This window comes from Cynara cardunculus (assembly GCF_001531365.2).
Source record: "Cynara cardunculus var. scolymus isolate 2C chromosome LG 12, CcrdV1, whole genome shotgun sequence".
In the NCBI taxonomy this organism is placed as follows: Eukaryota; Viridiplantae; Streptophyta; class Magnoliopsida; order Asterales; family Asteraceae; genus Cynara; species Cynara cardunculus.
Window position 1 is genome coordinate 3,961,471 of NC_037539.1, and position 71,515 is coordinate 4,032,985.

The 71,515-nt window shown below is 35.3% G+C and overlaps 6 protein-coding genes across 21 annotated transcripts in view; 2 read left to right on the forward strand and 4 right to left on the reverse strand.

The window, feature by feature from the left end:
- Positions 1-8,323: 8,323 nt before the first annotated feature.
- LOC112522417 lies at positions 8,324-8,956 on the reverse strand. Its single transcript, XM_025131517.1, has one exon. It carries the CDS (start codon positions 8,954-8,956, stop codon positions 8,324-8,326), a length of 633 nt encoding a protein of 210 aa, XP_024987285.1.
- Positions 8,957-10,704: 1,748 nt separating this feature from the next.
- On the reverse strand, positions 10,705-12,256 carry LOC112522776 (probable 2-oxoglutarate-dependent dioxygenase AOP1). Its single transcript, XM_025132083.1, has 3 exons — positions 11,880-12,256; positions 11,389-11,710; positions 10,705-10,997 (listed from the first exon to the last, which is right to left on the reverse strand). Exons 1-3 carry the CDS (start codon positions 12,254-12,256, stop codon positions 10,716-10,718), a joined length of 981 nt encoding a protein of 326 aa, XP_024987851.1. The 3' UTR covers positions 10,705-10,715.
- A 1,802-nt stretch (positions 12,257-14,058) lies between these two features.
- Positions 14,059-19,318, forward strand: LOC112522487 (prohibitin-1, mitochondrial-like). 5 transcript variants are annotated; one of them, XM_025131636.1, is made up of 6 exons: positions 14,059-14,147; positions 14,903-15,084; positions 15,849-15,965; positions 16,804-16,974; positions 17,382-17,594; positions 18,410-18,781. In XM_025131636.1, the coding sequence occupies exons 2-6, from the start codon at positions 14,908-14,910 to the stop codon at positions 18,593-18,595; spliced, it is 864 nt and encodes a 287-aa protein (XP_024987404.1). In that variant the 5' UTR covers positions 14,059-14,147; positions 14,903-14,907; the 3' UTR covers positions 18,596-18,781. The 5 variants fall into 5 exon arrangements, with proteins under 5 accessions (XP_024987404.1, XP_024987407.1, XP_024987405.1 ...); XM_025131639.1 differs by lacking the exon at positions 14,059-14,147 and adding an exon at positions 14,191-14,333; XM_025131637.1 differs by lacking the exon at positions 14,059-14,147 and adding an exon at positions 14,361-14,805.
- Positions 19,319-19,720: 402 nt separating this feature from the next.
- Positions 19,721-38,454, reverse strand: LOC112522486 (helicase-like transcription factor CHR28). Of its 8 annotated transcripts, XM_025131631.1 has the most exons (13): positions 38,348-38,454; positions 37,790-38,027; positions 37,557-37,700; positions 37,095-37,474; positions 34,676-34,747; positions 34,515-34,589; positions 33,502-34,402; positions 32,621-32,751; positions 29,678-29,896; positions 26,340-26,652; positions 26,101-26,273; positions 24,049-24,258; positions 19,721-20,048 (listed from the first exon to the last, which is right to left on the reverse strand). In XM_025131631.1, the coding sequence occupies exons 2-13, from the start codon at positions 37,950-37,952 to the stop codon at positions 19,938-19,940; spliced, it is 2,892 nt and encodes a 963-aa protein (XP_024987399.1). In that variant the 5' UTR covers positions 37,953-38,027; positions 38,348-38,454; the 3' UTR covers positions 19,721-19,937. The 8 variants fall into 8 exon arrangements, 7 of the variants coding, with proteins under 7 accessions (XP_024987399.1, XP_024987400.1, XP_024987397.1 ...); XM_025131632.1 differs by having other exon boundaries at positions 26,101-26,652; positions 32,621-32,676; XM_025131629.1 differs by having other exon boundaries at positions 26,101-26,652.
- Positions 38,455-46,081: 7,627 nt separating this feature from the next.
- Positions 46,082-56,940, reverse strand: LOC112522567 (WD repeat-containing protein 26 homolog). Of its 5 annotated transcripts, none has more exons than XM_025131771.1 (6): positions 56,765-56,940; positions 54,942-55,079; positions 51,884-52,776; positions 49,032-49,133; positions 47,667-48,293; positions 46,082-46,462 (listed from the first exon to the last, which is right to left on the reverse strand). In XM_025131771.1, the coding sequence occupies exons 3-6, from the start codon at positions 52,676-52,678 to the stop codon at positions 46,259-46,261; spliced, it is 1,728 nt and encodes a 575-aa protein (XP_024987539.1). In that variant the 5' UTR covers positions 52,679-52,776; positions 54,942-55,079; positions 56,765-56,940; the 3' UTR covers positions 46,082-46,258. The 5 variants fall into 5 exon arrangements, with proteins under 5 accessions (XP_024987539.1, XP_024987541.1, XP_024987540.1 ...); XM_025131773.1 differs by having other exon boundaries at positions 54,942-55,059; positions 56,765-56,934; XM_025131772.1 differs by having other exon boundaries at positions 55,952-56,934.
- A 4,765-nt stretch (positions 56,941-61,705) lies between these two features.
- The window catches only part of LOC112523188 (callose synthase 7), an 18,614-nt gene continuing 8,804 nt past the window's right edge, over positions 61,706-71,515 (forward strand). The window contains exons 1-20 of the mRNA XM_025132683.1: positions 61,706-62,211; positions 63,406-63,506; positions 63,820-63,932; positions 64,036-64,123; positions 64,217-64,327; positions 64,465-64,584; positions 65,205-65,294; positions 65,443-65,534; positions 65,636-65,759; positions 66,601-66,735; positions 66,827-66,903; positions 66,987-67,074; positions 67,900-68,022; positions 68,102-68,219; positions 69,111-69,442; positions 70,027-70,079; positions 70,161-70,221; positions 70,987-71,068; positions 71,147-71,196; positions 71,268-71,354. Coding sequence (XP_024988451.1) covers positions 62,004-62,211; positions 63,406-63,506; positions 63,820-63,932; positions 64,036-64,123; positions 64,217-64,327; positions 64,465-64,584; positions 65,205-65,294; positions 65,443-65,534; positions 65,636-65,759; positions 66,601-66,735; positions 66,827-66,903; positions 66,987-67,074; positions 67,900-68,022; positions 68,102-68,219; positions 69,111-69,442; positions 70,027-70,079; positions 70,161-70,221; positions 70,987-71,068; positions 71,147-71,196; positions 71,268-71,354 — 2,253 coding nt within the window. The 5' untranslated portion in view covers positions 61,706-62,003. The remainder of the gene's footprint in view (positions 62,212-63,405; positions 63,507-63,819; positions 63,933-64,035; positions 64,124-64,216; positions 64,328-64,464; positions 64,585-65,204; positions 65,295-65,442; positions 65,535-65,635; positions 65,760-66,600; positions 66,736-66,826; positions 66,904-66,986; positions 67,075-67,899; positions 68,023-68,101; positions 68,220-69,110; positions 69,443-70,026; positions 70,080-70,160; positions 70,222-70,986; positions 71,069-71,146; positions 71,197-71,267; positions 71,355-71,515) is intronic.

Consider the following 71,515-nt stretch of genomic DNA (forward strand, 5'->3'; position numbering starts at 1 on the left):
CCAATTTATGGACATGGATACATTTAGAGCGTGAACATGGTTGGCTATGTGTCTCCATTAGGAAACTGATGTTTTCAATTTCACTCACGAAAGATCTGAAAGAGATGTGCGGACCAGATGTAGAGGGGTATTATATTCTCATTTCATAAACTATCCCTTATACACGACTAGGTTCAATTTCCAACTTGACAAATATTGGAATACGATTCCATTTGAGGATAGAAACGTGTGTGTGTGTGTATATATGATTCCAAAACATGAATGGAATCAAATATACCTCCACGACTTGAGCTCTACAACGCTACAACACGATTAATGATCCTTAGAGAAAGAAAATTTTACATCCCTAAACTAAGGTCTGGAAAGCTTCTCGCTGGTTTTCGTAATGCTTTTCTTGACCTTTAGTAACGCTTCAAAAACGTTACTATATGTAATCGTACCCAAAGGCGTTAGTAATGCCTTTCAAAAGGGTTAATTCATGTAAAATTATAGTTACCAAGATATGTTTTTCTTGACATTTAGTGGCGCTTTTAAATATTCCCTAAGTGTTGTTTAGTTTTTAAGAGAAGTGGTACAAAATATGCACAATATGATGCTTTTTTGTTCAATGTTACCTTCCCTTCTTCCATTCGGTTATATCTCCATTTAATTTCATTATGCTTTATGAAAACAAAGAGATTATCAACATCGTCCTTTTCCCGGTTTCCCACTTGGAATCATAGAAATATAATGGAATTTGATAATGACGTCAGATTAACATAAATGAAAAGAATTAACGGTAAATCATAAGTAAAGTTTTTCTTATATACGAAACTTGTACTAATCTGTAGAGTAAATTGGGGGGTCTAATTGTAATTATCTTATATCTTATACTAGCTTATTGAACATATGTTACACAAATTATAACTTATACAACTTAATAAACACACAACAAGGTTTAAATTTATAAACCTAACTCAAATCAGTAAAGGGTAAGTTGGGTATCGTTCTCCTCAGGGAGTCAGTGGTCAAACTAATTATTTGTGTTAATTGGATGCATGTATGTCACTTAGATAGACTACTCAATTAAATCAATAAAAGCTCAAGACTCGAAATTGAAATCTAAATAATACAATTAACGCTAACAAAATCAAGTTTTGTAAGGAATTGCGTTAAAATTAAGAAACAAATAAATAGAAGATCTTTTTGGCTTTTTTTTTATAAAGAACGAAATTGAGAGAGAAAAAAAAACGAGTTCTAACGATGAGAAAAAGTCAAGGTCAACTGTCTTTTACTAACAAAGTGTTTCACCAATTCAATTTGTTTTCATGCAATATCCAAATCAACATGTTAAGGGACCGATCCAGACCTTGGCATAATCTATGCCTATCCAAACCAACTGTCTTCCCACCTATACCACTGTGTTCAGTATGGTCGGGGGATACCAATGGACTATATAAGTTTTGTCAACCAATTACTAAAACACGTTTAACTTAAACACATATAGATATACCATAGATTAACCATCAAGTCTCGACAAAACCTGGACAAYCCCATCCTAAACGACATATCCATATATTTTGTGCAAAATATAACTAATAGAAACAAATCAGAAAACCGTCCTAAACAAATCCTCGTGATGATTCCGTACGTGTTTTGATGCTCCCGTCGATCGATGTTTTGTCCCCTCCTCTTTTTTTTTTCTTTTCTTAATATTCCAGCTGCATTGACTTGTACTGTAGACAGATGATGTCGTGACTTGTACTTTGGTTTTTCATTTACTTTCTAGCAACACGTTTTTGCCTTCGACGTCAATTTCGGCTTAGATGTAGCCCAAATCTGCAGAAACTCGAAACTTTGAAGCTGTAGGGCTGTTTGTTCGCTTTTCAGATCATCTTGAATCAATTAAATCCAAGCTCGAACCAGTGAGATATGCTCGAAATATCATAGTCTTGCAAAGCTGTCAAAAATCCTCTTTTTATCCATCTTTCGTCCAAACCTATCAAAATACAAAAACACATTAATGTAGTTCGTTTTTACCATTTTAACGCATTAATGAGGTATAAATGACGACAAAATAGAGTCGAACTACTTAGCGACCGATCATTACGTAAATAATAACTTATACAACTTAATAAATTTTTATTAATGCACACAACATCAACTCTGTTAGAACTGTGTATAGGACTGGATAKAACTCAAAAATCATGTCGGAAAACACTTTCCAAATACAATAATTCGTACCTATTAGCTTTGAGTTCACGAATCTCGTATTGGGATAATTCTTGAGGTTATTCTTTCGTTTTCAAAGGATGTGAAAAACRAGATATATACAYAAATTCTCGTTTTACATATTTAAATGAGAGATCACGGTTATTGGTGGTTGAAGGCCTTTCAGCGGCMGTTGAAGGATCTTCAATGACAGTTGAGGGCTCTTCAGCGATAGTTGAGGACTCTTTAGCGACAGCTAAAGCCAATCAATGATAGGATATGATCTGATTTCTGCTTTAGTAAAATTCCAGCAATACCACCGCCAAGGGGCTCAGCCTCTTGGAACCCCACCAGATGCGCTGCGCCTAGAACCCCCCAAGGGGGTGCGGCCCCTTGTCCCCACCTTTATGCCGATCTAAGGTGATACGGGCAACATTTGTAAGTGTGCACTCCGCACATCCTAACTTATGTATGTTTGCGTTATCACTTTAATCGATCTCAAAGTAAATCACAATTACACCAAAATACTTGATGACAATAAAATCACCAACAACCTCTAAATAATTATTGCTTTTAGAATTCGAGCATTGCTTTTTTGTGCCTTGATACACTTCAGATTAATCTTGGRTCRGAAACTCAATTTTTACCATCTCTCTAATTGCCATTGTTCTTTTYTGTTAGCACATATGAACATCTCGATGGTGGTAGAATCAAGTAGCACGRAATTGATCTGTTATAGAAAYGCCATAAATCCCCTWTCGGGATTAAAGTTCGCTAATATATATTACATATCAAGTCCATCTTATCTTGCTGGATCCTAAATTGGAGTTCAAAGCCTAAAAGGAAAATACTCCAGAGCTTCTTGAGAGCCATTTTCTGGTGTCTTTAAGCTTAGGAGAAGATCCAGCAACATCCAGAAGGTTGGAACATCCAACTCAACACACTTCACTAGTACAAACGGGTTGATCAGATCACATTGTGGCCCTTTCATCGCTAAATTAGGACTTTTTCGTCACTAATTTGCATTGTGGCCCTTTCATCGCTTATTAGAAGCCTTGGCATATAGACATGAGTTGATAAAACTATCTCCTTGTCACTACAAGATCGCAATTGTTAATTAGTACATAAACTAAAAAAAATATAAATAGAAGATGGTGGATTAGTATTACGATGACATACAAGACTTCTAGTTTGCTAGTGTCAAGTGGCACTTAGAGTTCCTCCAAACACTTCAGTAGGAAATCCTAAATAAAGCTTCCCAATGAAGTGCTCGAAGGAACTCATAGGGACACTTGACGTTTCCCTTCATATTACAATTAATTCCTTTGTCGTAGTTACTAGGTGTATATATATATATAGGAAACAGTTGAGAGAATTATAAAGCGTTTGATCATAGAATATATGCATGCATTCGATTCGAAGCTTGAACATGGTCGGCATTGTGTCTTCCTTAAGAGATTGATGTTTTCATCGAAGTGGGGATACTTTCTGAAAATGACAAGCGAGTGAGGATCGAACCAGAAGAAGAAAGGTATTATATTCTCATTTCATCATCTATCCATACATACGACTAGGTTCAGTTTCCGACTGCCCGCATTTCTTTGGAACTCTATTCTAGATTTACGTATTAACAATCATTCCAAACTTGTAGTTCTCTCATTGTCAATATTTTGATCTACTTTATGATGTTGGAATCGTGTATTTTGTATTCAAAACCTTGTCGATTACATAGAGAATGCCAACTTCGATATGCTTTGTTCTAGAATGAAATATTGGGGTTAAAGCCCGTTGTGTGCTCTTAGGTTGTCACACGATATGATGGATGGTTGATTGCATTTAGTTCCCTATTTCTTTACAAAGGAATTGAAGTAAAATGATTTCAGTATAGCATTATGGCATGGATCTGTATCGAGCATTTGTATCAGATCTTGATACTGCTCTTTGTTTCTTAAGAGACCAACCGCTAAGATCACCTTCAAGATACTGGATTAGCTGACGTAGACTAGCTTATGTTTTGCGTTTGGTTCAGATGGTCCGAAAATTAAGCTACAAACTTCAATTCAAAACAATGATAAATACGTGACTTTTGCCAACAATTGGATGTAGGAACAAACTTGGATCGGGGCAGAAACAAGATGAATAACTCAATGAGAGAAAGGGATCACCCAACGAACGGACAAGCTCAAAAGGGGGGGTGGGGTATGTCCACACGAACGAAGGAAGTTTATAATGTTTATTAGCCAAAAAGTAACTGAAACTAAAAGAAGGATTACAAACCCAAATCACTTTATGATTTAAACTCTTTAATTCTATCAAAGTTGATCCTCTCACAATGTTTCTCTTTAATTTTCATGATTATCAAATGGTAACACAAGGGTTGTATTTATATCAATGTTTTAAAAAAGTTCGTATCTGACGCCATGTTATGCTCGTGGTACGACATGGCTCAATGCATGGTACACTGTGTCTCAAGGCTCGTCTGTGACGTTATGTTATGCCCATGGAACGCTATGGCTTAATGCATGGTTTTTATAATAGGATATTTAATTTTCCTTTTACCTTTTTAGTTTTAAGCATATAACCTAATTTAAATTGTTTAATATCAATTACTCGTTGAGTAATAGTATAAAACATATGTGCAATTATATAACTATATATAAGATATACAGATCTGCCGACATAAGTCACGTCTTGAAAAACGTTGTGGCCTCACCATGGTTCCTAAGGCTTGAAACTTGACATTGCTGCCACGTCAGACCTTACGTTTTTTTGAACCTTGATTTGTATAGCTAACTCTAATATTCCCAACTCCCAACATAATCCGAAAGCTAAAAACTAGGATTTTCGCATTATCCCTTGGCATGGTCGTCCCCTTGTAACACGGTCGTGTCAACTTTCAAAATCGTTCCTGTTACCTATGTAGAACCGAAACGGATACGATGACACTTTTAAAAAAACCATATCCAAAATGGAAACGTTATATTCGATTTAGATAGTTTAAAGAGTAAATTGCACCAAAATGTAAGATATACTATACACACACACACATGTTTTGAATCACTTGCATCATCATGCTGCATAACTGAATTACAAGATAGCAAAAGATATCAACATAGACCCATTTCATATATAGCTCCAGAAGACGAACGTTAAAAAAGCACATGATTCTTACATGTAAATTCTGCAAACTCTTTACTATCTTCTACTTGATCTATTGTAACAAAGACCAATTAACCCACGAAGGCTGAGGTTATCAGAAAGGCACCAATTAATCAAAATCCAAGATTCGAGCGGAGTACACAAATTTCTTGAATTGCAACTGTGAAATGAATCCTTCATCGTTCTTGAGAAGAGGCAACCTTTCGAAAGACAAAAGACATCTGGACAAAACATTAATTTCACAATCAGAGGTGACCAACAAAATCTTATTAGGGTAAAATGAAAATTAACATAAAGGAATTTGGTGTATGTTTGTCGACATCTTATAACTGTTCATAATCTAAAGATGAAACAAATCTCAGGTTCATTTGGGAATATAACAAATGAAAGATGCCAAAAAATTGGCTCAATCATAATAAAATAAGGTAATCTTGTTCCAAAATCAATACCATCAATAATTTAGCCCCCAAGGGGTTGTTTCCACAAGAACTAGGTGTCTCATGAAGCATCAGAGTTTAACTTCAAATGCCACTAGATGCTATCGACTCCTTAAGGACCATGTCTGCCTAGGGTTTGTTCAGACCACGTGAAAAAGGCTCTTTGCATGAACCCCATGATTAGTTGGGTCAAAGGCACCACATATCAGAGTCTCAAAAAAAACATACAAACAATATTTGCAACTTTTTATCGATCCCTGATAGTATAACTCCAATTTCAAGCAAAAGGCGTTCAAGATGCCCATGTTTTGACCTAAACAAACCAAACGAGCCAAGTATATCCTACCCAAAGGCAAGATTCCCATTTATTTAGTTACCATTGTTGATCCCTACCCACCAATGTACAACATAGTTTGACTTAGGTACAATCTCTTCTTGGACAGTAATTATCAATTTATTGGTCTTCGTATCCACCCCAATCTCAAATATAAGATGAATAACTAAAGTTAGGGAAGATAAAACATGAAAGCATGTATGTTGAAGCCAAATTAATTTAAAGCACAACTAAATATTTCAAATATCCTAACATTATTTATTAGTTGCCACAAGGCACCCCTACAACTAATGGTTCTTGATCATTGAAACAGTAGCCAACCATTTTCTGTCCTTGTGGAATGCATAAACGACAGGACTTGATAACCCCTGAAAAAGTGTTATACGCTATAGCCTCGTGCATAATTAAAATGGGTAAGTTTCGTGCAACGTCAAGTCCTTCATGTTTCAAGGACAGCATACATTGTATCTCATTTTCATAACGATATCTATTCAAGTTATTAATCCTTTCATAATCTACTTGCAAAACTAACATATTGATGGAGCTATTACAACCCACTGTGTAATCAGTGGATCTATTTGCTTCCATAAATCATCCAAGAAACAATCATCCATTCTTATCAACAACTAGATACACATGACATTTATTGTTAGAGATTAAAACCCTAGATGGTAGGGAATCACTGCACAAATTCTTACCCAATGTGCATCTTGCTTCTCTTACATGATAAAGCTATTTCATCAATGGCTACTAAAGCCAATAAATTTTCTCCAAACCACAACAGTACAATTTCCATGCCAGAAACCATGGCAATTTACATAAACAGCCAAAGCTGATTGGCTGTTTCACTCTTTTAGCCATATTCAAACCCAAATCCACTTTTTAATCTCTAGTCATATTCTGCGTAAGGATTGACTAAAAAGTGAAATTGGGTCAGAATATGGCTAAAAAGTGAAACCTTATTTGCTAATCAGCTATTTCGTCAAGTTCCCCATAACCCCCCCCCCCCCCCCCCCCAATTCATACCATTTTGGTGAAAGATGGAAGAGAATCACTTAGAGCCACTTATGATAACACAAATCTTTCCCTAGATCTCCAGCCTGCAGATGTTCTAACCATAATATCTAAATTTTGTACAAGATATCAATTAAGATAATATATTGCAGTATCCCTCCAACCCATATTAAAGATTGTTGGGTTTTAGCCTAGCAACTAGTCCCACATAGGAACAACTATAGAACTATGGTGGGTTTATAAGACTTAATCTAGTCTAGTTATCAAAATGCAAAGGAGCCCAAGTATATGAATTATGTTGGACTTTAGTGTGGGCTTAGCTAATTATTTTATGGTCAAAAGATTGGGCCTCGGTCCTCGGGGGCTCTATTGACCTTAAAACCGATTTCTTACTTATATTGAAACAGAGAAGAAAGCGACTTCAATGCGACCAAAGTCGCACCAAACCCGCATTTGTCTCTGTTTGGTTCCACAAAACCGAGTCTAATGCGACTCCCATGCAGGTAAACCCGCATTCCTCTCTGTTGGTTCGATGAAACTGTGACTAAAGCGAGTCTCATGCGGGTAAACCCACTTCAAACCCGCATTAGTCCCTGAGAAGTTAAAAACAGTTAATTTCGGTTGTCAAATGCAAAGGTATATATACCTTGCCTTCCCTCCATTTTGATACACGTTAATTCCCTCCAATTCTCTCCTTTTTCCTCTCCATTTTGTCCTTTGCTTTCAAGACCACATTATCGATTAGATGGGATTGAATTGACGTTCATCAATTCGGCCAGATACTTGTATCCTCAAGGCGACGTCCGGAACCAAGCACGATTGGGGACGAAATTTCGTCTTAGGACACTGCACCTGCAGGCCTCTATCCTCGTATCTTCATTCATTCTAGTTTATCATCGAAAAGGTACATGAATTCTTGTTTTAATCAATTTTGTTACCTTTGTTTTATAGATTTCTTGTTTAATTTGTGTTACCGAAAGATTACTTCAAAACAATCCCCAAATGTTATTGCAAACTTATAAACATCTATTTGCGATAAAGATTCTAGAAAAACATGCACACATTGCAATTTCGGTAGGACAGAGTTACTATTGATGTCTAATGAAATCATATTGCCACGACTATGCACAAAACAACAAGATGAATAGGCAAATATTAGAAGAGATAACAGAGAAGGCTGCTTATCAAATCATCCACTTGAATAGGGACGAGTCGACCCACTAGATCTAGGGCGGTTCATCGCCTTTGGATTCCCCTCAAATCCTGTCGTTACCCTTTCATACCCACCACCAGATTTCGGCCTCCCTTCTTCCCGTTTGTAAATCGGAGACCGTAAAAGGCCTTGCCGGATATTCGACCGCATACCACATCCGGTTTGCTTCTGAATCTCCGGTTCAAGTTTCACCTCCCTCCCGTGGAAACCCGGTCTAAGATGCGGGGGCACAAACCTATTCGTCTTTGGCAACACTGACGAATCCTTACTCTGTATCAGAGGAAACGTCAGATGAGACAACGGTGGGGCCAACCCAGTTCGACCAAGTGGGCGGAGGGAAATAGAGTCCGATTCCACCGGAGGCTGATCTGGTGGTTGTGTAGCAGGAGGAGGAGATGGTTGCCGAGGAGAAACGATGGGTTTGGGAGATGGGCGACTCAAGACAAGCATGTTTCCATGGATGCGTGAATTTGAGAGAACGGTTTTGTTAGTAGAGGGAGTAGTTGAAGAAATCGATGATGATGATGAACGGCTAGACTTGGTGGCGCCGATCTTCTTTTCATATATGTCGTTGAAGTTGAGAGAGTTGTACTTATTGGTTCTTGCCATCCACTACCACCGTCCACCGCCACTCGACCACCGCTGGCACACAGAGAAAGGAGAGAGTCTCGTTTAATGCAATTGCAAGAAAGCGACGGAGTTATTTGAAAGAGAATAGGCGTAAATTACATTCTTGGTGCCTCTACTTTACTGTTTTAACGCCTTAAGTCCTTAAAATGAAGTAATTAGTAAATTACAAATTTAGTCCCTGTGGTTACTAAAAATTATGAATCAAATCATTCAAATGTACTAATTATGTCGGTTTCACTTTTGTAACAGATTGAGTCCTCTGCCCTAACATCGTTAACCCTAACTTCTATTATATTAGGGGTATTTTGGTCATTTTATTATTTTTCTTATATCTCATTTTAAGAAAATAGATATTGTATATTATTATTAACGATATCATAAACTCCCGCCTTTTCCATAATCTTCCTTGCACAACGACACTGTTGCCCACCCCTCCTCCCTGTCGAGAAACTCTACGTTCAGTTATCTTCTCTGGTTTCATATTACCAATAACATAAACTGCCCTTTTTTCATATTACCACACAAACATAACCTGCAACTCAACCAAACGCTCCCCGTTCCTCACACCTGCAAGGCTACAACCCATCAATCTCCGATGCACCCGTTCCTCAAACCTGTAACCTAACGATCGTGTACGACCACCTTTTGTCTTGATCGTTAATCTTCCATCCTCCAAAATCTTCTACTTTTGCCACCTAACGTAATCAACAAGAAAAACGAAAAAAATAATAGAATATGTCGAACTTCGATCTAATACTTGATAATAACGTTTCCAAATGCATCAATCATTTATGTGATTCAAAACAGAGGAAACTGCAACGATTGATCTCAAATATATCATCGATAAAAATCATCTATCTTTAAAAAATATGCTTTCTTTATGTTCTATTAATTAAATTAAAATATATATTTTAATTGATGGATAAGAAAGGGACATGAAATTTGGAGACAGGTAAATTGTAATGTTGACTTCTATTGGTAAGCGATTACTGGGTAAGCATTTAGGTAAATGGCTCCTTAGTTCCCCGCTTTTTTCATCCTTATGATTTATGGAAAATTGTCATTTTTGTCCATGTTGTTTTGAAATTGTAGTTTTCGTCCTTACTCTTGACAATTTATTCGTGTTCTCGTTTATGATATAAACTGTATTGTAGTTTTTGTCTTGTGGTTTACAATTCATTGCTCTTTTAGTCCCTCATATTTACAGGTAGGAGTTTAGACTTAGGAACGAAAAAAACAATAAATAGTGAACCGAAGAAACAAAAAACTTATGAAGTCTCATTTCCGTAGCGGACCAATTTGTGTAATTCGAAACCACAAGAACAAAATCCGTAGTCTTTAACAAACCACAGGGATGAAAAGTGTATTTTAATTTCAATATTTATATAAAAAACAAATTTTCTTTGTTTGTGTAAATTAAAGTAATCAACAAGAAAAGCGGAAAAAATAGAATATATCGAACTTCGATCTAATACTTGATAATAACGTTTTCAAATGCATCGATCATTTATATGATTCAAAACAGACGAAACTGCGATGATTGATTTCAAATACATCATATCGATAAAAAGCATCCGTCTTTAAAAAATACGCCTTCTTTCTGTTCTATTAATTAAAATAAAATATATTTATTTTAATTACTTTTTGTATTTTCACCTTTATGATCGTTTTATTTTAATTGATGGACAAGAAAGAGACGTGAAATTTGGAGACAGGTGATTTTTATTCATATCTTACGTCAAGATTTAGAATATGTTGTTAGCTCGGATTCCTTCGCACCACAATAAGTATCGAGAGCATCTGCATTTGCGCCAATCTTTCCCGTGAACATGTGCTTCAGGAACTCATCGTAGTCAAAAGGATTGAACAACAAAGGGTGTTCTTCGGTCACCAATTCATGTGGGACCCTCGTTATGTAGCTCGGCTTCGGGACGGAAAACAATCCAAGCGAATACCGAGTTTCCTTTCCCGTCATCATCACACGATGATACGGGGCATGTAACCGACCATTCGACCATGCCTGAAATAGAAAAATTAAAATTAGGACAGTAGTTTGTTTGAGAGGTTGTTGGGGCTGTTTACCAAACACTTACCAAGGTAAGCGTTTGCTAAATCACATTATCTTATCGGATTAATATCGTAAGCACTAAAAATCTTACCTGGTAAGAGTGAGGCAAGGACCGAGAGTCTTACCCGGTAAGTGAGGGCAACGACTCTTACCATGGTTGGCGCTTACCAGGTAAAGTGTTGTATATAAAACCATTTTTGTTGACTAAAATCTTACCCGTTAAGCAAGTGATAATGTTGAATTTTATTGATAAGCGCTTATTCGATTAGTGTTTGGTAAACGGTTTCTTAATAAATGAACTCCGACTTTAAAAAGTAATAATAACTCTTATTAAAAGACGTACATGAAAAACCTCTCCTACGAAAACCGTGAATGAATCCGGTGACTGCTTGACTCTGATCCACTCTCCGCTTTTCGTCTCGAGCTCTAATCCCGCAACTTCATTTTGGTACAAAATGGATAGTGTCGTCTTGTCGATATGCGAAGTAAGTCCCGTGATGGATTCGTCAGTGTCCGGCCCTCTGTACTTCGCTACACGAAGAAGGTGCTTCGTGCTATCCATATGATCATCGGAGTATTTCTCGAGCCCCATACTTTCTATAACCATTTTCCTAACCGTCCGATCCAACCAATACAACTTATCGGAGATATTGCGAATGCTTTCACTGCCAAATAAAGAATCAAACGATCATCATATCATGTTGGCAATTTTTTACCAAACCAAATAAGCCAACATATGTGTCAACCAAACTGGCACCAACTTAATTGGTAGCATCGTACCAATTACACGAAAATGCAACAGAAATAAAGATTATAAAAAGGGTTTTTTGGTACCTGAATACGGGATTGCCATGGGGCCAAAAGAAGTTGGTGAAAGCTTCAACTTCTCCGGCGACCGGAGCATCAGGAACGGCCATGCTTTCATAGAGTGGCATGGTCGGAGAGTGACCGATGTAGCCATGGAAAGGTTTATCGGAGATGCTTTTGAGTTTGGTTTCCATAGGAAGATCGAAAAGCTGGTCCAATGAACCAAACAAAGAACTCCGGAACTCCGGCGACATTCCGGCCATTGATGCTCGGAAGAAACCGTATTCAGTAAGTGCTTCATGGACTTGGATTTTGACTGAATTCCAATCATCTGGGGTTGATTGGTGAAGATAAATCTTTGAGAAATCAATGAGTGGAAGCTGAGTTGCTGTTTCTGATCCCATTTCTTGATCTGTGTTCTTGTTTTCAAGAACCGGACCCTTTTATATCAGATTAATGGTGGCCGGTTTTCTTTAAAATAATATTTGGTTAATTGTTTATTAAATATCCCCTATACTTTATTATTATTTTTCTAAAATAAATTTAAAATGTTTATAAAAATTTTGATTCAATCCTAATAAAGATTATAATATTTTTTTAAATTTTATATAAAATCATTTTTTTAGAAATCATTTAGAGTTAAATTTTAAAGGTCTTATTATATGTGTATTATAATTATACTAAAATAAAACCAAATGGTCTTTGGTCTAAGAGTTCAAATCTCATCAAAGATAAGAATAATTTATGAGTTTATTTGTTGCATTTGTCGTATATAAATATTATATACTTAAAAGAAATAATAAATAAAATAAAATATAAAAAATTATATCATATATAATATTAAAATTCTTTTAAATTAAAATAACAAAACATAGAAGTATAATTAGATCTCAAAATTTTAGCCGTCTTATTTTATATCTCATATCGAAACATGTTAGATCAGATTTAAAAAGAACAGATTAAAATAACAAATCTAAGGTCAAATACATATATAAAATATAGCCTTCAATGTCATACATATCATATTTCTTGTATTTTAGTTGGGGGAAAGAAGGAAGAATCTGATACCTTAATTTAACTGGGTCTGTAAGTACTAAAAAACACTGTTTGTCTTGAAGCAAATTGTATATCCCATATACCCTTTTCCCAAAATTCCATATCGGTTTTGGGATATTAGTATTATTTGGACAAAAAATTGATTAACGGTAATTATATGAAACTTGTTTCTAAAGATAGCAAAATAAGGGGTATTTTTTGTTTCACTCAACTGTTGAGGCTAACCAAAACCTAAGATCAAACCAAGATCTATCTTGTATTTGGACAAAATTATCTCACTTTTTTACCAACTGAGCTATATGTCATGGGCGGGTTTTGGCATCATTAAATTTGGAGATTTTGTTGACTTTTTGTATGAAACAACGTTTTCGCGATATATATGATAAGGTATCTATTTTATATTTTAATTTAATTTTAAATTTATAAATAATTATTGTATATATATAATTTATTAAACCCCGAACTTTACAAAAGTAATAGATGAACATGTTCAAATACAAATAAATATTTTTCATACTCATATAATTAAATATTAACAATTCAAAACCAGATATAACCGTCACATTAACATTAAGAAGGACAAATAATAAACCAAATTAGGAAGCACAATTAAGTGTTCAAGTTTTCAACTTCAAACCCGAAATGCATCATACGAATATATAATCAATACTATATAAATCTTAATTATTTTAAAAACCATATATTCGGTATCATGTATGGCCTTTTATATTAGAAATTAAAGAGCTTACCAACAATGAGAATGTTAGATTATCATATAAGGATAATTTTTCTTACCAGTAAACTTCTAGTAAAAAACTCTTTAAGTTATGATTCATATTGTTTCACATGTGTTGTTTTATATATGAAACAAAATATAAAAATCTGGTATAAATTTGTCGATCTAATATTTTAACATTTTTATCATGTTCATCTGACATTTCTCCAACCCTATTTTATTTGTGTCACATACTAAAAAAAAAAAAAAAAACAACTTTACCGTTTTAGGGCAATACACAAACCATATACATCCCAAAAAAGATGATAGAAAATGGAATATGACTTAAGAATCTTGAATATTTTTTGGTTAATCAACACCAAAAGGTTCGTGAAAGCAACCAAGTTGGAACCTTTAGGGGTTAACCCATAAACCCTTTTCACCTTCCCTAATTTGAACCCCACCGTCTTCACCCCTCCGCCTATTCGCCTCTACGCCGCCGCGACCCTCCTCGTTTCACAAAGGTACAAAATTGCCGTCGATACTTTTGGTTTAGTTCAGCCGTTTTTCTGAATCATCTTGCGTGCAAGTCTGTGTGAATCGCACTTTGTTGCGAGATCGATTGCCCTATTTCATCAGTTCGTTAAGTTTTTTGATCCATGATTTTGGCATATATGTTGGTAATATTAGACATCTTTGTGTGTAATGATGTAAGTTCGTTCTTAATTTGCCTTGGAAATTAAAATATCCTTTTTGAATGTAGAAATGTCTGTCGTATTTGATTGTATTACTTTGTCATTATGTTTTGGAAACCATTTCATATATTTATTGGGCACAGCTATCCCATTATATTTTTCAATTTTGCAATGAAATTTGTTACAAGTACACCAACTTTTTTCAATCAACAAAGTTTTTGATTTGTGTTTCTTCAATAGTTGAACCATATCTCTTTTATGGAAAAGAGGGTGTAAACTGTGTGTGGCATATAAGACCATCTTAAATCCTAGCACCAAAAACACACTAAGTTGGTGGGTATATGCCGTTTCTTTCCCATCTTCGGCATATTGTTGTTCTTTTTGCCTGTCGGTTGGAGCTTCATCTCTGGCAAAATGTGGAAAATTTGCAGTACGATTGGAGATGCCCAAAGGGGTGACAAAGATGGCATCAGTCAGCCGTTGGTCTGTCTGTAAACGTTTCAGGAGACCCTGGAGTTACTGATGATTGTAATATTTGTTTTTCCAAATGAGGGCTTATTGTTTATATGGGATTTGAATTCTAGGAAAGATGAATTTCAACAAAGCTAAGATGCCTAGGATGCCTGATGCTGGTGCAGCTTCCACATTGATAAAGTTAGGAGCTGTTGTTGGTCTTGGATTGTATGCAGCTGGTAACAGTCTTTACAACGTTGAGGGAGGGCACCGTGCTATTGTTTTCAATCGTGTAGTTGGTGTCAAAGACAAGGTTTTGTTCATTTATTTAAGTATTATGTTTTCTTTTTTAGCATATATGATCTATCTTATCAAAATGATACTGCTGCTGCTGCTGCTGTGATTATTTAGGATCTTGTATTTGTGTTCTTGTAGCAACTTTCTGTTCATGTTCGATTGTGTGCCTATAATGGTTGTTATTGCTATGATGTTCCTACCGCCAAGACCCTATCATGGCCTAAAACAGCGCATATCTTTGCTAATTTCACTATGATACAAAATGTTGCAGATAACAGTTTCTTATTATAATATGATTATTGGAACAGTATTATTGCTTTTGGAATTTAGATGTTTGCATTAAAGACTGCCCCCAAACTCTGAAGATTTTGCTAGCTAAAGATAGTGAAGCCTTTTTATATAGTTGCTTATATTGTTCGAATTCAGTCAACCCACTCCTTAGCTTGGTATTAAAATTATTAGGGTTTGAGTGTACCAACATATAGAATTCTATAACTAGAGAGATGTATGATTCATTACCCATTTGTTCATGGATGCTCATCTAAGTTACACTGAATAATTATAAATTATTAGCCTTAGAATGATAATAAAGACGGTTAAAAAGTATGTTATTTTGTTTGCTTCACATTTGTTTAAATGTATTTCTGTATCTACTACATGCATTTCTATACTTCATCTGTTAATTGCACATCAAGTTGCAGTTATGCACTATGGATGCAGGTACTTATATTTTAAATGCTATAAGTGTCATGCCAAATGCTTACATGTTTGATTTAATAGGTTTATCCTGAAGGGACACACATAATGATCCCTTGGTTTGAAAGGCCAATCATCTATGATGTCCGTGCACGACCCCATCTAGTAGAGAGCACCTCTGGTAGCCGTGATCTACAGATGGTATATATCTCTCTTCTCTTTGAATATCTATTTCCTAACTCTATTATATATAGGGTGAGGGTCAGGGAAAACTGAAAAAAACTGAGGAACATCTTGGTAACTGTTCATATGTATGGTATGTACATGTGCATAACATGCATACGTGCTTAGAAACCAAAAACCATCTTCAATTACTTGTAAGCATATGTGCATATACCATATAGATGAGGGGTTATCAAGGTGTTCCTCAGTTTTTTCTTTTTTGGGGAGTTTTCCCCTGAACCTCATTCTCTCTATATATATACATATTACATATATATAGGATTAGTCATTTGAGAACTTCATAATTTGTGAGATCCATGAGAACTTCTATCTTAAGGCTTTGTTTAACATGATTTTTCTCCATCTAAGTATAGTATCTAATATATTGATTAACATATACTAGTTTCACAATATGTTTGGTTCACGTGTATTGGGTTCACAGTGTGGAAACTTTTTCTGTGTACTTTTTGTTTCATAAACATGTCAAAAAGGTTCATATAGTGAACTGCGTACATGTGAAACAATCACGTCGAAACAAATATATGTTGATTGATATTCTAAATCCTAGACTTAGATGAAAAAAACACATTATGCACTAGTTCTCAAGGCTATCACAATTTCATGAGTTCTCAAAAGAAGCCCCCCTATATATACATATAAATGTATATGTGTGTGTGCGTGCGTAATAGTGATCATATCTGTTATCAGAAGACTTCTGCATATGCACATATGTCGGATTCTAGCAATATTTGTGGGATTCTAGTAATCTTACTTTAGAGTCCATTGCTCTTATTGTGGCTTTAAAATTGTGGTTCAGGTGAAAATAGGTCTTAGAGTCCTGACTCGTCCCGTTGCTGATGAACTACCCACCGTTTATCGGACTCTTGGTGAAAACTACAATGAGAGAGTCCTGCCTTCAATTATTCATGAAACATTGAAAGCTGTGGTTGCACAATATAATGCTAGCCAACTTATTACCCAAAGAGAGGTATTTACCAAGTTCTTCTTCAATATATCATATATGGTACTCCTATCCCAAAATAAATGTCCACAATGAAGAAGGCACACTGTTGTAGGAATGTGTAATTGTTACACTTTTTAATCAGCTAAATGACAAATTTACCCTTAATAATAGAGGGCGCCTCATAATTAAGAGTAGAATTGGAAAGTAAACACTTTTGAAAGCGTCTGCTTTCATTACTTCTATTATTAAGGGTAAATTGTCACCTAGTTGATTAAAAAGTGTAATAATTACACATTTCTAAAACCGTGTCTTTTTCATTGTGTACATTTATTTTGGGACGGAGGGAGTACTATGTTTATTATCACAAAGACAATTAATATGATAATTGAGTTCTGATTTTTTGGTTCTTTTAATCAACCATCATTCAATAGGCTGTTAGCAGAGAAATACGGAAAGTACTGACGGAGAGGGCGTCCCATTTCAACATGGCATTAGATGATGTCTCCATTACAAGTCTGACTTTCGGGCGGGAGTTTACTGCGGCAATCGAAGCAAAGCAAGTGGCTGCACAAGAAGCCGAGAGGGCCAAGTTTGTTGTTGAGAAGGCTGAACAAGACAAACGAAGTGCTGTTATCAGAGCACAGGTGAGACTATATATATGTATATATATTTCATGGTTCATAGCACATAAATCTTGGTTTATTCAGCATATATAAGGGATTGGGGCAGCTTAACAGTAAAAATCTACCAAATTCCATGAAAATTGGCAACATATGACTTTACATGTATTCTAAGATGTTTAAAACACTTGAAATCTTGTTGATCAAAAACAATAGCACCGATAATTATTTATATATACAACGATTTTGCTTGGCTATTGTTCAAATGGCCGTTAATGAAGACAATAAAAAAACTTGTAGATGCTAAATCAAAGTCACTAAAATCAAGCACTAGTTACTAAGGGTGCGTTTGGTTCGCGGGACAGGAGAATACAAAATATTGTCCCATGCTTGGCACAATATTAGACCGGGACAGAACATGACTAAGTGGGACAAAAAACATTTTTTCTATCATGCCAAAATAGGTGGAAAAAGACAAGGGAGATGGACAAGATTGGTAAATTACTTGACTACCCATGTGAAATTAGACGCTTAAAAACCTTCTAGAATTCTTTCAACCGCCTAATCTCGTACGTCTTTTGTCCTGTCCTGTCCTGCCACTCCCATCCGCGTATCAAACGCACCCTAATAGTCAAAATGTATCTTTAGATTGAGAACTTCCCAAAAAAAAAGACATCTTGCATTTTTTGACAACCAATGACCTTTTTTTACAAAAGAGTAATTTTACCTTCAAAATTTACCATTTCTTTTTCATGGTACAACACGAATTTGAAATTGTCGGAACCTTTATGGAAAGGAGGGATTATAACACGAGCTACTTGTATAACTATACATAATAGGGTGAAGCAAAAAGTGCCCAGCTGATAGGTCAAGCAATCGCCAACAATCCAGCATTTATCACTCTCAGAAAGATCGAAGCAGCTAGAGAAATTGCACAAACGATGGCTGCTTCATCCAACAAAGTCATGTTGAATGCCGATAACCTGTTGCTGAACCTTCAGGAAATGAGTCTGGAAAAGAAATAGAAGCGCAACGTTATCTGGACTTGCACACATTACGCTTTCTTTATTGTTTTTTGAACAACTCCATTGCCATTTCTGTAAACCTGCAAAAATAATTTCATGGAGGTTGATACACATGAAAAACTTGTGAGTTCGTTTATTAGATGTTGAACATGTTAAGATACATTCGTAAGCCTCATTTTACTTGCTTAGATTCGTGTTACAAATCTCAACAGGTCAAGTATTTCATGGGGATTTTCGTAATTCGTTGTTACTAGGTTTGTGGTGCACGGGTTAGTGTCGTGATGATGGTTGGTGCACAGGAGGAATGAGAACTTTGCGTCATGAACTTTGAGGCTCAAAGAGAAGATAATGAAGAAAGGTAATTGTTTTCTCAACAGTCGAAATGCACACGCATTTTGCTAGCAGAGGGGATGTTTGGTACGGCTGACGCTACAAAACAGAACAAAAACTTGTTATTTTACATTTGATTCGACGTTAGACCGAGCCATGAAAGGATTAAATGGGACAGGAACAAAGGGTTAATTCATCAACTGATGCATGGAATTGATTTCGAGATCTTGAAATACAAAAAACCTCATGATTTGTATAGAAATACAAATTGATGGTATTCTGAGGTTTAGAAATGGAGGTTTGAGGTTTATAAATGTAATGTTGATTGTGTATATAAAATTAGATATGATATATAGAGAAACTTACATTTTTAGTCCCTGTAATTTACGTATTTTTCATTTATCAAACAAAAATGAAAAAAAGTGGAAAAGAACTAAAATACCCATTATTTGATGAACGGACCAAATCTAGATGCTTTAGCAAACCACGACAGCCATCTTGTATTTTCGAAACCGTAAGGATAAAAAGTGTTATATCCGACACTCCAGGGACCCTTATTTTTAAATGGGTGATCCGCCCAGACTAATCCCATGGCAAATCGCAACTATAGGATTCATCCATAGTCCTGTCTCGTGAGCTAAATCTCCCAAAGACCACGTGCATATGTAGATGGCAGGATCTGAATCCATATTGATTTCATCATCCCCTTGTATTTACCAATCGCTGTAACACTCTTGCGGTTAACTCTGTAATAGCATTTGCAGTTGAATTTTTTTTACAAACAGGATGATGTTTGTGTTAAAGCTTGCAAGCTATCAAATCTGTGAAGATGTTGCGGTAAAATAGAATGAAAAAATAAACCATGCATCTAATGCTGTCAAGGTATCCTTCAAATGGAGACTAGACTTAACTTTTGATATGCATCAACAACCTATATGATCATTTACAGGGGTTGGCTCTACAGTCTACACTAGATATCTAAAAACAAAAATACCATCATCTTGTTAGAAAGTTAATAGGCTCCCATAAAAAGATATTTGAGATCTTGTGCAGTTAAACTAGTCACTGAGCTTCCACTTTGACCTTCACCAAAAGCTGAAGCAACCATTTTCCTCTTTTCTTCCTGCACAAATCACATTCAAAAATTCAAAATCTTGGAAGTGATTTCTCGAAGAAAAAGATCATAAAGTGATTTCTTGAAGAAAAAGGAGCATAGAAATGTCCATTTCGTGCTTTAGGATTCATCATTTCTATAATTGCACTACAACAAAATTGGTGTTCTAGGATGTCCATGTGTCCTCTGGGTGTACTATAGAGTACTTGATAGGACTTTTAAGTTTATAGGACAAAGAACTGTGTATCTTAACTACCAAAGAGTCATTGGCCCACGGTAAGGGAAGTGTCGTTGAACTCCTCATTGCCTGTTATCACAGGCAGGGGCTGCTTCTTCTTTCGAAATGAGAAGACCAATGCTGGGTCATATTTCTTGTTTGGACTGTAGCATAGGCCTTCGCCACTTCAAACGGGTCACGGAGAAAACCCAAATTCTTTCTAACCTCCAACTCTATGAAAGAAACTTGGGGTCAAATTGTATCTCGGGTTCATGGCATGTTAAAACGACTATCGACAAAACCCCCGATTTCCGAGAGTTAGATAGCCGACACCCTTATTTTTTCATTTTCGAATGACTGTCCCATTCCATTTTTGGTTTTACTTTTTCCTTCTCTTCATTCTATCTAGACAGGAATCACGATGAGACAAATATGTTCAGAAACAGAGCTCTTTTATCACAGAATCAGACCATTTGTTGATGCATTCCTGTTGAGAATGAAGAAGATAGATCTTTTGAACAGGGGCCAAGGAAGAAGACTTTCTCTTCCGGGCTCTGTGTGAGCTTTGCCCTATATAAATGTTACATACTAAAAAAAACCTGTGTATCATACCTAAAGGTGTTACCCTAAGTTGCTAGGGCAAAGCTAGGAAAGCTAACCAGTTATATTGACCAAGTTGGACAACCTAATAGGATACAAAAAGTAAAACGTCCTATTAATCTTTTTATAGGACTCCTTTGAAAGCCTTTTATCTAATGACACTATTCAAAAGTGTCATATCAATAGGCTAATAAGATGGTTTACTTTTTATGTCCTATTACGTTGCCCAACTTCACAGATAGATCTTGTTAGGTCACCTGACGTAGTCCTAACAGCTTATAGTAGGATGCATGTGCGTTTTGCTGTAGTGTTGGTTCATTATGGACTCAATGTACATTTTATATCTCAACTATAAACTACTATTTGGGTCCCTTAATTTTACCTTCCATTTCCATCAGAGAGCTAACCAAACTTGGGACCATATAATTACCTCATAACAGACCCTGGAAGTCCCCTGAGCCACAAAGTGAGGAGGATGATTCACTTAAACCTCCTAAAAAACCAAGTGTTCTCGAATTTAAGTTGACGATTTGACCATTGACGAATAGCAGTTTGCACAATCTTGCACATAAGTCATCATGATTGCACACCTAAAGGCCTCCTAGTTTTCACCACAACCGAGAGAATCATAATGATTAAGATTTACACTAACCAGTGGCGGAGCCACATTGGAGCGAGGGGGAGCAGCTTGTTCAATTTGTTTTATATAGATATGCGATGAAGTAGGCGGTTGGGAAGTGGAGTGCAGCGAGAGTAAAAATTTTATATAGATGATATACCACAACAGAGGGGTGAGAAAGTGGAGAACAGGAAAAAGGAAAGAGGTGATTATCATTAAATCATAAATGTACATTTTAGTCCTTGTATTTTGATCAATTTTTAAGAACTCAAGTTTTCAAAAATCAAATATTTATAGTTTAACTCGATTTATATTTTTAGATATTTACTTCATCTAACATGTTCATCATAAAAAATAAATGAGATAACTAACATAATAACTTAATTTTAAGAAGTTTATTAGTTTGTGAGTTCTGATTTCCGAATCAAACAATTGCCAATCGATGCTAGGTTTGGTTGTGTTTTGTTTTAATTTTTAAGAAGTTGCTTTGATATTTGATTTTAGCTTATGAAATGCACTAGGGTCACAATTGAAACTGCTAGATTGACATTGTTCTCACTGGATTTAAATTGTAAAGGTGATGATTTTAGAGCAAAAATAAGAAAATGAAATCTAGCATTTCACAAGAGTAAAGTGCTGACCTCATAAACTGAAAGATGTTCAAGTGCTGATTTCATACTATTCTTAAGTTGTTCAAAGATTTAAATAATTTATTTGACTTCGATTTTAGGGTTGTCAGGTTATATACAGTTAATTCATAATTGTTATTTATTAAGTGTTGATTTTAGTTTGTTGTACATTAATTAGTTTAACATTTAACAACCAGTATCTATTAAAGATTAAAACAGCCCGTCGTTTATGGGAGACAAGAATAATTTTGATCGTTCTAAACACAAGTCATATGTAAACCAATTCACTGTTGGGCCTGTAAAGGTTGGTATATCATCAATACAATATTGTTGTGTTTGACATTTTCTTTTACTTTTGTTTTATTTGGTGCTACTCCTCGAATCGATTCCTGGCTCCGCCACTGACACTAACCACCAATACCCCTTCATGCTCTAGAACAATTTATAGATCAACACCGACTGGAACATATTTGGTAAAACAATAGTCAAGAACATGGGAAATGCACCCAAAACCATAGGAACTCTAAAGGGAGGTACGCAATAGATAAAATATGATGGTGTGGATTTAAACCTGTTGACATGGTAGAAAGCCAAGTGATTCATGTCTTGGGCGTTAAAGTTACTTTCACACCCCCATCCTAAAGTATATCTTAGGCGTTAAAGTTACGAGAAGTAAAAAAGGTATATTTCTATCCTAAATAAATGTCTTTGACCTATTAACTCGGACCAAAAAATTGGGAGCAAAATCTTCATATCTAAATCAAATGATGAAAGAAAAAAGCAACTGGATGTCCAATTTGGGCCTATCGTAGTGTTCTGATGAAGCCCAACATGCACCTTACTAGAGACGGGAAACTATTTGGAGATCCTGAGAGATTCGAAGGTTGGTTGGGAAGCTGAATTATCTATCATACCGTGATGCATCCTCATATTGCATAATCTGTTAAGTGTAGTCAGTCAGTTTATGTCATCTCTGGCAATTCATCATTGACTAGCATTAATACGAACTTTTGTGTTATTTGAAACGAGCACCTGAATAAGGTATTGTGTATGTGAATCATGGACAAAACCATATTGGATGTTTTTCAAATGCAATAGGGTAGGTGCCAAAAAGGATAGAAGATTGACTTTAGGATATTGCATATTTGTTGTTAGGAATTTGGTCTCATGGAGAAGAACAAATCTCACGGAGTCAGAATACAAGGTTATGGCACAATATCTGTGTGAGGTAATGTGGATATATCAGTTCCTAACCGAAATAGGAGCTGAAACTTCATTACGAGCAACATTGTTATGCGACAATCAAGTTGCTCTTCATAATGCATCTAATCCTGTATTATTAGAGAGAACTGAACACATTGACATTGATTGTCATTTTGTTCGTTAGAAAATTAAACAAGGTTTAATTTCTACAAAATATGTTAAAAGACTCGAGAATAGTTAGGGGGCATCTTCACTAAAGCTTTAAACTGGGTTTAGATTGGTTATCTTTGTAACAAGTTGGGTATTATAAATACCTATGCTCCAACTTTTGGGAAGGAAATAACTAGGGTTCTTTCTAGTTTACTTTTAGATGGCTTCCTAAAATAGCTTCCTGGTAGTATATATAATCTTGTACAGTTCTTATTGTGAAATAAACCAGATTACCTACTTTGTACATTGGAAATAGGAACTTACAGTGTCTACTTTACGTAGATGGACGTATAGTTCAAAAGAATACACCAAATTAACCAGAAAATGTAAAAAGAACGAAAATCTGAAAGTGACCATCTACCAAGGAAGAAAGACGATAACGAACCTCCAAACGACTGAAAAGGAGGACTATTAAATATACCATGGGTAGTAGAAAGTAACTGGATCAGCCATTTCAAAAAGAAAATGAAAGGATCAAGTAAGCAAACCGAAATAAGTGGAAAATTTAGGCATGATATTTGGAGATCAGACCTGGAGTGCGAGAATCCTGTCCTCAACCGTGTCCTTAATTGTTAATCTGGACACAGTGACAGTGCGAGTCTGTCCGATTCTATGAGCTCGGTCAATAGCTTGATCTTCAGTAGCCGGATTCCACCAAAGATCTAAAAGAATAACATGAGATGCAGCAACCATGTTCAGACCAAGATTGCCAGCTTTCAATGACATCAGCATAACAATTACCTGCAAGATATCCATTACTTGCTAAGTTCTACTGGCTTGCTTCATCATCAACTTTCGAAAACTACACATTGCTCAGGCTAGATGTAAGCATTGAAGGAGCATATATATCTATGAGACCAACTGTAGAATTGTAAACTGAATAGGAAGACTTTACGCTTTATTTACAATGGGTTACTATTATGTTTTATTTTTATTATTTCAGGAATATCTTTGCCTTCCATATTTTGTGAGATTCTCTAATAAATTTCTTCAATGGTATTAAATAAATACTTTTATACTATAAAGGGTATTAATCCCTTCCTTTTGGGAATAATAACTGCAATAATTCTCTCAATTCTTTCTTCATAGTATCAAATCGACATCCAAGTCAAACTTCTTGACATGAGCCTTTCCTTTGCATATAGGCACAATCATATTGAACACCTAGTAAACCATCTGTTACTTCTATAAGATCCCGAATTTCCTTTGTGAATTTAGCATGAGCATATTGCCTTTCCAGTACGCTAGTCGTATGCTGCTCGTGATAACTACTCCAACACTGAGAATTCCTCCACATTATTCGACTTTTTTTATAAAATAAAAAAGTCTGAAGTTCCAACCATTTTCAAGGCTTGCCTTACATGATTTCCATCCAATACCATAGCAAAATTCATCTTCTTAACCACAAGGGTGGTGCCTCATTGGTTTGAGCTTGGCTCCAAAGGTCAAAAGTACCAGGAGGTCCCAGGTTCAAATCCAAGGAGGAATAAAAATCCCCTTGTGGCCACGGAGGTTCAAATGCGGTGACTCCAGGCTATCTGCAAAGCAGGTGATCGCCCTGGGATTAGTCGGCTCGCATAGCGGGTTGGATATCCAGGTTAATCAAAAAAAAATTCATCTTCTTAAACTAATAATCTTGAGGATCGTTTCAACTTAACTCTTGGTCCATACTTATCCACACATGGCATTTTGCATATTAGTTTGTATGGATACCCTCAACATGGTGGCATCTTTGGGAGGAAAAATAGACACTTACTACACGCTTTTGGGGGATAAGTCATTCTCACTGCCACTTATCTCATCAATAGGATGCATAGCCATGTACTTCAAATCAAATCACCCCATCAAGTCCTTATTGATATCCATCCTCATGTCAAGTCATTCTCGTCTCATCTACCTCTCAAGATATTTGGCTGCACTTCTTTTGTTCAAATATATCAACAAAATCAAATAAAACTAGGCCCCAAATTTCTCAAATGCGTTTTTTTGTTTTGCTACTCAATCGAAAAGGCTACAGATGTTATTTCCCTCCCACAAAAACGAAAAGACTTTACAGCTTCATCTTAGACCCCAAATCTCTCAAATGTTCTTTTTGCTACTCCTCAGATAAAAGGGTTATAAATGTTATTTCCCTCCCACAAAAAGGATTTACAAATTCATGGAAGTCACATTCTTCAAGAATCACTCTTATTTTCCCAACTCTCAAATTCAGGAGGAGACTTATAAGAAATTTCAGATTGTAGATACTCTTAAGAACACTTAAACAATCAATCTTATATGTAGCAACAGCAATTTTCATGTATATGCTCCAACTTCAACAGTGTAAGAGAGAGAACTTGGGACTATCATTTTAGATTTCAACCTATTTTCCCATTCTTTACTCTTTCTACTTTGTTAATCATATGGATACCCCTTTGTAGTTTCATTCTTTTAAATGCATATTTCTGGAACATTGATTTAGAGATTATAAACTATGTCCTGTAGGCATGTATGTGCAAAGCAAACTATAAAAGAATCAATAAATTACTAGTATTGCATCAAAGAATCAATATAAACATAATTACTGAAAGGTAGGAGCTCAACCTCTGGGTCAGTGTTGAACTCTTTGACAGCTCTGTCCCTCGAGACTAAAGACATAGAACCATCCAGTCTCCTGTATTCTATGCAATGCTGATTCAGTGACCATTCAACCAAGTCCAACATTCTCGTCCACTGAGAAAATACAATTGTTTTTATTGGTCCTTCAGCCTGCGAAGCTGATGAGCATCTCGGATCACCAATACCTGAACTAGAGGAGGTATTTCCTGTGAAGGAAGTGTTACCATTGCCTGCTGAATTTGATATTTCAGCTCTGTAATGGGACTGAATAATATCTAGAGTGGCTCTAATCTTGGAAGAAGCATAATTATCCTGAAAAACTGGAGAGTTCTCATTACTTTTCGACAAACATTCATAATGATCATCACCAGAGATACAACTCCTTAAGGTGGCTTCGCTAAATAAAACGTCGCTACCAATCTGACTTTTGCAATTAGGCGATGGGCACGTGTTGTCATCCCCTGTTAAATAGTCAGATACACACTGAAGGCAATAAATATGTCCACAGATCGTAATAACTGCATCCTCAGGTGGATCCTGTCAAAGCATCAAACTATTAATCATAAGACCTGAAAGCACAAAAAGCAAAACCAGTATGTATGCTAGTCAAATACCATGACTCCGATAAAATGTAATCTCTTCAAAATGCAGGTGGTGTTCACAATTTTGGAATTCGCGTACTAGATGAATGTAGGACTTATGCCAGCAGACCAACATGGAACATGAAATATCAACAAGTTGCAAAAATATTGAAATATTTTTTTGGAAACTATGCTTGCATTGCTCTTAGTTCTTACTGTAGTATTTGCTCAAATGTATAGCTACTCAAGACCACAATAGAAATTAGAATCTTCTGACTGAGAAATTGGATTTACACACTAGTTGTACACCTGGGCGGGTTTACGCTTTCATGCGACTTAAGTTGCATATAAGTCGCCCGCGTGCAAACAAGGCTTTTGCGGCTTTTGGGGCTTTTGGCACGACTAAACTCATGAGTAAACCTGCCCGGGTATACAACTAGCCCATAAACCCGCCCAGGTATACAACTAGCCATTTGGTCAACTTTTAAGTGGATTTTTAGGGTTTTTCTTCCCCCTCCTCATTTCTCTCTTCTTTGGGGCGATTTTGGGAGGATTGATGTCGTTTTGAGAGCTCTTTAAGGGCAAATGGAAGGATTAACATGGAGATTGAAGATCTATGGTTGGAGTCTCAAGAACTCTCAAGTTTGGTTGAAATCAAGGTTTGTCTTGGAGACGAATACCTCCATTGTAGAGTTCTGGGTGGAAGGTTTCAACTCCTTGAAGTGGCAAGTTTTCTTGAATATTTGAGATCTGTGTTTAGGGTTTTGTTGGCTTTGAGGTTGGTGTTAATATTTTGTGTCTATCGGTTTGATTTATGGTCTTGAGGATTTTCTTGAAGAGATTTGCTTGTGCCTTGTGGATCGCAGATCTTCACCCTTGGGAAGCTAGAAACTAGGTTTAACAACATGGTAAGGTGAGTTTCAAGTTGCTTTGTGAAAACTATGTACATGCCAAAAAATGACCATTTTGGAGTCTAGCGTTCTCCTTGATATTTATCAAATGTACTAATTACTTGATGAAATTGCGTACAACTGACTTTATAAAGTTTGTAAAAAGCTTACTTTTGGGGTTTTCGCACATTTTGCAAACAATTCGTAAAAGTGTGATATTCTGATGATAAATTGCATATAATGGTGATTATTTGACATTATTGTACCTTGGTGTAATGTTATAAATATTTGAATAATGCCTATGATTGGTTTGTTGGGTGCATTTTAGGTCTCATAACTCATTAAAGAATGTTTATGTTGAGTTATTAGGTATTTTGAAATATAAATCATACGAGTTCCCTCTTAGTGAGATTTGTTGCATCAAATGAGATTTTAATGGATATCATTATATTTTGGGTTGTAAGATTGCTTAAAACTCTTTAAAATGCATTTTTGGGATTCATAATGTTTCTTATTGAAATTAGTCAATCAAGTTGAAAAGTTTGCTAACTTGGATTGGAGTCAAATGTTGATTTTGAGATTTTGCCCAACCCATGAGCTATTGTGGTTTTTCTAACCGTTGGTTGATTGTTAGACCCATTTGGGCACTGACACGTTTACTTGTATAAATATTGCGAAATGCATGTCTTTGGTAATTTATCGTTTTAAGACGTAAGTCTCATGGATTAGAGTTGTGTTGGGATTGGCCCAACTTTTGGGTGTTCATTTGTGTGTGTGAGCATTAGATACTTATAATTTCATCATTTCTTGGAGTATACACGTCATTGGGTGTGTCTGATCCATCATACTATAATTTGCCAAGTTTTTGGTTTTGATGCTTCAACCCTTATGCATGAGGGTTAAATTGCTTTGTGTTATCAAGTAGGAAGTTTGAGGTTCCTATCTTGAATGCAAGTGTAGACACTAAAGATTGAATGAGAACCTTGAGGTGGAACTAAACTAGATAACGAATGGGCACTAAGGTTCGGTATTCTTGAGGTGACACTCAAAGAAGTGTGCACTAAAGATACGATCACCTTGAGGTGAAACTCAATGGAGTAGACACTAAAGGCATTGAGGACTTGAGGTGACACTTGATATAGTGGGCACTGAAGTCAATGAATCTAAGGTGTAGTTCGATCACTTTGATGCGTGACCTACTTTTATGTTCCACCATATTCAATAGAAACGGGTCTCCCCATCATCGAAAGAAGTATTTGCATTTTTGGAGTATTTGAGTAAAGATTATTTTTAGAAGGTGTTGTGTATTTTGCATTCATGTTTCAACCTGGGGAAAGTCGTTACTTAAAAGAGTGTTCGTTCAGTGTTACGGTCTTGCATTTAAAGTATGAACTGTTTGAACTCACTAGGCTTTATGCCTAACACTTTTTCTTGTCGGCATGTGCATCAGGCTCTTGTGGGGTTTGGTACTAGCGACACTTGTGAAGAGTTGAGTGCTAGTTAGAGGCTTAAGAGACGTCTTTTGTACTTTGACGATTGCAACTGTTCTTGGGTTTTAGTAACACTTGTCCCTATCATAGACCCGGTGAAAGATTTGGTCTGTAATTTATGATTTAAATCTTTACGTTTCTATTTTAGGTAATTCAAGTGTTATCCATAATAAAGGAATTTATTCTTCAATTCATGTATTATAGAAAATTAGAAATTTTAAATTAGTCGTTGTTTTCCTGATTTTGGGGTGTTACAAATTTAACATCCACAATTAACACCCTATAATGTACCAAGCCTAGAGCTGATCTTAAATAAGCCAACAGAATGATCAAATAAAAGAATTTGGTTCCATGTAATTCTACAAGTAAGGTACATATCAAGTAGCAACAAGCCACCAGCTTCATGGTTGTTCCAAATGGACCCAAAAGATCATAGTTGTAGGGGGAAAAGCCTCGGACATATGTATTTGTAGACCATGTTATTTATTTTTTATTTTGTACTTCAAACGGGGGCTAAAAGGAGGGTGATCAGTTATTAGGCCCAAAGACAAACACTAGGTCCTAACTAAGAGGAATTAAGTTGGAGGCTAAGGGAACTCACACTGCATAAAAGACATATATTTAATGTTTCCAAGAGATTCAACAAATTGGCTTGCATATCCTTTGGAAGATTCTTTGCCATCTTTGTAGAAGCTGGACCGACCGATTCTGAACTAAACCCCTTAACCAGCAATGGATGGTCACAAGCTTGGCGAAGGCGCAGAAGCATCAATAATATATTTGCATAATTTTGTCTCACAGTGCCTGCAGCTGCATAAGCCTGAAAGAGAGTGGTTAAGAAGTACGCAAAATAAACCAGATTCATTGCTGCGCATATATAATTAAACTCTGACCTTTCTGCCTGATCGTTTCCCATAATTTTTTTTGCAGATGTCATGTTTGTATCAAAAAAACGATTACATGCTTAACAACAATCTCCTGGGAAGTTAACAATATGGAGCACATAAAATTGTTCAGATATGCAAGACTAAGGGACTGCATGTTAGCAACTTAATAAGCTTAATGTGACTTGCAGCTTATTCAGTCAACTATACATGACTGTTTGGTAGTGGCTTATTGATATAGAAAGTGGCGTATTCAGTAAGCTTCTAAGGGGGAGCTTTATGCAGAAAGCCAAGTTTTTTCCAAACCTCCCCCTCCCAATTAAAAACTACACATACGCTCCTTCAATCTATGATAAAACCTCCCAACCAAAAACCTTCCCAATCTATACAGTCAGATTAATTCACAGAGACAGCTTTATCCATACAGGACTTAATGGAAAACCAACCAAATAGCCCCTAAGAACTTTAGACAGATACAAATAATTTGCATGAAGATCCTTAGCTATTATATGTGCAAGAGAATGGAAATAGTCTAATTATCTAGCTTGCATATACATTGATCTGAATTTCAAATGCAATAGATCTAGCTTTCAACAGCATATAACATATACGAGAGATGTTGAAGGGGACTAGATGCTAATTTTATATCTGGTAGATTGCTGAAAGAAAACAAGCTCTGATTTAGTCCTTGTAACAAGTGAATAAGAAACTGTCGATACCGCCGTCAGATGTCATCGTAGACCAGATTTCGTACCAGAAGTAGATTTGAACCCATAACTAATTGGTTATGTAAAAGACACATAAACCAATAAGCCACACTCGGTTATTGTGTCCGATGTCATGTATGACCTAAGATATCAACAAAGTATGGTAATCTTATACTAAAAATATTAACTAGAACTTCTTCAGTCCAGGCCAAGTGATGCTTGGAAGTCGAGTGTGAGTAAATAAATAACTGGTAGACCTACATGCTTGTTTCATCTAATAGAGAATATTGAACAATTGAATTTGATACTACTACGAAAGTCATTGGCGTCACCAGAATAACTAATGTTTGTTATTCCCATGCCCATCTATGCTGTTATAGCGGTCAGGACCGATATTTGAAACAACGGTTATAGCAGTGGTATAGCGGTCCAAAAATAGCGATTCATATAATATTTCTTAGAATTTTATACAAATATATATAGAGGGAGGATCATGCGAGATATAAACTAATTCGCAAGAAGACGAGAAGAAACATGGACCGCATAATCCATTAATTAAAAAATACCATTAATAAAAAATTAAAAATAATTTTAGAAATCAGGATAATTATCATTTTGAATTAGATAAATCCTTAAAAATCTCATTATATTTTTTAGATTTATTTAATCTTTACATTTTAATTGATTCGTAATTTTTTTTATCAAGTTCTATATAATTTTTTTTCTAGATACACTTTTCGTTAATTTTTTCACAATTTTCAATAAATATCACATGTGAGGTCCACAATCAATTCATTATTTTTTTCTCTATATACATAATTATATGTGATTATTGTAGATATTTTAGTTAATCATATATGATTATGTATATTTATATTTATGGATCTTTTTGTGATATAAATATTATCACATGTGATAATACGTCACTTATATTCGAACGTACATTATCAAAAGTTATATGTACAAAACTTCACATAGTATAGTAGATCATATGTGATATGTAATAGATCATATGTTAAACGAAGCTAATCACATGTGATTCAAAACGTGGATCCAAAAGATAGAGAAAAAATTGTGAAAAGAATAATGAATTGATTGTGGATATCACATGTGATATGTTATGAAAATTAGAATTTTTTTTAATCAAAAGTATATCTAGAAAAAAAATTAAATAAAACTTGATAAGGAAAAATTATGAATTAATTAAAATTTAAAAAATAAATACATCTAAAAGATATAATGAGATTTTTAAGGATACACCCAATCAAAATGGTAATTATCCTAATTTGTAAAATTATTTTCCACTCTTATTTATGGTAGTTTATTAATTAATATATTATGTGGCCCAAATTCCTTTTCGCCTTCTCACAAATTGACCGCCTTCCCATTTGAACCTTCCCCTATATATATATATATATATATATATATATATATATATATATATATATATTGTTATGTTAACGGATTAAAATTAAAACATAGCCCAAATCAAAATAAAAAGCCTAATTGCGCAAGTCAAAGACTCAAAATAAAGCCCAAGAAATGCCCAAACTATTGCAGACCGCAAGTTGACCCTAAATATCAGTTAAATTGCAGTAAATTGCGCCAATATTAGCGGCACTGCTATTTGACCACCGATATCCGATATTGCGCTGCAATTAACAACATAGATGCCCATAAAGCATATTCAGGACCAATATGTCTTTGCTATTATTTTTCACTCTTTCTATCATGGGTATAAAGTTACAGTACTCAGATCACTGTCAATTTATCAAAGAAACATCAACACTCAAAGACAACAAAAGAAGGGGCCTGAAATATAAGTTATCATTTTGAGAAGCACGCCTAAATCCCTTGTTTTACATCCTGGACAAGTTTCTATCTACTAGTAACTAGAAGAAGATGTAACTAGCAACAGAATAAGGTTCAGGGAAGATGACAAGAAAAAAGCACCTTGAATTGAGAGCGTGATTCTCTTTCTAGTTTGCGGTAGAAAGTCCGTTCCTCGGCTGAGAAATCCACAGTTGCCAAATTTATTATTTTTGGAGGTAAGTTGATAATGGGCTTACCATCAATCAAAGTTTCTGGACCAAAAAACCCCGATATGATCAGCATCATGCAACTTCAAAAAGAAATATGGAAGCACATAACAAACTGAAATCAAGCATTGACTATGCCACACAAAGATCGATGCATGTACAGTGAGCAAACAAAAGAAACATAAATTGATCTATCAACTACATATAAAACCAGAAATGGGTATCATGGTGTAAAAAAATATTTTATGACCAAGCACCACAAGAAAAACAATCATATCACCCCAAGAAGAGAACCGCTGATTAAGTGAGGTCAAAGTTCGGCAAGCAAATCACTCCCATTAACAACCATGATCAGTTCTGAAGGATCAGGATGGGCTATTAATACTAACCATCTACAATAGCGCATTAGCATCGGTAATATCATTGCACCATTATCAAAGATACATATATCCATCAGTGCATAATGAATTAAAAAAAACTAGTGAGAAGGTTGTGATGATAGGTTAATAATCTAGTGAACTAAAATGGCTTAAAACAACAGTTCCATTTGATAGAAATATATAAGGTTTGTCAAACCATAAGCTATTTGTCCCACAAAGATATACATAACTTAGCAAGATAACACGTTTAACATACAAAATAGGAGCACATAAATTTTATGTGTTTCATCTAGGTGCATGAGACATAATCTCACACAAGCATAATCAAAAGATGATCTACAATTAGTAAGTCAGCACATCTGCATACATTAATTCAACATTAAAAAAAAAAGCAAGAAGATGCATGAAAAGTCACCTTTTGTTCGGCGAAGCATTATTGCCTTTAGCACGGCTTGAAGTTTCATATAACCCTGCATTGAGTTTCTGGATATTGGGATCTTTATTTGATTGCAAAAAGATTTGTGGTTTGCATATGGTTCACATTTCAGAAATCTGAAATAGCTGAAAAGTTCATCAATTGAGTTCTGTATTGGTGTTCCAGATAAGCACCACCTCTTTTTTGCCCTAAGGCCACAGCACGATTTAGAAACCCGGGTACTGCTATTTTTTATTGTTTGAGCTTCATCTAATATCACCCTGAACCAATGCACTTTTGCAAGAGTGCCACTATAATCAGCTGCAGAACTGTGGATACCTTTTCTACCCTTCTTTCCTTTCTTGCTAACATGAGACTGCTTCCTTTTCTTATTAGCAAATTCAGAAGACGATCTATGCACATCCCCATCTTTTTTATCATCATCATCCTCCTCATTAGACGTTTTGGTTGGGACCTCTTTTGCCACAATGGAATATGTCGTGAGGACAACATCATATTTTGCTAGTTCGACAGGATCCTTAGTCCTATTGCCTCCATGATAGATTAGCACGTCAAGTTTAGCTTCATCTGCAACTTTCTCATCCAACTCTCGGGCCCACTGTCGTAGCACACTTGCTGGACACACAACCAATGAACCTGCTGGAGGCTTCCGATTGCGAAATTCTTGTGTTGAACTTAAACTATTGACCTTAGTAATTAACTTCACTTCATCAGATTCTGCAGCCTGCTTGTCTTCGTCCAAAACTAATGTGTCTTTATCATTATCATCATCTAAATCCAAGGCTTCAGCTTTTGAAACGCAAGGATCCTCTGCTTTAGGTCTTCTTGAAAATTTCTGCATCTGTATAAGTGCAATGATAGAAATGGTCTTGCCAAGGCCCTGTCAAAGAGATGTATAAAATATGAAAAATTATATGCATCTAAATCCTATATGGTGGATAAATGGTGCTACTGAATAAGATGGCGACAGTATTACAAGGCAGTAGTAGTACCTGATCATCAGCCAAAATTCCACCAGAACAAGCCACACTGTTCTCCTTCTGAAGCATCCAGGCCAATGCAATTTTCTGCAAAGACATTATAACATATGGAACCATCAAAACATTATCAATTAATTAAATCGAAACAAATTGTAACTGGATGCATACAAAACCTGGTGCCTGAAAAGAGAGACAGACAAAAGACCATCAGGTAAAGTTGTTTCAAGTACTGGTTGGTGAAGACCCTGAAAAGAAAACAACTATAACCTTTAATGCATGACATATCAATCAAAAGATAGGGTACAGATAATCAGAAGCACCAACCTCTATCATACAAAAGGTAGCTTATGGATGATCAGCATATATCATACAAGAAAATGCTAAAAGGTCTTGGAGAATATAAGAGCTGTTTGGTTCAGACAGGGGAATGAAAATGACATCCCCCCCCCCCGGGTTTAACCTGGAATGAGAATTTGGGATTATGGGGGAGTCGACCCATTATATTATATAAAAACCAAATAGTTTCTTTTATTTTCAATCCCATTAATTACTGCTTAATACCTCTAACCAAACAGTCTTCCTTGGTGCATGCCTTCTAAGGGGCTGTATGTTTGCCTCTTAATGATGCCATGAAGAGGCAACCTCTTAATCATACAGAGGTATGCCTTGTTTGGCAGAAAAATTAAAGCCTCTTAATGGTGACAAAAGGCTCTGAGCGATTTTTTGCCTAGGTCTAGACAAAATGGTTCAGAAGTGCTATTATTCCACATTTGCCTCTATCTATCGCCTCCAAGCTTTCTTCTCGTTTCCACGAAGCATTCCTCCCACGACAGAAGCTGTCCTACGATCTCCTCCCACGCCATTCCCAGGTATCTCCCTGCTCTCCATCCCGTTTTTTCATCTCTGTTCTCCATCTCTCAGATATCAATTTCTCCATATCTGCTCCCATCGATTCTGGTTTTAGTTTCTGATTTGGTTCAACAGCCATCCATCAAGTTCTCCATGTCTGCTCCCAATCAATTATAGTTTTGGTTCAACATCGATTTGGTTTCTGATCTGGTTGAATTCTTTGGTGATTACCAATTAGCCATCCATAATTAAATCAGACAGATTCTAGACCTTGCATTTTATTTGGTTGCTATTTAGGTGCACAGATTACCAATTACCGATTATCAATTATCTGGTTTATGTATTACCAATGAGAAAAGAACGGGATGTTTTCATCATTGGTCAAGTTGGAGACTGGAGCATGATAAAGGGAACTAAATCAGGCGCTATCATTTGGTCCAAAAACTAATTCGAGTATATGAAACATGATGCCTAAAACATAGAATATTAGCAATGGATTATAACTACACAAAATGATCCTCTTCATGGAACAGGGAGTTGTTGAAGGAACAGGAAATGGGTTAGTGTGGTGCATAGACTATGAAACATATTGCCCCAACATATAATATTAACTAATAAAAATCTTGATAGTGGAATCGCATTGATGCTTCCTAACTAGTAACTAGTAGTAATCCTTATTGCTTCAATACCTATTAATTTGTTTTCTTGTGATCTCAGGTCATTTCTGGGAGAATTGATCAAAAAAAGTTTTATCAGATCTTGATACAAGTAAATACCAGGAGCGGTTACCCAAAATGCTGAGACAGTTTCATTGATGTGTACTGAAGGTTTCATACGGTTTACCATACTTTTATTTTAGCATTTCTTCCATTGCTTAGCTCAAATGAAGCATCTATATTTTCCATGTACATAACAATGTTGTACTTAAGTACATCAATGAATTTGTATTAGAGAAGTTTGGGTCGAGTTTAAGATTATGCCTTTTTCCATATCAATGTTGTTTGGAACTAGTAATATTGACTATGTAGTTATATTTGCAAAGTAATCATTTTAATTAGATATTTAGCAAACAACTATATTTCATTCAAAACTGAATCATACAGAGGGCTCATATGGTAATTTGTTGTCATTCAGACTGTCAATTCAGAACATTTACCAAACAACCATATTTCATTTTGCACTATATCATACAAAGCCTCTTAAGCATTCTGACCACTACTTAACCATTTAGCAACTGCCAAACAGCCCCTAAGTCAACCTCATGAGAACTATGGGGTCCATGGCACAGAGAAGGGAAGTTCGATATTGATAAGTTAACTTGCAACCCATTTGTTTGCATATCCTGCTCTAAACCATTATAATCCTTTCCAATAACCAACTTCATCAAAATATTTAACAGGTTCAAAAAGGAAGCTTTACCAAAAAGACAAATTCCTTGAATACACATAAATTGTATATCTATACTAAGTGAATCGACAAATCTTCATCTTCATTCTACACAAAATGTAAATGCAAATGCAAGCCTCCGATCCAAGCTTTATCTTTGAACAACTGTTAGAAGTACATGATCACGGCCGGAAGTATTGGAAAAGAAGTTAAGAAATCATATTTAATATAAAAAAAGAGACCAGATAGCATATCTCGATATGCCCATGTCCTACAGTCAGCGTACCAAGGATCCTGATCTCATATATAGAATGTCAAAGCAGTTTGTAATGTAATGACAAACAGAGAAACTAATACCCGTAATGCTACTTCATAAATATGCCTCTCGTCACCAGCTGTTTCTTGAACTGCCCCAGGCTGATAAGGATCAGATTGACCAGCATATCGTGTAGCTGGAACAGACATGGAGCCCTGCATCCAGGGAGGTAATACCCTACTTCCATGATGGTTTTTCATAGCTACATCGTAGTTGGGCCTACTGAAATTGTCTTGCATATGAAGGTTTGTATGACTTGAAAGTGCAGGAGGATAAGGTTTTCCATAATTTTCATGGATTTGACTGCTACCCACATCTTTTACTCGAACACTCGGACTGGAATTAGATGAAGACGGCTGAAGGGTTGATGGAAGCATTCTTTTGGCACCTTTTGGGTGTAACTGGTTATCGAAGTCTGTACCTAACATAGCAGCGATTTCTGTAATCAATATGATGTTATTGAGATATATCACCAAATAGATAAAATAACAAGCCCATGTTACCATTATTTGAAGAAACTTTGGTGTGCTTGCCATGCCTATCTATGTTTCTATTTGAATTTCTAACATTTTTTGAAGAGGATGACTGCCCATTCAAAGCAGATTCTCTTTTAGAAGGATTAGACCTTTGAGCCGATCCACGCAAACCTAGAATTTAGAGAAAGGTCTAGTAAGAAAAAAAACAAAAAAGGTTTTTCTGTAGCCCTGTGAATCTCACCTCTAGAGATTGTGTTTACCTGTATCACTTGGCACAGATGCAGAAGCCCATGCAGGAAGAACCCTAGAATTGGATGATGAAGTAGCTGAATCATTCAATACCGAGTCATTTAATGCTTTATACATCTCCACATCCCAATCACTGGAATCACTATCTATTGAACTAACATCTATTGATTCCATTGCAGACCCAACGACTAAGTAGTTATTTTTCCTCTCCAAGATCAGTTCCAAAGAAGTAACCAATGGTAAACCAACCTGCAATTAAACAGAGACCCTTCAGTGTCCAAAAGTTCGCAAAATATACCCTCAAAAACCCTTGTAACAATTCCAAATTGAGAGACCTCGCAATCAAGAAAGTAACATCGCATGCAACATACAATTAATCAAAAGCAACTAAACGAGACCAAGAAAATGTCGGTCTTCGCCAAGAAATCAGATAATCGTCAAATCCTAGTAATGGGTTTGACATATGACGAACTGAAAACTTCATTCATGAACCCATGAATACATATATGTGTTTGTGAGTCGATGTTGCTACTGTGCATATCAAGAGAAAGAGAGATTGGTAGGATTACCTGATGATTATCGCCTGCATCACGATGATAACTGATTTCTTGCAATTAGTGCAAAAACCCTAAACCCCCGATGAGACATTCTTGATTTTCCCCAGGTTGGTCGCAACACTGCGCTTGTAACAAATGTTTTTGAAATGAAGTTGCCCAAATTCTTGGCCTTCAAATGCCCCCACCACCCTTTGTTCGTACATGAGAAACAATCGGTGCGTCCCCAAAGATAAAAATAAATAAATTGCTGATAAATAATTTAATTGGCATGGTTGTTTGGCTTTTAATGGTTACGTTAAGAGAAAACCTTTTAATCGGTAAGAGGCAGAGACTGTTTAGAAGAAAAAAATGAACCTCTTACAAAAGTCTCTTTAACCATTTTATGTCTATGGCTCCACTAAATGGTTCAGATCTAACTTATTCCAAGTTTACCCTTCTCACCCCTCTCTTCCCGCCGCTCTCTTCATGATTTCCATCTCCTTCTCAAATCCCACGGTCTCCTTCCTACGTCGGCTTCCACGATCTCCATCGTTCCTCCTCCACAGTCTCCATCGTCGGTTGTCGCTTGTCATCCTCGTTGTGGTATTTCCCTCAATCGATAACTCCATCTCTGCATCTTTCCATCGTCTCCATCTTCTGTCCCACACACTTTTAGGTATTTCCCTCTTCTCCATCTTCTGTCTCCATCTTATGTCGATTAAACAAAGAATATGAAGTACAATAAAAAAAATATTAAACAAAAAAACTGAGTTGAGAGACCAGTTGCTTGTGTGATTTGCTGGAAAAACGAGGCAGTGGTTGTGTGATTTCCAAACTCTTATAAGTTACAAAAATTCTGAGACAATGGTTGTGTATGCAATGGCTTATAAGTTAAACATATTTATATAGAAAATATCATAGTGATAAAACCTTAAGGACATATGGAAAAATGTACAGGTCAAAAATGGTGGTCTTTTTGTTGTTGTTTTCCTTGTTTTTTAGTTTTTTTAAGTAGTTTTGGCAGTCAATTCTTTGAATACATGGCTAATTTACGTGATCAAATTGTGAATCAGTTAATGTTAAATGTGTCAAATTAAGAATTGTTCAAAAACTATTATGTTGAAGTTTGATTGTTATGTTTTTGTTTATTCTATAATTTGAACAAGTAATGTTATGTTGGTTTGGATTAATATGAAATCTTGTTTTGAACAAGTAATGTTATGTTTGTTTGGATTAATAATAAACTAAAAGAGTATCCACGCAATGCAACGAGATGAATCTCCATTCTAATATTTATTTTTTATTTTTTGTCTCTATCAATATAATACGATTTAATAATATAATATATTAACAAACAGACAAAATAGTAAAAAAAATGTATAATGGTATAATATGTTAATTAAAAAAATTTAAAATGATTATATATAATATAAATTTTGGATTTGCTAAAATAAATTTAAAAAGAATCTACAAAAATTTACATTATTTTATGATTTTAAACAACCATCGCATATAATATAAATATAAATAAATTTTGTCAACTTCATGTATAATAATTAGTTATTAATTTTTTAGAAAACTATAATTAATATTTAAATTAAATATTTTATTATAATTATTCAACACAGTTTAATCATCCCTAAACAACTTGCACATTGTAACAGCCTCAAAATTTGGAGAGTGCGACAAATTTAAAATTTTCAATAATACATCAAATAAGGATTAAAATCACTTTCTAAAAGTAATCAATTGATTACCTACAATGGCAATCTAAGATTTAACTTTAAAACATAATATTCCAAATCTTTCACAAGTCTATAGCTACGGACAAGTGTTACTAAAATCCAACGAACCCCCAGATAAGCTATTTCTTTTTCGTGCACCTAACTAGCATTCAACTTTTCGGTGTCGCTAGTACAATTCCCCAACAAGAACCTGATGCACATACAGACAAATAAAAGAGATTAGGCTTATCGTCTAGTGAGTTCAAACAGTTTTCATCATGATTATAAAAGGTAAAACTGAAAGACTATTTATTTAAATCATAAATTCGTAAATGAAATGTTTTATCGTAAAAACAACATCTTTCTAAAACCCACCATTTTTGTGATGAAAACTCGTCAATCAAAGCACTCATTTATCTGAAACCAAAACCCAATACTCACACAACCGAAAATAAAACTTGATGTTCAAATATCGAAAACAAAAGTAAAACTCAAGTACCCCAAAGCAACCACATATGAACAATAAACAACTACCAAAGCATGAAAATTTTGGATACTCTTCATACCCAGAACACCACAAAAACGTGAAAGAAATATTGTATCCAAAACCCACCTTTCATTGACGGGGGAGACCCGATTCCATTGACAATGACGGAACACATAAGTAAGCTAAATTCCAATGTTATATAAGCATCAACTTGTGGATAACAAATCATTAATATCAACCTTTTCGGGTTTATAGTTAATGAGTTAACAAGCTCAACTATTCAAGTCTTTTGCTTGTGGAGCAAATAAAACCTGGCAAATGTCCTCAAGACTCATCTGAGTCAAAAACCAAGCCAACATCTCAAGACTCAATTGATCATAGGCACCATTAGTAACAACAATTTATTTAACTAACGTTTTTTCAAACACATGTTCTAAATACATGATTAACTCAAAAAAACCATCATTGTTTGGGACAAACCATTTTCCAATTGAAATCATACCATTTATATTTTCACAATGTCCCATAACGTAATAACATGCATTTTTAAAATGCATAATCACTAAACAACATCCATTTATTAGATAAATCATGAAAAGAATCATATCAAGGTGTCCAAAACCCCCAAATAAGGGCATCTTATAAACCAAATATGCAAAACTCACCAAATAACTCACACATTTGATAAATATCAAGTCAAACACATTAATACTTCAGAACGAACATTTTTGGCATGTACAAAGTTTTCACAAATCAAATTGAACTCACATTGCTAGGTTAAGCTAAATATAGGTTCCAAACCCAAACATTTAAGGGGTGTTTGGTTAGAGGTAATAAGTAATAATCAATGAAAATAAAAATAAAAATAAAAGAATCTGTTTGGTTTTCTATCATATAATAGGCTAATTCCTTCATAAGCCCAAAATTTCGTTCCTGGTTAAACTAGAGGAATGAAAATTCATTCTCATTTTCATTCTTCAACCTGAGCCAAATAGATCTTTAGCTTCCATTGGTGACAACTTGATAAGCAAGATCTCTACAAATCTTGTATAGGCAACAACCCACGTCTATAAATGTAACAACTATCAACCACAAGTTAGATATAAGAGAAATCCCCAAAATGGAGCTCAAAACACCCAAATATGCTTAGCTCTCAAGATCTTGGAACCACCCATCAAGGATCTTCGATCTCCATGTTAACCCTTCCATTTTGCTCTAAAAAGTTCCCAAAAATGTCCTCCAAATCGCCCTAAACCAAGAGGGAATGAAGTTTAGGAAAAATTGGGCCTTAAAAGATGTTCCAAGAGGCTTCCCGCTACCTAAGTCACATGGCTAATCGCACGTGTAGAAAAATTCAAAATTTCAGAATAGAAAGTGCGTGACTTGACCACCGCTTGAAGTGACGAAACAAGTGGCCCTACTTTCTATTTGCTCCCTAAACACCCATATCTCTACCAAAACTCTCTCGCACCAAATGTTTTCATGGTACAATCAATTCCACTTACTGAAGACCTCAAAAAGCTCATAAAAAGAAACGTCAATCCCAAAATGTTATATCCACAAAAATCCGAGTGTTACACACATAGACAATAGGAAATACTTGAACAGTTGTCTCAATTGAACCAACCAAATCTATTGACTGTAGTATGTACTAACACTCTAAACTAATTTGAATCAGGACATAAATGAAACTCTGAACTGATTTGGACATTTGGTTTTTCATTGTTTACCAAATCACATTTTAGAAAGCAAACCTTTTCATTATAATGGAAAAAGACAAAACCTTACAAAAAGAAAACAACTTTTTGATATAATTCTAAATTATTTGAAAACTTTATCAAAATTTAAACTAAAACAAGAAAATTTTAGACAAAGAAAAAAACCATTTGACGCAATACCAAAGTATTTGAATTCCTTCAAAATTCAATCTTGTGCATGTTCTACAACATATAATTTGATATCTTTTTTTCGGTGCAATTATAATAATTATATGGACAAATTGCATGAGAAAAATAACATACTTTAACTTGATTCCTATTTTGAATAACATAATTTCAAAACTTTCATTTTAGTATCTAAGATGTAAAATTTTAAACATTTAAGTACCCGGTTTAAAACTTTACATCTTAAATACCAAAATGAAAGTTATGAAAATACGTTACTCAAGATAGGAATCAAGTTAAAGTAAGCTATTTTTTATGCAATTTATCCTAATTATATAGAAAATAAAATAAAACATAAAATATATTGGATTATTAGACTTTGCTATATCAAACATCAAACACAACAAAATTGTCAAATCAAAGAAATAAATAAATAATTTTATGAACTTGCATTTATTTTACATATCTTAATGTGAAAACATGATTTTCTTAACATCAATGAGTAAAATAATATTCCTAAGTTTTGAATTTTCTTAAACTTTTTCTTTCTTGCATTCACATCCAAAATATGTTGTTATATATATATATATATATATATATATATATATATATATATATAGGGTTGGTTTCACGTGAGACCAAACGTTTTTCGTGAGACCCGTAAAACCCATTTATGTTCATTGATCAACTTTATAAGTTAATGATCTAACGGTCTAAATTGCACGGTGGCAATTTGGCAATTATTAAGAAATCTTGTGGCGTTTATGAATGTTTAGATTGTCAGATTATAGATATAATCTAAGGGTTGAGAATTGGTCTTACGGGTCTCACGAAAAACCTTTAGTCTCATATGATCTCAAGTCTCTCTCTCTCTCTCTCTCTCTCTCTATATATATATATATATATATATTTTCTCATCAATCTAGATATCAAACCCGTTATGCAAACCGACTAATTACAAAACAACCATCCGATGTTGTTACATCATTTGATGCCAATATCAAAATTCTTCCTAAATTACAGAAGACATTCTATCTTATCATTATTATATCATTCACACTACAACTGAGTTTTAGATAATCCAAGATAAAATCATGATAGAAAATTATTAAAATATGCATTTCCCTTTATTCATCAAAACCAAATGGGTTTAGGTGGAACTGATTTGATCTAATCATCCAATAATTGTTAGATTTTGTCATCCGATCCAATGTAAGACGATGAATGATTGAATTGGATCAGATCAATTCCATCAAGCAGATATTACTATTGGTTGTCTATTGGATCAAACTGAATCCATCTAATATTTTGAAACAATTTTCAACCAATTAGTCATATATTTTTTTAAGTTAATAGAAACCATTACTAACAAATGTCAACTAAAAATATAGTAAAATATTAATAATTATATATATTTATTAATTAGATGGTGATCGGATGATAATTAGATGAGTAACTGGATAGATTCGATTTTCTTGGATTCTGGACTAGCATCCAAGAACCGACCGATCATTTTGGATGATGAAATTTTATATCCAATCCCATTACAATTGAATATCTGATTATGGTCCATCGGTTCTAGTTAGATCAGTCAGTTCATATTGAATCAGATGACCTTCTTCACACCCTTGTATGTTAGTTTAATCGTTTCCCCGTTGGAATGGTTTAAATCCCGAAGAAGTTTTTGACAATCTAATATTTAGCTTGAACCGCGACGCTAATGTTAATAGACGAACAATACAAAATACCAATAATTCATCACCGATGGAATTTAAAATTCACAATTATTTTAAAATTATTAAATAGTTTTAAATATGTTGTCCGATTACTATTTCATTCTAATTGTATCGTCAAACGTGAGACACCAAGTATTTATTATGTGCTGACCCGCATAAAAGTCGCACACGTAATAGAGGGTTGGGGCTGCCCAACGAGTTACGACCATTTCATCCAACTAATATATAACCGAGTCTTTAAACGTAACGGTGGTTTGAGAAACGGTCGTTACGACCATCTTCCTTTGTCTTTATGCCTCCAATCAATTTCCACATTCACATTAAGCCCTCTTGGAAAGCTCCGTTCAAAAGCAAGAACAAGAAACTGTATATCGATCTTTCCAAAGAAAAAAGTCTTCAATGGGGAAGAAAATGAGCAAAGCTTCTATCAAATTCTCCAACAACTATAACCAAAAGAAGAGCCACCGCCGCCACTGGCACCACCAGAACCACCACCGCCACCACCAGCTCAACACCTTGAGGCCCAGGGTTTACATCACTAGATCATCAGGCTTCAAGACCCTAGTTCAAGAACTGACTGGATATGATCATACCGCCGCCAACCCACCCGTTCTTTCCGCCATCCCTCCGCCACCACCAGAAGCAAGAAGCCCTGGTTTACAGATTAACTGCAATGATCAACATACTGATAACAACGATCACGACTGCAACAGTCACGATAACATGTTGTCCTTTGATGATCTGGATTCACATTGGTTAGCGCCTCCTGATAACACCAATCGTTTATCTGACGAGTTACTAGGCTCGCAGCAGCAGCCACCATCGTTTGTGCCAAAAACCGCCAATCAGGTCGGTCTTTCGCAGGATATGAATATGGAGTCGTGGCTTCTTGAAATTGGTCCATCTGCTTATATGCTTGATTGAGCGTATGTTTCTACGAATATGTATGATGTATCGTATGATCATGTAAATGTTCCGTAATTTGGACATATGTTGGTGTACATCCGTATTGTATGTCGTTCGTTGTTGTAGATTGTTTCATTAAACCTCTTTTTTACGTTATTGATCAACTGTAGGATTCAAATCAACTGTCGTTGGTGGTGAATAAGGACAAGCGTTTTTACATTTCAAATATGTTTTCAGCTTTATAACAACAGGGGTCAAGGGAGTTGCACCCCTTGTGGTGGTCCTGCTATATAGTAGTGGCTGACACTTATTGGTGTGATCGGCACATGCTTTCAGTGGCACTGATCTATTGGTCACTCATGCTTATTAGTCACTGCTCACTTAGGGGTCGTTTACTAAACGCTTACCGGATAAGCACTTTAAGGCAAGAGTCACCACTTTAATCTACCTTATCGGGTCACATTATCGGTCATCAAAATGGATTGATGGTAAGTGTTTACTGGGTAAGTGTCATCACTCTCACTTACCGAGTAAGACTCTCGATCCTTGCTTTCCCTCCGGTAAGATTCTCGGTCCTTATTATGTTCATCTATCCGGTAAGGTAATTGAATCGGTAAGCGCTTACCAAGGTGAGTGTTTAGTATACGGAACCTTACTCTTTTAACTGCTTGCAATCGCTAGTAACTGCCGGTAACTGCCTACCTCTAAAAGAAGCTCTTGGTCTCGTTTTTACATAAGAACAGAACAAGATCTCTGTGTTTCAATCTCGTTTTCTGCCTAGTTTTTACATGAGAACATAACAAGATCTGTGTTTTATTCTCGTTTTCTGCCTAAAAACCAGAGGGAATTTGGATTATCCTCAAGTAAATTTCGTGAAACCGAGGTGGTAATAGGTTCGGAAAGTGTTTTCTACAAGTCAGATTTTATTGATTTATCACCCAAACCCAAATTCCCGAACCAACATTGGAGCTGCTAGACTCGAACCCTAGCCAGTTTGTGCCCGTATACAACCCCAGAATGAACTATGGGGCTTCAGAAAATAATGGAAATCAAATTAATCAAGCAGTAAGTAAGCATTTCACATTGTCATTATAAATATCTAGTTGGCAAGGAAAGGAAGCAAAGGTATCTACATGAACCCAACAGCAAGAAAAGAAACAATTAATCTGTGAATTCTTGGTACCTTTCTTATGAGTAGTAAGGCTGCTTTAATTTGCTCCATTACAATGAGGAATGCAACTGTTGGATTTGGTGTCGACGTGATTTAGTCCCCAAATGCGTATTGTACGGTCATCACTAGCCGAGGCCAGCATATGTGGGTTCGTTGGGTTCCAGCTGACACAGTTCACAGCACCAGAATGGCCTCCCAATGTTTCTATCAGCTCTCCTGATCCTCTGTGCCATATGTAAATCTACAGAAATTGGTTATTATCCATCTTTTAGTTAATAAAGAGAAGTGGCTTACAAGTCGATCATCGGCCAACCAAAATTGTTAACAAATGTTTCATGCTCGTGCATTTAAGAAAAGATATTACTCCCTCCATCCCAAATAAATATTCACAATGAAGAAGGCATACAGTTTTAGAAATGTGTACTTATTACATTTCTTTTAATTAATAGAGGGAGTAAAGAATTTCTCCGTCCCAAAGGTAGACTTGGAAAGTACGCAATTACTTTTGAAAGCGGACACTTATTTTGGGACAATACTAAAATAGAAATGTGGACGCTTATTTTGGAACGGAGGGAGTATCATCAAGATCCAGTACTTCCACAAATAAATCCTCCCTCCATCCCACAAAATTGCAAATTGACTTCTGACACATAGTTTAACATAGAGATGCACAACCCATGCTTTTTCAGGCCTGGGCCTTCCAAGCCTGTTTCCAGAGAGCAAAAGAAGGCCCAGGATTTTTTAGGCCTGGGCCGGGCCGGGCCGGGCTTTGGGGTTGAAAAGGACCCCAGTGGGCCTTTTCAGGTTGGGGCTTTTGGCTTTTCAGGCTTAACCGGGATTTCCCAAATCGGAGCTTTTCGGCCAAAAACTCAGCCTGATCGGGCTTTGAGGCCTGGCCCAGACCAGGATTTGGACTAACTAGGCCCAGGCTTCGGGCCTTGCCTTTTTTTCGCATCTCTAGTTTAACAAGTGCCTTTGACTAATAATCAAATGCCTAAAACGTCTTTTAAGAGAAAACTTGTGAACGAAAATCAATCTTACAAATTTTTGTAATGAATAAATGGAAAATTTTGGATTAGAATGTTACCAAAAAAAGAAGAAGCAAATGTCGCATTCTTTGGGACGGAAGGGGCACTACCTATTTGTAAAATTTCATACTCCCTCCGTCCCAAAATAAATGTCTACATTTCTATTTTTGTTTGTCTGAAAATAAGTGTCCACTTTCAAGAATAAGTGTTTATTTTCCAATTCTATCCTTAATTATCAGATTGAAAATTCTTAACTCTCTTATCATTAAGGATACAATTGTCATTTAGAATATTAAAAAATATATTGATTACACATTCCTAATACCGTGTGCCTTTTTCATTGTGAACATTTATTTTGGAACAGAGGGAGTGCTTCATTCACATTTTCAGATACCTAAATAGCACAACAAAATATACCTGTGAATCTTCACTGCCACTGGCAATAAACGCTTGCTGAAATCCACCAAAGCACGCTCTAACAATGAAGCGAGAACGTCTATGACCTCTATACTTGGAAACAAATCGAATATGGCCCTGAATACTCCAGAGGTGCAATTCTTCATTCACAAGACTAACCAGCAAGAACTTGTTGTCCCAAGATAACGTGAACGAAACTATCATTTGATCCTCTTTGATACATCTTTCCGTCCCTGATTCTCTGTCAAGAATAACTATCATATTTTCCTTACAAATTGTAATCAATTTCCCATCACTAGTCGTTTGCAAGTCCGAGATCCTAAGAGTCTTTTGTCCCTTTAAACAATCCATCTCTTTTCCATCCAAATCCCACATCATTATGCTTTTATCAGTCAATCCCGAAAAGATCCATTTCCCATCTGGAGACCAGCTACAAGAAATAGAACCAATGAGACCCTTCTCGTAAACCTGAAGGCATTCACCGGACGAAATATCCCAACGCCTGATAACTTCCTCTGCACCACATGTGAGGATCTGATCATCACCCGGGCTCCATGAAACACATGATACCGGTTTTTGGTGGCCGATTAATCTATGCTTTAAAGAGACTCTACCCTCCAAATTAACCTTTAAGAAACAAAATCAAGAAACTCATAATAGGAACATAAAAAGAATCATGGACAAAAAGAGTGAATCATAGAAGAAATTGGAAACACATGGCTCCCAGCGGACTATATCATAAGGGAAAATCTATAACCATCAACTTATCATAAAACTTACCACATTTCTTTCATGTAGAAAAAATGCGTTAATAAACAGTCTCTTTCCTTGTATTTAAACTCTCTCTGAAAAAGTAGAAAAATGGAAGATTTTGTTGTAACATTGGTCGTTGCAACATATTTTACAAAAGCAATGGCCATTGGAACTTAGCAAAACTATCTGGAACCAACTTTTAACTACAGAAATGGAAGAACAATGTTTTAACTCGATAAAGTTGCACTCTTTTGAGCTTATCTGATCTGGTTACTATCAAGTAAAAATCTATGACAACCACCAATGTTACCATCAACCTCACCAATTTTCCCTCATCGAGAGATGATTTAATTAACAGGAAAGCGAATGTTAATTACCTCACACTTTCATTCTATAGAAAGAAATTAGGGTGATTTTGGTGATGACTTTTGGTGGTTGAGATTTGGCCTAGTATCAATCAGTAGCACTTCTATAGGTCATATCAGTATTTCCTTAAACACAACGAACTCTTTGCTGGTAAAAGTACGTATGGATGCTGAAGAGATAATAAAAGTAAGCTTACCAGTAATAATGAATCAAACAAAATGTTAACAGAGGAAAAGAAACTGTCACCTCCCATATAATTGCAGAATGATCACTGGATGACGACGCCAAGTATTTCCCATTTTTAGAATACTGCAAGTACCAAACTTCATCGTGGTGGTCTGGCAGAATCTGCAATGATATCAAGCAAAGAAAAATAATCAGTATTCATAAACCAAGAAACCATATTGACACACAATCAATCCTATATATGCATGTTTTAAGAAAATCAACAATAAAAGGCAAGAACTTTGAAAGAAGTCAATGAAACAAACTTAGAATGAGTTTTTATTTAACAAAATACTTTTCTTTTCTCCTGTTTTAACTACTAAACCAAACAAATCACAACTTTTTCCGGAAAGAAGACAAAAAGAATGACGATTTTGGAACTATGCTGTTATATCGGTCATAATACAAAATATCGGTCAGGACCGATATTCGATATATCGGTTATATCGGCGATATATCGGTGATATATCGGTCCAAAATAGCGGTTAACAAAATATTTCTTAGAATTATATATATAATATTCATTAATTAGAGTTTAGAAATATAGTTTCAAAATTAAAACATCACATCATCTAAAATGTTCAAAAACGAGCTAATCGCAAGCAATAGGTTCGGCATCCGAGAAAAGAAGCCAAACCGTGACTCCGTGAGAAGTCTGAAGTTGTGAGAAGTCTGAAGTCGTGATTCGTGAAGTGAACTAGGTGTCTGTGATGTGTGAAGTCGTAACTCGTAAAGATGAAAAGAAAGGAAGAAGACCGTTGGAAGGCAGACTATTAATTTCAGACCTAATAATATATGTTACCAAGCCCAAAAAACTAAGCCCATGAAATAACAAAAGCCCAAATAATTGAACCCTAAAAATCGATATATCGGTCCAATATATACATCAAAATATCGCTAAATATCGGGAAAAATCGGAAAATATCGCCGATAATATCGGGGACGATATTTTGACCGATATTTATGCAGCGATATTTTGCCTAGGTCCGATATCCGATATATCGCCGATATATTGACGATATATCGCGATATTAACAGCATAGCTTTGGAATCAACATCACCAAGTGGTTCTTGGCCCAACTGCCCAACATTACCAAGAAGGCCTCAGAGATGAAATGAGACGTGAGAGGTTTAAGTGTGATAGAGCCTAGATACATGTTTGCTGAAAAGAAGTAATAAAAAGAATACTTTGTTACTCCTTCGAAAGCGATCTCTCTAAACCTATAGCAGTAGCAGATTCTAATTTGTTACTCCCTCACACTTTGTCATCATACCCCATATTAATGGAAGTCATCAAGGTCAGCTACGCAGGTGGCCAACAATTTGAGACCCAACCTACTGTTGCAGGATTAGGCAGATCCAAGAGGCTGTGAAAGCCTGATTATCTATATTATTATGATGATAATTAGTTCATTGCTGATTATTTTAATTACATGTAGGATTATTATTAGGACAAGTGCGAGTGGTTATGTTTTTTACTTTTTATCATTATCTTTAAGATAATTAGTAGCTTTATCATTATTATAAAGTATAAACATTCATCATTATTATGATAAGTAACTATCTTCCCTGTTAGAATAATCTTGGTAAGCTTTATTATATATAGGCAGCAATTCCATTGTTAGGAATATATTCATTCCAGTTTTTTTCCTTAGAACTACCGATCATCTTTTTCTCTTCTACTTCTTGAAATAATCCAGCATGAAGTTCACTTATTCCAAGCCTAAAAATGCAGGTAATATTGGAACATTATATCAGCTGCATGCATGTCTCTGGAACCCAAATCATCCTTTCAAACTAGCAAGAAAAAAAAACATGTATTCTAGAATTCCCAACTTAAACCACTCGGGCATTAACATTAATACTAATGGGCCATTTACCAAATGCTAACCGGGTAAGGTTATACAGGGTTACTTACCTTACTGGGTGAGCACAGCAAGGACCAAGAATCTTACCCGGTAAGAGGCATGGCAAGGACGAAGAATCTTATCCGGTAAGTGAAGGTGGTGACTCTTACCTGGTTAGCGGTTACTGGGCACGAGATGGTTACCAATAATCTTACTATGCCATTTTGATAACTGAGAATCTTACCTGGTGAGGTAAGTGGTGACTCTTAGCCGGTAAGCGGTTACCCGGTTAGTATCAATAAACAGCCCCTAAAAACTGTATTAGTGACTAGAAGTAAATTCATTTGAGCATGCTTCCTTTGGGACATGTGAATTCTTTCTAGACACTATCAGAAACCACTTCCAGAGCCTACAATCCCACTAATTCAACTGCACATTACTGCATTCGCAATGCACCATACCCAACATCATCAGAACTTAAAGGCAATGTGGGCCAAAAGCTAGAGAGAAAAATAATCTTCCTAAGCTCAAAATTGAGCACAACATTTATACACCCAACCTCAAAACATATTTTTTAATCCTTCAAATCATTTTTATGACTCTATATAGAAAATTTACAGACTGCTAGGATGCTTCCTCTATTGCAAGTAGCTTTTATGCATCCTCCAAGATACAGGTAGGTGAGCTTAGAAAGGAATTCCAGGTAGAGACAACTTTAGAGATCGGGGGTTTGCTATTTCTGTTATATTTAGTTTCTGGGTCACTAGGCCTTGTTATTAAACATGATGATTGTTTAACATAGACTTTAGATGCCATCTTGTCCTAGTTTGGATATTGTTATCCCTAAATCCATGAATAACAACACACACACATAGAGAGAGAGAGAGAAGAAGACAGTGCCCAAGAAGACGTGCGTCATTATGGAATGATACATTATTTGTCAAGCTTATATGACTTGGAGAAGCTCACATAAACAAAAATATCAAGTGTTTTCACGTAAAATGAAAAAGAAAGAGATGCCCTGACCTGTACTGTTTCTGAAGGAATGTTATCTCTTCCACAACGATGATCAGTTAATAATGAAGTTTCCCCAACCAAAGAATTGTGAAACAAGCACGTGTCACGTTGCAAGTCAAGCGCTTGTTCTACTAATTGTAACAACCTTTTTTCTGGTATCATTACCGTTGGAGGAAATAACTTTTGTAAATCCTCAAGTAGCTCTGATCGAGGCTTCGGTTTGACCATTTCTTGACCAGATATTCCATCAATGACCCTGTGTGAAGGAGACAAAATGAGGGATGAAAGCTCACGGACTCTGAAGTTGTTTATAGAAAGAGGTGCTATCTCAGTCCTCAGTGTCTTCAAAGCATCCATTACCTTTTCTCCGTCCAGAAGTTCAAAAAATTTCTGCTGTAGTATTATAAAGCATGCCAACTTAATTATAGTTTCATCCACTATGCCAATTTTATGCAAAGAAGCTAAACTTTCGTCCCAACTGCCATCAAGAATTTGTTGGATGAATACAGTAACTACAGATGAATGAAAAGGTATTCCCGACTCCTCTTCGAGATAAGCCCCAGTTTTACTATACCCAAGAGAATACAATGCTTCAGCTATGATTCGAACGAATTCCACTTTCTTAACTCCTTTTGAACTAATCACTTCATCATCCCCTTGCGAGGCTAGGGGCCGAGCCATTGAAGCACTTAATGAGCAACTTGAAGGTTCTTTTAGACACTCACCGTTTGAAAGACCTCTTAGTTCTCTAGAGGATGCTTTCACACGTTTTGAGGGTGGTTCGTCATCCTCTACACCTCCCATGAAATGTGCAATCAGCCCATATATAACCACAATAAGAAGTCAGAGGAGGATGCACGGAAAGATTTTTCAAGTACCTCCAACAAATCACAAATAACTTCCTACATAGAGAAATGAAGAACAACTCAAGTAACATATCTAAATAAGTTTACAAAAAATGGTGGTAAAAAGTTAACAAGGATACAAACAGATATAACTGAAACTATGTTTTCTCTATTTACTTACATATATACACAAAATAGTTGTATAGTTATCGAGATAGAAGCTATGCTCCAACACAACAAGTCTTAGAAAAAACCTCAAGTTGTTCTTCAAAAACAGAATACATGCTTTACCAAAAGACATGCCTACTCAAGCTAGCAGATGTCCAGACCTATGTACGCGCATCACTTGCATGGTAGGAAAAACCCAAAACAAATGACAACTAGATTCATATATCAAGATAAATCAATTGAACATTGAGATACATGGCGCCATGGCGGCCTTTAGACCTTTCCGAGAACATGACCTATGATAGGAGTTCTTGGAATCATAGAACTAGGTCACTAGGGTAGCGGATTTTGGTAGGGACAAGTAGCTAATGTAGATGTGGAGAGGGTCAGGGCCAACATGTAGCAATCCCTTAGAAGAAAGAGATATTGTCCTAGTGGTTGTCAGTTTTGCATTTCACGTGGTTAGTGTTCCCTTGCTTATTTCAACTTATTTCCCTACTGCCTTCATTGTTTATTGTACTTGATGTTTGTTTGTACGCACTCTTTTGTTATTTTTTCATTTGTCTCATGCTCTCTTGTTTCTTTTTAGAATTTGAATTGCAAGCCAAAAGTCTTCACAGAAAAACCCTCTCTACGACTCTATCCCTTTAGGTAAAAAAAAGGTCGCAACATCTCCCTCCCCCGGTCCCAAAAATCCTACCTCCGAGTGGGACAAACTGCATATGTATGGTTTGGTTTATTGAGCCACATCCAAAAACTCAATATAAAATCAAATAACAAGTTTCCACCTTTTCAGTTATTATAGAGTAAATCTATGGGGCAACCAAACTTACCGTCAAACTCACCAGTTTTTCCTTCCTGAAAGAATGACAACGTGATCATAAAGCGAGAGAATGTGCATCCACTCACATATTTTCTATAAAATGAAATCGTAGCAAGTTTTATGGGAGCTATAGGTTTCTCCTTTGTTAAAAGTAATCTCGGTGTATTTGGCATCAAGAACCAAGTGACTAGAGAAATAAGGCAACTGGCTACTCATAACAACTCATAGAAATAGCCCTCTCTAAAAAGGGATGGATGGACAATAAAAGTTGATTCATTGTTTTTAGTGTATACTTGTCACTCCAGTTCTAAAAGAAATACCAATACTCCTTTTATTCAAAAAGGAGAGCTATATTAAATAAGAATCTTAGACATGATACTTCTATATGAAAAATTGATTTGGATTTTGTTGCACACTTAACACCAATTGCAGTACCACAATGTGAAGCTGTAGCTTTTAAGACAGAGATAGTATATCTTAATTGATGTAAAAATGTGTTCATTACAAGCTAAACTTGATGAGGGCCTTTTTTACCAAGTAAACATCTATATTTTGCTATTTCTACTGCTTGCTACAGTTTTCAAGAATTGTTTTACTTATTTGGAAACAACAGTTCTGATTCTTTCTCCTCTTCTAGTTTATAGCTTCTAATGGAGTCTATGATTTTGTATACCGAACAAACAAACAAAAAGGCAAATCAACCACCTGATCCTAGGTGGATGTTGTATTTGAAAGAAGATCAGGTGGCACTCTGGTATATCTTGCATATGTAATAGAAAATAATAGGTTGCATTGTAACCTTCAAGAAATGTAAATGACTACAACTACAAGACACAACAATCTAAACGTGCCCCTTCAATATACAGATTACGGGTGGGGGTGAAAAATAAAGAAATTATAAACATAATGTTAAACCGGATAATTAGCAAGTTGTTATTAGCGGCTCAAACCTCCCCACGAACACTTCCTTGGTTAAACATCGACCTTAAATTTACACATTTTCTTTCAGGCACAGTACACACAAGAATAAGATAACTCTCTTATATGACATAAAGCAGTCACATTATCCAAAAAAAATTATAGAACGTGCTTATATCCAACAAATAGAAAACAGTGTCTGTTCCTACCATCGAGTAATAAGGTCATTTCAAAATCCAGCAGAAATTACCAATCAAAGACTCTGTCATCAAGATCATTTCAAGTAATGCATAAGATGTGTTAGACACAATACCTGTCTGTTGGAACTTCAGGTCTAGTGAATCAGATACTCTCAAGCAAACTCTGTTCTTCTGCTTATCAGACGCGGCAACTTTTTCCTTCTTGGTGCTCTCGGGAATAGATTGATGTAGCTGAACGCATCTCAAAAAAGCTAAAAGGTTGCATTTAGTTGTAAAATGACAAAAATTAAGAAATCTTAAGGTATAAACTATGAAAGATGTTTGCTAAAATACAATTCTTACTCCTTACTGGTTGTCTTGATCTTTGTCAAAATATGTGAACCAATTGAGAAACTAAATGTGAAAATTTATTAAACGTTATCCGAAGAATAGAGTATTTAATAGTAACCAAGGTGATTTCAGCCATTGCTATTCATTTTATATGCATAACCTTGAGAAGGGCTTAAACCTGGCATCTTGACAGAGGAAGGGACTTTGTTATGTAGGGCGGGTAAGGTATTTTTATGCTGACCAAGCAACCGAATAAATGGGTATGATCGACGTTTCTAGTGTGTGCACAGAAATTGAAACTGAAATTGGTACAGTAAAGAATGCTCTTTGGGGTCTCTCTTTCTATCTGTCAGGACAAACAAGTAGGAAGGGATTGTTTGCTAGAAAAAGGATCTCCTTATTACTCTGAGAAGTAATCGTTGGTTTGACCAACCAGCAGTGTGGGAAAATATACCTTCTTTCTTTTCTAGCAACCATTATTCAGTAAAAAAGTTCTGTCGATTTTATATTTAGTCCCATGTTGCTCCACCTGTTTTTGGTGGAACAAAAATTATCAAGTTTTGTCCCATGAAATTTAAAAATAGTCCCATCTTGTCCTATGTATTTTTTGTCTATGGCATGCCAAACATGGGACTACTTTCTTTTGTCCCGTCCCATCCCATGTAATCTGCATACCAAACGCACCTTAACAGGTTTAGGTATTTGATTATTTGTCAAAGACTCTCATTAAACTAAGTGTCAAGTCTAGCATTGCACTTCTTTAAGGAGGAAGTAGTTAATAACTACACGGTACCTGCTGCAAATAAACTTCATACATGAAATAGACTCCATAACAATGAGGAACTGAAATGCATATGCATAAGCCAGCCATCCCAGCGCATCTCTAATAATATTGGAAGAACTGAAGACATTCAAGTTGAAATGAAAAATAAAAAGCCAAAAGGGTATCATTTTGTTGCAAGCAGGACCAAGATCCTACATCTAGCTCAATTAGACAGTAGATTAAACAGTTATATTACTTCCTCGGTCCCCATAGATCAAAACAAATCCATTCTTGGGATGTCACTTCTTATTGCAACTCATCTCTTTCGTGAACTTGCAAGCTAAATGTTGATTGGCCCAATTGTCATCACTAAAGGTTTGCGCCGTTCAATTTGATCACAGAATCTGCAACTTTTTCCCCTATTTCATCTTAATATAAAAAGGTAGTATGTTCTATGCTAATTTCAAAGGAAGTCTCTTGTCAAACTTTCAAATTTATTCCAAGTTTTCAACTCCAAAAGATTCAAGAACAAGAATCTAAAGGTTGATCGATCATGAAACCCTTTAAAACCAACACATGGAAATGTATCACATTTAAATTTAAAAAGCTAGTACATCCAACTTACTGTGATTCAAATTGACTTCTAGAACACTCTAAAAATGAAGTTTCCACAAATGTTCATGACGAAACAATATGCACACCATATCAATCAACCAATTCATGTCGGAACATACCATAAAGAATACACAATAGATCTAGGTTTCGTAATCGCAAGTTGGGTGTATCAGAAAGAAAACTAAAATGGGCAACAAGATGGAAATCAAAAGAGGCGATGATCGATACCTGTCAGTGGGAGAAGAAAACCCTTGTGGTCGCTGTTGTTCTACACCGGCGAATTTAGGATTTCAATCGAAATTCCACATTTGAGTTCGGTTTCATAAAGATTGAAGCTGGGGGTAACTTCTAGGCTCATCGGTATATACAGACATTGATAAACCAATTTGACAAAAGAAATTTACAATTCGGCCATCATATCCAATATATACATACACAATTTGATGAGATACTGATAAAGAACAATGACGTATCTTTTATGTATCTTTCTGTATAAATATTTAGCCGATAAGGGCAAATGGCAGAATTGGTTTCTTTGAGACAGGTATGTATAAAAACATATTGTGAATGTTTGTTTTTGTATTTTTATAGTGTTTTTTTTGTAAAAGTTCGGTATTTTTTATACATAAACAGTATTTGTTGTGAAAGTTCAATGTTAATTAATAATCTCACGAAAATAGGTGAATCTCATAAATCATATAACTCTAGAATCATGTGAAATGTCTTCCCATCTAGTTAAAACAAAAGCATATATCATATTAAGATCACAGTTTATTGTTGCATCAGATGATGTTGGCTCTATGACCTCTCTTTGATGAAAACATTTACGAAGAGTCTGCATTAAATGTTGAAATTTCATTTTAATCATTCTAATGACCAATAATTGTCATCTTCCTCTTCGACGCTTGTATGTCCACTTGCTTGGAACAGATTATTTGTTTAAAATTGTTGTATGTCATTATAAAGGCATCACGAGATGAACACATCAATTAATGACACTGTGTTTTGTGTATCAAATTAACCTAACAATTTTCATGTTGTGTGTGTTCAGTCAAAACCGAAGCATGATCTCTACCCTTTCTATTATTCTTGAAACTTTTTGTATATAATACCAATATATGATAACCACATTTAGAATAAAGTCTTTTTGACCCATGTATAACTTGCAAGTCTAGAAATACAAAAAAAAAACCATCATAAACACATACATAACATCAATTTAAACAACCAGTATTAAAAAATGACATTGTTCATGACCAGAACCATTATAAAATTATAATAGAGTGTTGGTCCTTGTGGTATGTTAAAAGTTTTAACATCCATGTACTCCTTTAATTATGTATATGGTTTTTATGATATCAATTTCTTATCATCATGGTCGTTATTAGGGGTGAGCATAGGCGGGTACCCGTCCTTTTTGACAGGAACCGAAACCGGCGGTTCTTGAGATATTGGAACCGAAACCGGCGGTTCTTGAGATATTGGAACCAAAACCGGAACCGGTTAGAGCGGTTCTTAAATTTTTGGAACCGGAACCGCCGGGAACCGGTTTCGGTTCCTGGTACCCGCTTCCTAAAATATTAAAATTTTGTTATTTAGAAATAAAAAATAAAATATTGCCAAAACACTAAATAAATAAGCAAGAATACAAATTATACAGAATAATGGTTACAAATATTGATTAACGATTACAAACCATAATAGACTAATAGAAAATGTTCAAAGTTTAACGATTACATATTATAATAGTAATTGTTCAAAGTTTAACGATTACATACTATGAATCCAAGTGAACACACAATTTGAAAAAATACGAATCATTGTATATGAAGAATTTAGATGAAGATTGAAGATGACGACGTGCTTTTAAGATGTAAACCTAATATAAATTTGGTATTAAAAAATAATTATTATTTTTTTATTGAAAAATATCGGGTACCCGGCGGGTAACGGTTCCGAAAAATTGAGAACCGGAACCATTCTCAATCGGTTCCGTATTTTAGGAACCGAAACCGGAACCACTCATATCGGTTCCGTTTCTGGAACCGGCGGCTCCGGTTCTATAGCCGGGTACCCGGTTCCGCTGCTCACCCCTAGTCGTTATAGCTGACAAAGTTAATGAAAATTCATTAACTTATGGGTTGATTAAGTGTTTAGAACATCTTATCAGGTAAGTAGTGTTGACCGGGTTAAGAGATAATATTGTTTAACCGAGATGTTGACCCGGTAAGAGGGAGGGTTACTTACTTGGTCAGAGCATCGTATCTGATCATTCTTTTGCCCAAATTTTTTTTTTACTAAACAGCCCCTTAGGGGGCGTTTTTTACACTTATAATTTGTGTCTTATTCATACTAAAAAATATAAAAAAAAATATTATATACCATGTCTTTGTTATATTATATGGGGTTGGGTTCTGATGAGAAATAAAGTTTTAGTGAGAAGCGTAAAAATAGATGTCCACCATTTGATCAATCTTAATTAAATGTCAACACTTATGAGGTGTACTGAGATGCATCGGATTAATTTCCTTCTAAAGCGCAATTCATGGGTGGACATTAAATTAAAATTGATCAAGAGTTTAGATATCTTCTTATTCTTTTCAGCAGGTTTGTTCCTGATATTTTATAGGACTTGTGCGATATGTAAAAAAGGTCCCTTGATAAGTACGAAAATAATATCTAATACTATCATTTTTATCATTAGAAATAACATTAAATTCAATAAATAATAATAATTCATATAAAACCGTTTTAATAGAGTACTCCCAAAAGCAAAATTAATTACAAATTGTTTTTATAATAGTATCTACCATATTATTTTTACATAACATCGTCAATACATCCCATCATGAAAAACTACAAAACATAATCTAAATAATCTAAGAAACACACGGTTTGCATAAAAGGATATAAGAACAAGAGACAAGGGAATTCACTTCAGATCACAAAGTGTTATGCCTCTGTCCTCAACTACTTATTCGACATCACTAAAGGTTTTTTTGGTGTGAGTTTTGTCTTTGAGGAATACTTGTTCTTTGAGAACTTCACAATATATGTTAAGCGATCATTGAACAGGCTTAGAGATAATCGCTGAAACCGAACAAAAGTAGAACAAGGATATCTAACTAAGTATGTAGGGTCATCATCAAATCACTCAGAGAGTTTGAATCAACAAAAACATATAACATATACCTTTAATATATAGATTTACATTATTTGAGGTCACAATGTTGATTGTTTGGAGTAACACTCTATATCAATCAATATAAATCAGTTGGCTTTCCATCTCACTTTTAGGTTAATGTTTCTATTGTTACCGTTTTAGAATTTTTAAGGCTAAATACATTTTTTTGAAACCATCAATCTTGGAATAAAAAACCCATGTTGGTTATAACTTGAGATTATATTTTTGTTTTAGAGGTAGGAAAATGCTTAAGACTCATACACTCAATATTAGGTAATAAGAAGCCAATAATATATGAAAAGCCAATGGTAGTTTGAAACCTTAAATATAGATATAAGTTGGACCGTCTCATGTGATTGGTAATTTTTTTTTTCCAAATGTAGGAATTTTCTTAATTGATAACAAAAAATCTAGTATATTCTAATGTAAAAATAGAATTCATACGAATGGAATAATAATAAAAAATCAGTGGGGATGAACGATGGATAACATATTAAAGTTTTATAAACAGTTAGTTTTAGACTTTTGTATTAGATTAAAAAACTTGCAGAAGCACCAAGACGACCAATTAACTTTTTCATGAATTTCTTTTCCGTTTTAATAATTAATATATGTTTGAGTCTTATATCATACAAAATTCTTTTTGGATCCTATTAGGTACTAAAAAATTTGTATCTCTTTTATTTTCAATTTTTTTACTACTATTATGTACTATAAAATCCTGGGACCCTATTTATGGCAGGACAGGAATAACTCTACTTCTCACCATAACTTCTCTTCTCAGATGACCATTCGTCATATTATATTATTATATACAAACAAATATATGTATATATACACACACACATACAAGATGAGGTGAAGAATCATGCGAGAATGTGAGTTAACATGAGAAGCGTAAGAAGGGATCTGGTCCATTGATCACTTTTGATCTCTTGCCCACCCATGAAGTGCGTTTTCTTACGGAATTGATCTGGTGCATCTTATCTCGATGCATTTCATCCTAATCTGAAGATCCCTAATTATACCTTTCATTGGAACCCAATCTTACAAAACGAAACATATTCGCTCTATCTAGAATTAATTGATAACCATTATAAATTTTTTTTTAACTATATGTCTGTAGGAAAAGATGAAAACCCATATATGGAATTATTAAAGTGAGTATATGACTATTTAAAAGGTTGTTTGAAATCTTGTTCCTCTTTTCTGAATATTAGATAAAAAGAGCAACCATTAAAACAATTATAACTAATCTCATGCATTTTTAAATATTTAATTAAAGCATCTCACATGCAAAATATATATATATATATATATATATATATATTCATACGAGAATACCCCTGTTTTACGAGAATGCAAAAACATTTATGAGCTTCCAAATTATTTAACCCATAATAAAAATAAAAATAAAATAAACTAATTAATCAAGGAGAATCATGTGATTTCATATTTATCTATAATTCTGGTGACATCCTTATCTCTAAAATCACATACATATAATATGTTAACCGGTACCAAATAATTATCACAACAAAATCACATAATAAAGAGACAGACCGATGAATATAGACGTGATCATCGTTAGTTTTCAATTGTCACACTGGCATCACAACAAAAACCATATAATTATTAGATGATTAGCACATCATAAAAATCTTCAACTTATCAAATCATTATCACGATGAAATGAAATAATTATCACAATATTATCGACAACAGACACATTCACATAAAAAGACAAAAAAAATTCAAATAAGATATTTAAGGAAAATATATGAACCAAGATGAATAAGATCTTTTTCCGTACTATCATTTAACGGATTACGTAGATGATTTTTGGACCGTTGGGCCATGGATTTCTATATAACAATAATCGAGACCTTCAAAAAGGCGGGAAGTGGCGGAAAGCGATGAAGGTGGTAATCGACTCATCTCTGTCCTTTTCCCAAAAGGCCACCCAGAGGTATCTTAATCCCCTAAGCTAGCTCTTGTTCTTGGGGACTCATCTTTTTCCCCCTTTGATATCGATCAGTTTTCTATTCCACAAAAGGCCAGCCAAAAAGCAAAAGCAAAAGCACAAACACAACCAGCAATCAATCTTTCATAAAGCGGAAACGCACATTCAAAAGATCCCCCATATATACCGACTTCATACATGGATTCAAAACTGATTCTCGATTATACTTTCTTCAGAACATATGTTTTTCATCTTAAGAACATCGGTGTACAACAGATTCAGGTGGGAATTATTAGTGCTGTTTTGGGAGGTGGTTAGAGATGGCGAGCACGAGTGGGATAAAAGATGTAGGTCCACCGAGGTCGCTTTCAAGGAGGATGACGAGGGGTTCCTCCATGATTGAACCATATGCGGAGGACAACGCCGCCGTTGACAGTGAGCTTGTGCCGTCTTCCCTTGCTTCTGTTGCTCCCATCCTTCGTGTTGCCAACGAGGTCGAGAAGGATAACCCCAGAGTTGCTTACTTGTGTATGTTTCAAACCTATAAACCATATTCGCCTTTTTCTTTCACATGTGTTGTGACTACTGATGCTGAAATTGACAAAAAGTAAGAAAAAAACTAGGAATTGTTTAAGAATAGTTTTTGGTGGATGTTTGAATTCAGCATGGAAGATGAAGATTTATCACTTCTTCACTTGTGGCAGAAATACTCTAAGTGTGATATCAGATGTTTCAAATTGTAACCCCAAATGGTTGGCTTAGTGGCAGGTTATGTCTGACTTGTAGGGGCTGTTTACCAAGTGTTTAGAACATCTTACCGGGTAAATAGTGCTGACCGAGTTAAGAGATAATGTTGTTTAACCGAGATGCTGACCCGGTAAGAGGGAGGGTACCTTACCTGGCCAGAGCATCGTACCTGATCAGTCCTTACCCAATTTTTTTTATAAACAGCCCCTTACTAAACTTATTCATGTTCATGGCCGGTAGGCTGTGGGTCTCACTAGAAATGAAATGGGATGCACTCGAGACCCACAAGGGATTTGGAGGGAACCATCAGGGTTGTTGATTGCAATTTTAAGTGGTCATAGTTGTGAATTGAAATTCAACTCTCAATCTGCTCGAGATTCTATAGATTTCTTATAATCCTATCTCAAAATGTGTAGGGTCATTAGTTTTCCTATGATTGGGAACCTGGATAAAAAATCCAGGTGACTTCTGAGCATCAAAAAGGTTGGTAACTTCAAAATTTATGACAATCTATTTAGTTATAAAGAGAAATATGATAACTACATAACTAGTAACATCTACAAAGAGGAATACAGAGCATTTACAATAGAAACATGGTAACTTGATTCCTGAACGAGTAGTCCACAGTGTCACCAAACTTTGTACAGAACTCAAATTTATGGTCGTATGTTAGTTCTTTTAAGAAGGTAAGGAAAATGATATTCTGGCCGTCCCAGGAGGTGCAACATGTTTGATTTTGCTCATAGTGCAATAAAAATGTCTGATTGTTGATCAAGTGTCTAAATTTGCTTCTTAATAAGGACAATAAATAACACCAAGGGGCAAAGAAGTAAAGTAGGTTTTAGAAGTTACCCAAACAGGAAATGTTGCATTTTTAGGGACAACCCAAAATGGAAAGCGTAGTGCACAACTCAAGGAACCCAGGAACCCGTCTCAAAAGATTTTCTCATCACCTCGTATACTTTGTTGGACTAGGCCGGTTTCATGCATTCGAGAATGTACACAGGATGGACCGTAAATCTACTGGACGTGGTGTTCGTCAGTTCAAGACCTACCTGCTGCATAGACTTAAGAAGGTATACAAGATAAGTTCTCACTCTGTTTTGTGTTGCAGCTGAATCCTATTAACTTTTCTTCTGTTAAATAACTTTGGGTTGATAACCAAGTTTTATGTTAAAATGCGATTATTAGTTTGGCTTATTAAATTGTTCATTACAAAAGGATGATGGCAATTAACGTTCCAGAGATGGTCCATTATATACTGCAATCATCATCAATACTATGTGCTAACCAACAACAATGCTGCTGCCTTTTCTTTATAACTGTTCTATGTAGAGGTGTTTGCTTTTCAGAAACTCACGGAAAATGTGGATGTTCTTTTTCTCACAGGAAGAGGAAGAGATAAAGCCTCGATTAGCAAAGAATGATCCTACGGAAATCCAGAAATACTACCAAAACTTTTATGAGAAAAACATCAGTGAGGGTCAATATACAAAGAAACCGTGAGTCTTTCTTTTAGTTAATAACCTTTCGGAATCTTCTGTCAATGTTTTCTTAGTTCATTACTTATTTGTTCTGTTATTCTACCTTCTATCATCTTCAAAGTGAGGAGATGGCTAAGATTTATCAGATTGCAACGGTGTTGTATGCTGTATTGAAGACGGTGGTACCTCCTTCAAAAGTTGAATATGAGGTAAAGCTGGTCTATCATGCACATGTTTTGTATTTAAGTTACTGATTGTGGAAGTTACTGAAATATTCATGTCCCTGTTTCTGTGGCATGCAGACTGAAGAATATGCTAAAGATGTAGAGGAGAAAAAGGAACAATATGAACACTATAACATTCTTCCTTTATATGCTGTTGGGGTTAAACCAGCAATTATGGAGCTTCCTGAGGTTGGGTTTAGATGGATATAAGCCTTTGTTTCCTCCCTTCCATTCTCATTCTCCTTTTTTCCTGCTTAAATGCATGTACATACAGCTTTGTCTCTCTCCCTGGTCCTGTTTATTTATTTCTTTGTTTCGATTCTTAGATCAAAGCAGCTCTTCGAGCTCTCCGTAATGTGGATAATCCTCCACTTAGAAAGCCAGGGGACAGAGACAAATCTGCTAATGATATACTCGAGTGGCTTTCTTCAGCTTTTGGATTTCAGGTACATTGTGGTCCTATTGTGCTTCATTTGATTCATGTTTTTTTATTATTAGAACTTTCTTCTGTTTCTCTCTTTGCATCTTACTCCTCATACAACAAAAATGCACAAAGAAATGCAGCCCAAGTCTTAAATTCTTGGTGATATGACCACTTATAGGCCGTGATATGAAAACTTATGTCCTATTAAGTATACTTGTTATGATTGAAGTTGTGTTTTAAAAATGTTTTTCATTATTCAAATTCTTCCGGGCATTCCTCGAAAGGAGATATGTGCTTTGAATTTGACCAATTGAGATATAGGGAAACAATATTTTTGATTATTTATTCATTCAAAATTTTCACCTATTTCTGTATTTTTTTGAGATTCAAGGCCTAGAGTATGACCTCAAATGTTTACTTGATTAATATGCCCTGATGCTCTTTGTTTTCACAATTTGTTATACTTTTCTGTTTGATGCATCATGCACATATGCTTAGAGTGTTTGGAAGCTTTTATAAGTCTATTTTATGTTCTACCTCGAATGTTATATTCTTTAAAGAATTTTGTTCCTATCATTTTAACATGTTGACGTTGTTTACAAATCTAACTATACTTTTCTTCATCCCATCTCTGCATTAAAGAAAGGAAATGTTGCAAATCAGCGGGAACATTTAATCTTGCTACTTGCAAACATTGATACACGGTCAAAGAGTCTTGAAGATTATGAGGAGGTAAAGATTCCACCAACACATTAACATATTGGAATATGTTACCTGGTTATGTTTTCATTTATCTCAAATTCGTTAATTTTGCACATAATGATTTTAGTTTTGTATCAAACTTGTTACAATGTGTCTATTCTGACTTGAATACGGGCAGCTGGATGGCCACACAATACATCTATTAATGGATAAAACATTCAAGAACTATTGCTCTTGGTGTGATTATTTGCACTGCAAGTCAAACCTCAAGTAAGTTATTATCAATATTGTGTAGCACTTTTATTGTTGCTTGAAATTAAAGGTTTTTTACATTTTCTAGTTCACTTTATTGTTTTTCTTTGATTGCATAGGTTTGAACCTGGTGCAGATAGGCAACAGCTAGAGCTTCTCTACATTGGACTCTATCTGCTTATCTGGGGTGAAGCTTCGAATATCCGCTTCATGCCTGAATGTATTTGCTATATTTTTCATAATGTATGTTTACTTTTCTATCTCTATGTGTCTTTTTATTGGCGGTGATTCACAACAATACTCTTTCTAATTTAGTCAATTTTTTTGCATTTAACTTCAACACCATATTTCTATTTGTTTTGTTCTAAGATATCAATTACACAGTTGCATTCACAACATGTAACATATAAGGATTACACATGTTGCTATCGTTCATTTCATTCTAGGTTATTCGTTGTCATGTTCATTTGCTTCTCAACTATTAGCTGAATCTTAGCTCCTTTTGTGCTCGAGCAAAGCCGTACTCTATTTGTAAAGGTTAAACGTTCCGTCACCACTTTGTGGAAAAGCCTTAGGTATGAATATTACGATGACATTACTCTACCACTGAGTTAAAAGGGCTTGGTTGGATGAATTCCATGCTTTGCAAAGTGGTGCATTGCATGGGCTATGGAAGTCGCTCGAACTCAACCTTATTTGACAATTCATATTAGGAAATTTATTATCATGTGCATGTTGCATAGATATATGACAATTATGCCATTTCACTATATTTTTTATATTTCTAGGTCTTTGTTTGCCTATTGGCCCATTTACATATCATTTCTTCACATCTTGGTTAATGGAATACACACTTTACGATTCCCACCTCTTAGATGATATAATATGCTAAATACACACCCCTACTTCTTAATAAGGATTACTTGATGTATATGAGGGTATCTTATCTGCAATGAGCTGATTTTTGAGAGCTAGCAAGTTGTTATTATCTCTAGAAACATTATTCTTTCAGTTCTGTGATAATGCTATGCTGATTGTGAGATCTAAAATGATATTTACCACATGTTTTTATTGAATGATTAAGATGGCGAATGAAATGCATGGGATTTTGTTTGGCAATGTCCAACCTGTAAGTGGGGGTGCATATCAAGCAGAAGCACTTGGAGAAGAATCGTTTTTACAGGACGTCGTGTCGCCTATTTATGAGGTTATGCGCAAGGTAGTAACTTCTAACTCCACTATTGATCTTGTTTGATTGTCATGCAAATTTGATGAATTATTGAAAACATCTTCTTGTTATATGGTGACAGGAAGCTAGGAGAAATCGAGGTGGCAAAGCAAGCCATTCTTCCTGGAGAAACTATGATGATCTTAACGAATACTTTTGGTAAATGCACCTGATTATGGAATTTCTTACATGCCATAATATGTTATTTGTTTCTAATAGAAACTTCAACTCTTCCCTTTCAGGTCTGACAAATGCTTTAAATTAGGATGGCCAATGGACCTCAAATCTGACTTTTTCGTTGACTCTGACGATACATTGCAGGCAAATGGAGTATCTATTCAACTTGACACTTTGCAGTTTCTAAATAATTCTGTATACCATACCTGTATTTCACTGGAGATGCTAATTTCAAAGTCACCGTCTAAGGCAGTTGATTGTTAATTGAGAACTTAAATACATTCTTCGCAGAGTAGAAACTTTGAACATGTCTTCTCTGTTGCATCTTTAACACAATTTAATATTTTTTCATGTTTAGGTTTTGATATCCAAATTTGAAGGCGTGCAATCAGTAAGAGAAAAAATTTACGTAAAATGAGGAGTCTAAAACCTCACTTATGCATCATCAAACTCAAAAAACCATTTTTAATCTAATAATTTTCTGGAAGATCGATAATTCTTATTATCTGAATGCACTAGATGTTACTTGAAACCTAGTTAGTAACAGAGTTTTTCAATAAATGTTACTGTTGTCATTTAAAGTTTAAAATAATCCTTCCCAGCAAGGAACTATCTAAAGTGCAGTCAATTTTGACTTCTATAAAGCCTTTTACGCTCAATATTAGTTTATTTCGTCTGCAAATTAATTAGGTGATTCACTTATTCTCTTTAACATTTGAATCTGACAGTATAGAGAAGTTCTATACATGCAATAGTTTGAATTCAAGTTTAAATGTTGGTCAATACAATCATGATCAGTTCCAATAAACTGTTTAGAGCTCCAAAAGATACTGGCTGTTCGATTACCATCAAGTAGTTTCACATAGCATACGTGAAAAACTTCTATTGGAGTTAGAACTGTGGTGGTTTATAAGCGCCTTTTGTTTCACTTGATTTCATGTTGTTAGTTGTCACTAAGATGTCAACATGTAATTGCAGGAGCACAACCAAGTCATATCTGGAAAGAAGAAACCTAAAACAAATTTTGTTGAAGTGCGGACATTTTTGCACCTGTACAGGAGTTTTGATCGAATGTGGATGTTTCTTATATTAGTTTTTCAGGTATATAATATCATCATATAGCTTGCTATTGATGTCTTCATTTTGGGATTAGTTTCATTCATTTTCTTTCTTTTTTCAGGCTATGGTAATCGTAGCAAGTCATGGAGATGGATCAATTTTTGGAATTTTTGATGAGGGTGTCATTGCGAGTATTCTGAGCATTTTCATTACTTCTGCTGTCCTCAACTTTTTCCAAGGTATTTTTTCTGCCCTTCTATGCTCTTTCCGTTTTCCATTTGTTCTTATACATTTCAAGTCCATGTATGGGTAATGTTGTATTATGTATGTAGACTTGGGATTGTGTGAGAATAACAATTATAGTGAGAATGGTGAGAACACTTCTGAGCCTTTTGATGAGTTGACTATTTGATCTAACTTCATCTACCTTTAACTGCATTCATCTACCTTCGACTATCTTCAACTACCTTCATCTAGCTTTATCTTCATTTTCAGTCACTTTCACGAACTTTTACATACATTTAATCAGTTTCACATGCATGAATTTGTTAAAGTTTTGGCCATTATGACAAAAATAGGCAAATAGAGGTAGTTGAAGGTAGATAAGCGTATATGAAGGTTTTGTTCTCACTGTAACTCTTATTCTCACCGGAACCCAACCTTATGTATCTAATTTTCACTTTATTGTTTGTCTAAGAACATTTCCTGAATTTTGTATCCCTAAGAAATGTTAAGAATTTCAGGAAGCAATTTTTTGACTTTAAGTTGACATAGCTAACTTATTTGTATTTTAAAAGGTTCGTCTGGCTTATTGGACTTCTTTTGAACTCTGTAGTCCCTATTATTTACAGTTTTTCCTGGTAAAGGTCTTCCCCTTTTCAGTTACACATTGACTCTTAATCTCTACTACACTGACACTTCTTTATTGCTATATCGAAATGTCTTCTGCATATCTGCAGCTCTTCCTGTTAAAGATTTCTCTACACAGGAAAAACATATATGGCCACAATTTTGTTCTTTAGAAATGACCATGCAAATTAATTTGAATTGCCAAAGCATGGTTTTTGGTCTTCAGAACTATGTCTCTTTTGTGCCTAAGATTTTTTTTTCTCCCTAATTCTGTTCTGCAGCTGCTTTAGATTTAATCCTTAGCTTTAATGCTTGGAGGAGCTTGAAATCTACTCAAATACTTCGCTACCTCCTTAAAGTCACCGTTGCTGCCTTTTGGGTAGTGATCCTACCCATTGGCTATTCAAGCTCTGTTCTGAATCCAACAGGACTTGTGAGGGTTTTCAGCACTCTGGGAGGAACTTGGAGGAAACAATCACTTTATAACTATCTTGTTGCAATTTATTTGACACCCAACATATTGTCTGCTTTGCTATTTCTGCTCCCACCCATGCGGAGATCCATGGAACGTTCAAACTGGCGTATGATTGTTCTTCTAATGTGGTGGGCCCAGGTTAGCTAATTTTCTTGTAAAGTGCTCTTTTATGTATGTGTGTGTATATATATATATAAATATTATATAATGCTTAATGAGCCAAGATATAAAATAGAAATAACTAAAACACAGTTTCTAGGAATCCCTATTTAGGGCCGCTAAGGCTGCTGCCTAGCTGTTAACTGTCCTCTGCTTCAATTATTTGGGACTGCTTAAATGCTTCCTAGGAGTTTAGTGCCCCCACTGCTATGATTAACAACAAATCATTGAATTAAATGTTTCAAAAAATTAAACAGTGATTAATTGACTTCTCTCAACCTGTCCATCAATGAACAGTTCCCAACCTGTGCATCTTATAAAATTTTCTCAATTAAACTGTGAGGAATTGAGGGTTAGGTTATTTGGGTCTGAGCTGCAATACCATGCAAAATAAAGGGCTAGAGAACGATATTGTATAATTGAGAGAAAACCAGCATATGTCGAGAATATTTGTAGGCTGACAAATCCAAGAGATAAACAAGTATTGCTAAAAAAGTCCTATGTCTTAACAGTTTTGACATTAGATTCATCCTATTGACTTCAAAGTTGTTAACTTTTCTCAGCCGAAGCTCTATGTTGGAAGAGGCATGCACGAGGACATGTTTTCCCTTTTGAAGTAAGGATGCACAGTTAATTGATGGTTGAATATGCTTTTTATCCATTCTCCTTTTAACCATTTTTAACACTTGATCTTTAGGTATACACTATTTTGGATGCTGCTGCTAATAAGCAAGTTCGCATTTAGCTACTATGTTGAGGTTGTTTTGTTTCCTATCTTGCAGTCATGGAAAATTTTAATTCTATTGCATATAATAGCCACATAATGTGGTTAGTAGTTTTGTGGTATTGTCATTATGTACACATATATTCACACCAATTATTAAAAAGTCTATCAAGTTCTTTTAACTACCATACGACAAAAATGCCAGATTTTATTTTCACCTCACGTATTTTAAGAAGCCACAACTTCTACATCAGGTTGGTATCTCATTATTGTTCTCACAAAATCCATGTGTCGATTTTGCAGTTACCTTTTCAGGAATTGCATTGATTAAATATCATCCTTTCTTACTTGCAAGAAGTGATGTATATTATGATAAGCATGCAAGTTAAAAAAAAGATGAAAAGAAAAAATAGAAGAACGAAAAAGAGGAAGAAAGATGTACTGTTATGCATGTTCTTCACTCTAGTTTCCTGTCTTATCTGTTACCTTTGCACACTCTTTTATTTTATGCCTCTTACTGTCACTTCATCTTTGAACTTTCCTTGCTTTCTGTTTTTCCGGGGTAACCCTCTTCGGTTCCTTCCAAAACTTGATGTTTATGAGGAGATTTTGGGCATTGCGATACGCTGAAAGATTAAATTATAATTATTCAAATATATGATGTATATTATTGATGTTTATGAGGAGATTTTTGGGCATTGCTATATGCTGAAAAATAAATTTTTTTCTTGCAATATAAGCTATATGATGTTATATCTATAAGTAGTTTTTATGCTCATTCTTCACATTTTCATGATAGATATTGCCGCTGGTTGCACCCACAAAAGTAATCATGGAATTGTCAGTTAGCAAATATGACTGGCATGAGTTCTTTCCGAATGGTAAAATTTATTATTGAAAGCTTCCTTCTTGAGATTATCTTTAAAATTACAATCTGACTTCTTTTGAGTAATTTGTAGTGACTCATAATATCGGTGTTGTAATTGCTATTTGGGCTCCAATTGTCATGGTAAGCATCCTTATTTTTTTTTTGCTTTTATGTAACTGACTGAAAATCTAGAGATGTTCTTGCTCTTTTAGGTCTATTTTATGGATGCACAAATTTGGTATGCAATATTTGCTACCATTATTGGTGGAATCTATGGAGCCTTCAGCCACCTGGGTGAGGTTAGGACATATATTCCTTTAAATTGTTTACTCCTAAGGAAAATGAACATGTTACAGTGGTGTATAAGACTGGTAAAACGTTGATTTTTGCCAGTTAGTAATGATCATAGGGCACTCTGTTAGTAAGCAGTTTTGCTGCTAGTCTTGTTGTAACACTATTC

Coding starts and splice junctions, on each gene's coding strand:
- LOC112522417 (XM_025131517.1), bottom strand. CDS start 8,956: ATGGCAAGAACCAATAAGTACAACTCTCTCAACTTCAACGACATATAT.
- LOC112522776 (XM_025132083.1), bottom strand. CDS start 12,256: ATGGGATCAGAAACAGCAACTCAGCTTCCACTCATTGATTTCTCAAAG. Junction 11,711..11,879: donor CATGGCAATCCCGTATTCAG/GTACCAAAAAAC, acceptor TTTATTTGGCAG/TGAAAGCATTCGCAATATCT. Junction 10,998..11,388: donor TCGTAGGAGAGGTTTTTCAT/GTACGTCTTTTA, acceptor TTTCTATTTCAG/GCATGGTCGAATGGTCGGTT.
- LOC112522487 (XM_025131636.1), top strand. CDS start 14,908: ATGAATTTCAACAAAGCTAAGATGCCTAGGATGCCTGATGCTGGTGCA. Junction 15,085..15,848: donor TAGTTGGTGTCAAAGACAAG/GTTTTGTTCATT, acceptor TTGATTTAATAG/GTTTATCCTGAAGGGACACA. Junction 16,975..17,381: donor AACTTATTACCCAAAGAGAG/GTATTTACCAAG, acceptor ATCATTCAATAG/GCTGTTAGCAGAGAAATACG.
- LOC112522486 (XM_025131629.1), bottom strand. CDS start 37,952: ATGGAATCAATAGATGTTAGTTCAATAGATAGTGATTCCAGTGATTGG. Junction 29,897..32,620: donor AATCACGCTCTCAATTCAAG/GTGCTTTTTTCT, acceptor ACTCTCTTTCAG/GCTTATGCAGCTGCAGGCAC. Junction 24,259..26,100: donor AGTTCAACACTGACCCAGAG/GTTGAGCTCCTA, acceptor GATATCTTGCAG/GTAATTGTTATGCTGATGTC.
- LOC112522567 (XM_025131771.1), bottom strand. CDS start 52,678: ATGGGAGGTGTAGAGGATGACGAACCACCCTCAAAACGTGTGAAAGCA. Junction 49,134..51,883: donor TTCCTTCAGAAACAGTACAG/GTCAGGGCATCT, acceptor ATATCATTGCAG/ATTCTGCCAGACCACCACGA. Junction 46,463..47,666: donor GTGGCAGTGAAGATTCACAG/GTATATTTTGTT, acceptor CAATTTCTGTAG/ATTTACATATGGCACAGAGG.